Source organism: Petromyzon marinus, chromosome 23, assembly GCF_048934315.1.
Source record: "Petromyzon marinus isolate PM22_M1 ecotype Great Lakes invasive population chromosome 23, UKy_Petmar_22M1.pri1.0, whole genome shotgun sequence".
Lineage (NCBI taxonomy): Eukaryota > Metazoa > Chordata > Hyperoartia > Petromyzontiformes > Petromyzontidae > Petromyzon > Petromyzon marinus.
This window is the reverse complement of record NC_133689.1, coordinates 16,575,467-16,647,555: the sequence shown is the minus strand read 5'-3', so window position 1 is coordinate 16,647,555 and position 72,089 is coordinate 16,575,467. Positions and strand designations below refer to the sequence as shown.

The 72,089-nt window shown below is 51.6% G+C and overlaps 4 non-coding genes and 1 pseudogene across 4 annotated transcripts; all 5 read left to right on the top strand.

Annotated features, from left to right (window-relative positions):
- Positions 1-38,904: 38,904 nt before the first annotated feature.
- Positions 38,905-39,023, top strand: LOC142927771 (5S ribosomal RNA). The gene has a single exon (XR_012944695.1). It is a non-coding gene; the product is annotated as a 5S ribosomal RNA (ribosomal RNA).
- Positions 39,024-39,455: 432 nt separating this feature from the next.
- On the top strand, positions 39,456-39,574 carry LOC142925845 (5S ribosomal RNA). Its single transcript, XR_012942768.1, has one exon. It is a non-coding gene; the product is annotated as a 5S ribosomal RNA (ribosomal RNA).
- Positions 39,575-39,827: 253 nt separating this feature from the next.
- Positions 39,828-39,946, top strand: LOC142927387 (5S ribosomal RNA). Its single transcript, XR_012944312.1, has one exon. It is a non-coding gene; the product is annotated as a 5S ribosomal RNA (ribosomal RNA).
- Positions 39,947-40,132: 186 nt separating this feature from the next.
- Positions 40,133-40,251, top strand: LOC142928569 (5S ribosomal RNA; annotated as a pseudogene).
- Positions 40,252-40,503: 252 nt separating this feature from the next.
- Positions 40,504-40,622, top strand: LOC142926709 (5S ribosomal RNA). The gene has a single exon (XR_012943633.1). It is a non-coding gene; the product is annotated as a 5S ribosomal RNA (ribosomal RNA).
- Positions 40,623-72,089: the final 31,467 nt, after the last annotated feature.

Genomic DNA, 72,089 nt, shown 5'->3' with positions numbered 1-72,089 from the left:
GCCAACATCCATACTCACCCCAACACCATCCACGCCCACCCCAACCCCATTCACTCTCACCCCTACAACATCCACGCTCACTCATACACCATCCATGCTCACCTTTACAACCTCCACGCTCACCCCCTACACCATCTACACTCACTCCTACACCATCCATGCTCACCTTTACAACGTCCACGCTCACCCCTACACCATCCACGCTCACCCCTACACCATCCACGTTTTCTCTTACAACACCCACGCTCACTCCTGCAACATCCACGCTCACCCCTACACCATCCACACTCACCCCTACACCATCCACGCTCACCCCTACACCATCCACGTTTACTCCTACAACACCCATGTTCACTCCTGCAACATCCACGCTCACCCCTACACCATCCACGCTCACCCCTACACCATCCACACTCGCTCCTTAAACATCCACGCTCTCTCATACAAAATCCACGCTCACTCCTGCAACATCCACGCTCACACCTACGCCATCCACGCTCACCCCTACAATAGCCACGCTCACCCCTACACCATCCACGCTTTCCCCTATACCATCCACACTCACATCTACACCGTCCATGCTCACTCATACAACATCCACTCTCACCCCTACACCATCCACGCTCACCTCTCCAACATCCATACTCACCCCGACAACATCCACGCCCACTCCAACCCCATCCACTCTCACCCCTACAACATCCACGCTCACTCCTACACCATCCACGCTCACCTTTACAACCTCCACGCTCACATTTACAACCTCCACGCTCACCCCCTACACCATCTACGCTCACTCCTACATCATCCATGCTCACCTTTACAACGTCCACGCTCACCCCTACACCATCCACGTTTACGCATACAACACCCACGCTCACTCCTGCAACATCCACGCTCACCCCTTCACCATCCACACTCACCCCTACAACATCCACGCTCTCTCATACAAAATCCATGCTCACTCCTGCAACATCCACGCTCACCCCTGCACCATCCACGCTCACCCCTGCACCATCCACGCTCACCCCTACAACATCCACGCTCACCCCTACAACATCCACCCTCACCCCAACACCATCCACGCTCACCGCTACAACATCCACCCTCACCCCTACAACATCCCGCTCACCCCTACAAGATCTACGTTCACCCCTACAACGTCCACGCTCACCCCTACACCGTCCACGCTCACCTTTACAATGTCCACGCTCACTCCTACACCATCCACGCTCACCCCTACACCATCCACGCTCACCCCTCCACCACCCACGCTCACCCCTACACCATCCATGCTCACTCCTACACCATCCACGCTCACCCCTACACCTTCCACGCTCACCCCTACCACATCCACGCTCACCCCCACCAAATCCACTCTCACCCCTACACCATCCACGCTCACCACTACACCATCCATGCTTTCCCCTATACCATCCACACTCACCTCTACACCTTCCATGCTCACTCATACAACATCCACTCTCACCCCTACACCATCCACGCTCACCTTTACAACATCCACTCTCACCCCTACAACATTCACGCTCACTCCTGCAACATCCACGCTCACCCCTGTAACATCAATGCTCACCATGCCAACATCCATACTCACCCCAACACCATCCACGCCCACCCCAACCCCATTCACTCTCACCCCTACAACATCCACGCTCACTCATACACCATCCATGCTCACCTTTACAACCTCCACGCTCACCCCCTACACCATCTACACTCACTCCTACATCATCCATGCTCACCTTTACAACGTCCACGCTCACCTCTACACCATCCACGCTCACCCCTACACCATCCACGTTTTCTCCTACAACACCCACGCTCACTCCTGCAACATCCACGCTCACCCCTACACCATCCACACTCACCCCTACACCATCCACGCTCACCCCTACACCATCCACGTTTACTCCTACAACACCCATGTTCACTCCTGCAACATCCACGCTCACCCCTACACCATCCACGCTCACCCCTACACCATCCACACTCGCTCCTTAAACATCCACGCTCTCTCATACAAAATCCACGCTCACTCCTGCAACATCCACGCTCACACCTACGCCATCCACGCTCACCCCTACAATAGCCACGCTCACCCCTACACCATCCACGCTTTCCCCTATACCATCCACACTCACATCTACACCGTCCATGCTCACTCATACAACATCCACTCTCACCCCTACACCATCCACGCTCACCTCTCCAACATCCATACTCACCCCGACAACATCCACGCCCACTCCAACCCCATCCACTCTCACCCCTACAACATCCACGCTCACTCCTACACCATCCACGCTCACCTTTACAACCTCCACGCTCACATTTACAACCTCCACGCTCACCCCCTACACCATCTACGCTCACTCCTACATCATCCATGCTCACCTTTACAACGTCCACGCTCACCCCTACACCATCCACGTTTACGCATACAACACCCACGCTCACTCCTGCAACATCCACGCTCACCCCTTCACCATCCACACTCACCCCTACAACATCCACGCTCTCTCATACAAAATCCATGCTCACTCCTGCAACATCCACGCTCACCCCTGCACCATCCATGCTCACCCCTGCACCATCCACGCTCACCCCTACAACATCCACGCTCACCCATACAACATCCACCCTCACCCCAACACCATCCACGCTCACCGCTACAACATCCACCCTCACCCCTACAACATCCCCGCTCACCCCTACAACATCTACGTTCACCCCTACAACGTCCACGCTCACTCCTACACCATCCACGCTCACCCCTACACCATCCATGCTCACCCCTCCACCACCCACGCTCACCCCTACACCATCCACGCTCACTCCTACACCATCCACGCTCACCCCTACACCTTCCACGCTCACCCCTACCACATCCACGCTCACCCCCACCAAATCCACTCTCACCCCTACACCATCCACGCTCACCACTACACCATCCATGCTTTCCCCTATACCATCCACACTCACCTCTACACCTTCCATGCTCACTCATACAACATCCACTCTCACCCCTACACCATCCACGCTCACCTTTACAACATCCACTCTCACCCCTACAACATTCACGCTCACTCCTGCAACATCCACGCTCACCCCTGTAACATCAATGCTCACCACGCCAACATCCATACTCACCCCAACACCATCCACGCCCACCCCAACCCCATTCACTCTCACCCCTACAACATCCACGCTCACTCATACACCATCCATGCTCACCTTTACAACCTCCACGCTCACCCCCTACACCATCTACACTCACTCCTACATCATCCATGCTCACCTTTACAACGTCCACGCTCACCCCTACACCATCCACGCTCACCCCTACACCATCCACGTTTTCTCTTACAACACCCACGCTCACTCCTGCAACATCCACGCTCACCCCTACACCATCCACACTCACCCCTACACCATCCACGCTCACCCCTACACCATCCACGTTTACTCCTACAACACCCATGTTCACTCCTGCAACATCCACGCTCACCCCTACACCATCCACGCTCACCCCTACACCATCCACACTCGCTCCTTAAACATCCACGCTCTCTCATACAAAATCCACGCTCACTCCTGCAACATCCACGCTCACACCTACGCCATCCACGCTCACCCCTACAATAGCCACGCTCACCCCTACACCATCCACGCTTTCCCCTATACCATCCACACTCACATCTACACCGTCCATGCTCACTCATACAACATCCACTCTCACCCCTACACCATCCACGCTCACCTCTCCAACATCCATACTCACCCCGACAACATCCACGCCCACTCCAACCCCATCCACTCTCACCCCTACAACATCCACGCTCACTCCTACACCATCCACGCTCACCTTTACAACCTCCACGCTCACATTTACAACCTCCACGCTCACCCCCTACACCATCTACGCTCACTCCTACATCATCCATGCTCACCTTTACAACGTCCACGCTCACCCCTACACCATCCACGTTTACGCATACAACACCCACGCTCACTCCTGCAACATCCACGCTCACCCCTTCACCATCCACACTCACCCCTACAACATCCACGCTCTCTCATACAAAATCCATGCTCACTCCTGCAACATCCACGCTCACCCCTGCACCATCCACGCTCACCCCTGCACCATCCACGCTCACCCCTACAACATCCACGCTCACCCCTACAACATCCACCCTCACCCCAACACCATCCACGCTCACCGCTACAACATCCACCCTCACCCCCACAACATCCCCGCTCACCCCTACAACATCTACGTTCACCCCTACAACGTCCACGCTCACCCCTACACCGTCCACGCTCACCTTTACAATGTCCACGCTCACTCCTACACCATCCACGCTCACCCCTACACCATCCATGCTCACCCCTCCACCACCCACGCTCACCCCTACACCATCCACGCTCACTCCTACACCATCCACGCTCACCCCTACACCTTCCACGCTCACCCCTACCACATCCACGCTCACCCCCACCAAATCCACTCTCACCCCTACACCATCCACGCTCACCACTACACCATCCATGCTTTCCCCTATACCATCCACACTCACCTCTACACCTTCCATGCTCACTCATACAACATCCACTCTCACCCCTACACCATCCACGCTCACCTTTACAACATCCACTCTCACCCCTACAACATTCACGCTCACTCCTGCAACATCCACGCTCACCCCTGCAGCATCAATGCTCACCTCGCCAACATCCATACTCACCCCAACACCATCCACGCCCACCCCAACCCCATTCACTCTCACCCCTACAACATCCACGCTCACTCCTACACCATCCATGCTCACCTTTACAACCTCCACGCTCACCCCCTACACCATCTACACTCACTCCTACATCATCCATGCTCACGTTTACAACGTCCACGCTCACCCCTACACCATCCACGCTCACCCCTACACCATCCACGTTTACTCCTACAACACCCACGCTCACTCCTGCAACATCCACGCTCACCCCTACACCATCAACGCTCACCCCTACACCATCCACGCTCACCTCTACAACATCCACGCTCACCCCTACACCATCCACGCTCACCACTAGACCATCCACGCTCGCCACTAGACCATCCACGCTTTCCCGGCCTATACCATCCACACTCACATCTACACCGTCCATGCTCACTCATACAACATCCACTCTCACCCCTACAACATCCACGCTCACCCCTACACCATCCACGCTCATTCCTACACCAGCCACGCTCACTCCTACACCAGCCACGCTCACACCTTCACCATCCAAGCCCACCCCTACACCATCCACGTTCACCCCTACAATAGCCACGCTCACCCCTACACCATCCACGCTCACCTCTACAACATCCACACTCACCTCTACACCATCCACCCTCACCCCGACAACATCCACGCTCACCCCTACAACATCCACCCTCACCCCAACGCCATCCACTCTCACCGCTACAACATCCACCCTCACTCCTACACCATCTACGCTCACTTCTACAACATCCACGCTCACCCCTACACCATCCACCCTCACCTTTACAACATCCACTCTCACCCCTACACCATCCACGCCCACCCCTACAACATCCACTCTCACTCCTACAACATCCACGCTCACCCCTACACCATCCACGCTCACTCCTACAACATCCACGCTCACTCCTGCAACATCCACGCTCACCCCTACACCATCCACGCTCACCCCTACACCATCCACGCTCACCTCTCCTACATCCATACTCACCCCGACACCATCCACTCTCACCCCGACACCATCCACTCTCACCCCCCACACCATCCACGCCCACCCCATCCCCATCCACTCTCACCCCTACAACATCCACGCTCACTCCTACACCATCCACGCTCACCTTTACAACCTCCACGCTCACCTTTACAACCTCCACGCTCACCCCCTACACCATCTACACTCACCCCTACACCATCCACGCTCACCCCTACACCATCCACGCTCACTCCTACACCATCCAAGCTCACCCTTACACCATCCACGCTCACCCCTAAAATAGCCACGCTCACCCCTACACCATCCACGCTCATGCCTACAACATTCACGCTCACTCCTGCAATATCCACGCTCACCCCTGCAACATCCACACTCACCCCCTACACCATCTACGCTCACTCCTACATCATCAATGCTCACCTTTGCAACGTCCACGCTCACCCCTACACCATCCACGCTCACCCCTACCCCATCCACGTTTACTCCTACAACACCCACGTTCACTCCTGCAACATCCACGCTCACCCCTACACCATCCACGCTCACCCCTACACCATACTCGCTCCTTAAACATCCACGCTCTCTCATACAAAATCCACGCTCACTCCTGCAACATCCACGCTCACACCTACGCCATCCACGCTCACCCCTACAATAGCCACGCTCACCCCTACACCATCCACGCTCACCTCTACAACATCCACGCTCACCCCTACACCATCCACGCTCACCACTACACCATCCACGCTTTCCCCTATACCATCCACACTCACATCTACACCGTCCATGCTCACTCATACAACATCCACTCTCACCCCTACACCATCCACGCTCACCTCTCCAACATCCATACTCACCCTGACAACATCCACGCCCACTCCAACCCCATCCACTCTCACCCCTACAACATCCACGCTCACTCCTACACCATCCACGCTCACCTTTACAACCTCCACGCTCACATTTACAACCTCCACGCTCACCCCCTACACCATCTACGCTCACTCCTACATCATCCATGCTCACCTTTACAACGTCCACGCTGACCCCTACACCATTCACGCTCAGCCCTACACCATCCACGTTTACGCCTACAACACCCACGCTCACTCCGGCAACATCCACGCTCACCCCTTCACCATCCACGCTCACCCCTACAACATCCACGCTCTCTCATACAAAATCCATGCTAACTCCTGCAACATCCACGCTCACCCTTACACCATCCACGCTCACCCCTACAACATCCACGCTCACCCCTACAACATCCACCCTCACCCCAACACCATCCACGCTCACCGCTACAACATCCACCCTCACCCCTACAACATCCCCGCTCACCCCTACAACGTCTACGTTCACCCCTACAACGTCCACGCTCACCCCTACACCGTCCACGCTCACCTTTACAATGTCCACGCTCACTCCTACACCATCCACGCTCACCCCTACACCATCCACGCTCACCCCTACACCACCCACGCTCACCCCTACACCATCCACGCTCACTCCTACACCATCCATGCTCACCCCTACACCTTCCACGCTCACCCCTACACCTTCCATGCTCACTCATACAACATCCACTCTCACCCCTACACCATCCACGCTCACCTTTACAACATCCACTCTCACCCCTGCAACATTCACGCTCACTCCTGCAACATCCACGCTCACCCCTGCAACATCAATGCTCACCTCGCCAACATCCATACTCACCCCAACACCTTCCACGCCCACCCCAACCCCATTCACTCTCACCCCTACAACATCCACGCTCACTCCTACACCATCCATGCTCACCTTTACAACCTCCACGCTCACCCCCTACACCATCTACACTCACTCCTACATCATCCATGCTCACCTTTACAACGTCCACGCTCACGCCTACACCATCCACGCTCACCCCTACACCATCCACGTTTACTCCTGCAACACCCACGCTCACTCCTGCAACATCCACGCTCACCCCTACACCATCCACGCTCACCCCTACAATAGCCACGCTCACCCCTACAACATCCACGCTCACCCCTACACCATCCACACTCACCACTACACCATCCACACTTTCCCCTATACCATCTACACTCACATCTACAACGTCCATGCTCACTCATACAACATCCACGCTCACCCCTACACCATCCACGCTCACCTCTACAACATCCACGCTCACCCCTACACCATCCACGCTCGCCACTAGACCATCCACGCTCGCCACTAGACCATCCACGCTTTCCCCTATACCATCCACACTCACATCTACACCGTCCATGCTCACTCATACAACATCCACTTTCACCCCAACAACATCCACGCTCACCCCTACACCATCAACGCTCACTCCTACACCATCCACGTTTACTCCTACAACACCCACGTTCACTCCTGCAACATCCACGCTCACCCCTACACCATCCACGCTCACCCCTACAATAGCCACGCTCACCCCTACACCATCCACGCTCACCTCTACAACATCCACACTCACCTCTACACCATCCACCCTCACCCCGACAACATCCACGCTCACCCCTACATCATCCACCCTCACCCAAACACCATCCACGCTCACCGCTACAACATCCACCCTCACTCCTACACCATCTATGCTCACTTATACAACATCCACGCTCACCCCTACACCATCCACCCTCACCTTTACAACATCCACTCTCACCCCTACACCATCCACGCCCACCCCTACAACATCCACTCTCACTTCTACAACATCCACGCTCACCCCTACACCATCCACGCTCACCTCTCCAACATCCATACTCACCCCGACACCATCCACTCTCACCCCAACACCATCCACGCCCACCCCAACCCCATCCACTCTAACCCCTACAACATCCACGCTCACTCCTACACCATCCATGCTCACCTTTACAACGTCCATGCTCACCCCTACACCATCCACGCTCACCCCTACACCATCCACGTTTACTCCTACAACACCCACGCTCACTCCTGCAACATCCACGCTCACCTCGCCAACATCCACACTCACCCCAACACCATCCACGCTCACCCCAACCCCATTCACTCTCACCCCTACAACCCCCACGCTCACCCCCTACACCATCTACGCCCACTCCTACATCATCCATGCTCACCTTTACAACATCCACGCTCACTCCTACACCATCCAAGCTCACCCCTACACCATCCACGCTCACCCCTACAATAGCCACGCTCACCCCTACACCATCCACGCTCACCCCTACAACATTCACGCTCACTCCTGCAATATCCACGCTCACCCCTGCAACATCCACGCTCACCCCCTAACCATCTACGCTCACTCCTACATCATCCATGCTCACCTTTACAACGTCCACGCTCACCCCTACACCATCCACACTCACCCCTACACCATCCACGTTTACTCCTACAACACCCACGCTCAATCCTGCAACATCCACGCTCTCTCATACAAAATCCACGCTCACTCCTGCAACATCCACGCTCACCCTTACACCATCCACGCTCACCCCTACAATAGCCACGCTCACCCTTACACCATCCACGCTCGCCTCTACAACATCCACGCTCACCCCTACACCATCCACGCTCACCACTGCAACATCCACGCTTTCCCCTATACCATCCACACTCACATCTACACCGTCCATGCTCACTCATACAACATCCACTCTCACCCCTACACCATCCACGCTCACCTTTACAACATCCACTCTCACCCCTACACCATCCACGCTCACCCCTATACCATCCACGCTCACCCCTACACCATCCACGCTCACCTCTCCAACATCCATACTCACCCCGACACCATCCACTCTCACCCCGACACCATCCACTCTCACCCCCCCACCATCCACGCCCACCCCAACCCCATCCACTCTCACCCCTACAACATCCACGCTCACCTTTACAACCTCCACGCTCACCCCCTACACCATCTACGCTCACCCCTACACCATCCACGCTCACCCCTACACCATCCACGCTCACTCCTACACCATCCAAGCTCACCCCTACACCATCCACGCTCACCCCTACAATAGCCACGCTCACCCCTACACCATCCACGCTCATGCCTACAACATTCACGCTCACTCCTGCAATATCCACGCTCACCCCTGCAACATCCACACTCACCCCCTACACCATCTACGCTCACTCCTACATCATCAATGCTCTCCTTTACAACGTCCACACTCACCCCTACACCATCCACGCTCACCCCTACACCATCCACGTTTACTCCTACAACACCCATGTTCACTCCTGCAACATCCACGCTCACCCCTACACCATCCACGCTCACCCCTACACCATCCACGCTCACCCCTACAATAGCCACGTTCACCCCTACACCATCCACGCTTTCCCCTATACCATCCACACTCACATCTACACCGTCCATGCTCACTCATACAACATCCACTCTCACCCCTTCACCATCCACGCTCACCTCTCCAACATCCATACTCACCCCGACAACATCCACGCCCACTCCAACCCCATCCACTCTCACCCCTACAACATCCACGCTCACTCCTACACCATCCACGCTCACCTTTACAACCTCCACGCTCACATTTACAACCTCCACGCTCACCCCCTACACCATCTACGCTCACTCCTACATCATCCATGCTCACCTTTACAACGTCCACGCTCACCCTTACACCATCCACGTTTACGCATACAACACCCACGCTCACTCCTGCAACATCCACGCTCACCCCTTCACCATCCACACTCACCCCTACAACATCCACGCTCTCTCATACAAAATCCATGCTCATTCCTGCAACATCCACGCTCACCCCTGCACCATCCACGCTCACCCCTGCACCATCCACGCTCACCCCTACAACATCCACGCTCACCCCTACAACATCCACCCTCACCCCAACACCATCCACGCTCACCGCTACAACATCCACCCTCACCCCTACAACATCCCCGCTCACCCCTACAACATCTACGTTCACCCCTACAAAGTCCACGCTCACCCCTACACCGTCCACGCTCACCTTTACAATGTCCACGCTCACTCCTACACCATCCACGCTCACCCCTACACCATCCACGCTCACCCCTCCACCACCCACGCTCACCCCTACACCATCCACGCTCACTCCTACACCATCCACGTTCACCCCTACACCTTCCACGCTCACCCCTACCACATCCACGCTCACCCCCACCAAATCCACTCTCACCCCTACACCATCCACGCTCACCACTACACCATCCATGCTTTCCCCTATACCATCCACACTCACCTCTACACCTTCCATGCTCACTCATACAACATCCACTCTCACCCCTACACCATCCACGCTCACCTTTCCAACATCCACTCTCACCCCTACAACATTCACGCTCACTCCTGCAACATCCACGCTCACCCCTGTAACATCAATGCTCACCACGCCAACATCCATACTCACCCCAACACCATCCACGCCCACCCCAACCCCATTCACTCTCACCCCTACAACATCCACGCTCACTCATACACCATCCATGCTCACCTTTACAACCTCCACGCTCACCCCCTACACCATCTACACTCACTCCTACATCATCCATGCTCACCTTTACAACGTCCACGCTCACCCCTACACCATCCACGCTCACCCCTACACCATCCTCGTTTTCTCCTACAACACCCACGCTCACTCCTGCAACATCCACGCTCACCCCTACACCATCCACACTCACCACTACACCATCCACGCTTTCCCCTATACCATCTACACTCACATCTACAACGTCCATGCTCACTCATACAACATCCACACTCACCCCTACACCATCCACGCTCACCTCTACAACATCCACGCTCACCCCTACACCATCCACTCTCACCACTAGACCATCCACGCTCACCACTAGACCATCCACGCTTTCCCCTATACCATCCACACTCACATCTACACCGTCCATGCTCACTCATACAACATCCACTCTCACCCCTACACCAGCCGCGCTCACCTTTACAACATCCACTCTCACCCCTACACCATCCACGCTCACCCCTACACCATCCACGTTTACGCCTACAAACACCCACGCTAACTCCTGCAACACCCACCCTCACCCTTACAACATTCACGCTCACTCCTGCAACATCCACGCTCACCCCTGCAACATCCACGCTCACCTCGCCAACATCCACACTCACCCCAACACCATCCACGCTCACCCCAACCCCATTCACTCTCACCCCTACAACATCCACGCTCACTCCTACACCATCCATGCTCACCTATACAACATCCACGCTCACTCCTACACCATCCATGCTCACCTTTACAACCCCCACGCTCACCCCCTACACCATCTACGCTCACTCCTACATCATCCATGCTCACCTTTACAACATCCACGCTCACTCCTACACCATCCAAGCTCACCCCTACACCATCCACGCTCACCCCTACAATAGCCACGCTCACCCCTACACCATCCACGCTCACCCCTACAACATTCACGCTCACTCCTGCAATATCCACGCTCACCCCTGCAACATCCACGATCACCCCCTAACCATCTACGCTCACTCCTACATCATCCATGCTCACCTTTACAACGTCCACGCTCACCCCTACACCATCCACACTCACCCCTACACCATCCACGTTTACTCCTACAACACCCACGCTCACTCCTGCAACATCCACGCTCTCTCATACAAAATCCACGCTCACTCCTGCAACATCCACGCTCACCCCTACACCATCCACGCTCACCCCTACAATAGCCACGCTCACACTTACACCATCCACGCTCGCCTCTACAACATCCACGCTCACCCCTACACCATCCACGCTCACCACTACACCATCCACGCTTTCCCCTATACCATCCACACTCACATCTACACCGTCCATGCTCACTCATACAACATCCACTCTCACCCCTACACCATCCACGCTCACCTTTACAACATCCACTCTCACCCCTACACCATCCACGCTCACCCCTACAACATCCACGCTCACCCCTACAATAGCCACGCTCACCCTTACACCATCCACGCTCGCCTCTACAACATCCACGCTCACCCCTACACCATCCACGCTCACCACTACACCATCCACGCTTTCCCCTATACCATCCACACTCACATCTACACCGTCCATGCTCACTCATACAACATCCACTCTCACCCCTACACCATCCACGCTCACCTTTACAACATCCACTCTCACCCCTACACCATCCACGCTCACCCCTACACCATCCACGCTCACCCCTACAATAGCCACGCTCACCCTTACACCATCCACGCTCGCCTCTACAACATCCACGCTCACCCCTACACCATCCACGCTCACCACTACACCATCCACGCTTTCCCCTATACCATCCACACTCACATCTACACCGTCCATGCTCACTCATACAAGATCCACTCTCACCCCTACACCATCCACGCTCACCTTTACAACATCCACTCTCACCCCTACACCATCCACGCTCACCCCTACAACATCCACGCTCACTCCTGCAACATCCACGCTCACCCCTATACCATCCACGCTCACCCCTACACCATCCACGCTCACCTCTCCAACATCCATACTCACCCCGACACCATCCACTCTCACCCCGACACCATCCACTCTCACCCCCCACACCATCCACGCCCACCCCAACCCCATCCACTCTCACCCCTACAACATCCACGCTCACCTTTACAACCTCCACGCTCACCCCCTACACCATCTACGCTCACCCCTACACCATCCACGCTCACCCCTACACCATCCACGCTCACCCCTACAATAGCCACGCTCACCCCTACACCATCCACGCTCACGCCTACAACATTCACGCTCACTCCTGCAATATCCACGCTCACCCCTGCAACATCCACGCTCACCCCCTACACCATCTACGCTCACTCCTACATCATCAATGCTCACCTTTACAACGTCCACACTCACCCCTACACCATCCACGCTCACCCCTACACCATCCACGTTTACTCCTACAACACCCACGTTCACTCCTGCAACATCCACGCTCACCCCTACACCATCCACGCTCACCCCTACACCATCCACACTCGCTCCTTAAACATCCACGCTCTCTCATACAAAATCCACGCTCACTCCTGCAACATCCACGCTCACACCTACGCCATCCACGCTCACCCCTACAATAGCCACGCTCACCCCTACACCATCCACGCTCACCTTTACAACATCCACTTTCACCCCTACACCATCCACGCTCACCCCTACAACATCCACGCTCACTCCTGCAACATCCACGCTCACCCCTATACCATCCACGCTCACCCCTACACCATCCACGCTCACCTCTCCAACATCCATACTCACCCCGACACCATCCACTCTCACCCCGACACCATCCACTCTCACCCATACAACATCCACGCTCACTCCTACACCATCCACGCTCACCTTTACAACCTCCACGCTCACATTTACAACCTCCACGCTCACCCCCTACACCATCTACGCTCACTCCTACATCATCCATGCTCACCTTTACAACGTCCACGCTCACCCCTACACCATCCACGTTTACGCATACAACACCCACACTCACCCCTACAACATCCACGCTCTCTCATACAAAATCCATGCTCACTCCTGCAACATCCACGCTCACCCCTGCACCATCCACGCTCACCCCTCCACCATCCACGCTCACCCCTACAACATCCACGCTCACCCCTACAACATCCACCCTCACCCCAACACCATCCACGCTCATCGCTACAACATCCACCCTCACCCCTACAACATCCCCGCTCACCCCTACAACATCTACGTTCACCCCTACAACGTCCACGCTCACCCCTACACCGTCCACGCTCACCTTTACAATGTCCACGCTCACTCCTAGACCATCCACGCTCACCCCTACACCATCCACGCTCACCACTCCACCACCCACGCTCACCCCTACACCATCCATGCTCACTCCTACACCATCCACGCTCACCCCTACACCTTCCACGCTCACCCCTACCACATCCACGCTCACCCCCACCAAATCCACTCTCACCCCTACACCATCCACGCTCACCACTACACCATCCATGCTTTCCCCTATACCATCGACACTCACCTCTACACCTTCCATGCTCACTCATACAACATCCACTCTCACCCCTCCACCATCCACGCTCACCTTTCCAACATCCACTCTCACCCCTACAACATTCACGCTCACTCCTGCAACATCCACGCTCACCCCTGTAACATCAATGCTCACCACGCCAACATCCATACTCACCCCAACACCATCCACGCCCACCCCAACCCCATTCACTCTCACCCCTACAACATCCACGCTCACTCATACACCATCCATGCTCACCTTTACAACCTCCACGCTCACCCCCTACACCATCTACACTCACTCCTACATCATCCATGCTCACCTTTACAACGTCCACGCTCAGCCCTACACCATCCACGCTCACCCCTACACCATCCACGTTTTCTCCTACAACACCCACGCTCACTCCTGCAACATCCACGCTCACCCCTACACCATCCACACTCACCACTACACCATCCACGCTTTCCCCTATAACATCTACACTCACATCTACAACGTCCATGCTCACTCATACAACATCCACACTCACCCCTACACCATCCACGCTCACCTCTACAACATCCACGCTCACCCCTACACCATCCACTCTCACCACTAGACCATCCACGCTCACCACTAGACCATCCACGCTTTCCCCTATACCATCCACACTCACATCTACACCGTCCATGCTCACTCATACAACATCCACTCTCACCCCTACACCATCCACGCTCACCTTTACAACATCCACTCTCACCCCTACACCATCCACGCTCACCCCTACACCATCCACGTTTACGCCTACAAACACCCACGCTCACTCCTGCAACACCCACCCTCACCCTTACAACATTCACGCTCACTCCTGCAACATCCACGCTCACCCCTGCAACATCCACGCTCACCTCGCCAACATCCACACTCACCCCAACACCATCCACGCTCACCCCAACCCCATTCACTCTCACCCCTACAACATCCACGCTCACTCCTACACCATCCATGCTCACCTATACAACATCCACGCTCACTCCTACACCATCCATGCTCACCTTTACAACCCCCACGCTCACCCCCTACACCATCTACGCTCACTCCTACATCATCCATGCTCACCTTTACAACATCCACGCTCACTCCTACACCATCCAAGCTCACCCCTACACCATCCACGCTCACCCCTACAATAGCCACGCTCACCCCTACACCATCCACGCTCACCCCTACAACATTCACGCTCACTCCTGCAATATCCACGCTCACCCCTGCAACATCCACGCTCACCCCCTAACCATCTACGCTCACTCCTACATCATCCATGCTCACCTTTACAACGTCCACGCTCACCCCTACACCATCCACACTCACCCCTACACCATCCACGTTTACTCCTACAACACCCACGCTCACTCCTGCAACATCCACGCTCTCTCATACAAAATCCACGCTCACTCCTGCAACATCCACGCTCACCCCTACACCATCCACGCTCACCCCTACAATAGCCACGCTCACCCTTACACCATCCACGCTCGCCTCTACAACATCCACGCTCACCCCTACACCATCCACGCTCACCACTACACCATCCACGCTTTCCCCTATACCATCCACACTCACATCTACACCGTCCATGCTCACTCATACAACATCCACTCTCACCCCTACACCATCCACGCTCACCTTTACAACATCCACTCTCACCCCTACACCATCCACGCTCACCCCTACACCATCCACGCTCACCCCTACAATAGCCACGCTCACCCTTACACCATCCACGCTCGCCTCTACAACATCCACGCTCACCCCTACACCATCCACGCTCACCACTACACCATCCACGCTTTCCCCTATACCATCCACACTCACATCTACACCGTCCATGCTCACTCATACAACATCCACTCTCACCCCTACACCATCCACGCTCACCTTTACAACATCCACTCTCACCCCTACACCATCCACGCTCACCCCTACACCATCCACGCTCACCCCTACAATAGCCACGCTCACCCTTACACCATCCACGCTCGCCTCTACAACATCCACGCTCACCCCTACACCATCCACGCTCACCACTACACCATCCACGCTTTCCCCTATACCATCCACACTCACATCTACACCGTCCATGCTCACTCATACAACATCCACTGTCACCCCTACACCATCCACGCTCACCTTTACAACATCCCCTCTCACCCCTACACCATCCACGCTCACCCCTACAACATCCACGCTCACTCCTGCAACATCCATGCTCACCCCTATACCATCCACGCTCACCCCTACACCATCCACGCTCACCTCTCCAACATCCATACTCACCCCGACACCATCCACTCTCACCCCGACACCATCCACTCTCACCCCCCACACCATCCACGCCCACCCCAACCCCATCCACTCTCACCCCTACAACATCCACGCTCACCTTTACAACCTCCACGCTCACCCCCTACACCATCTACGCTCACCCCTACACCATCCACGCTCACCCCTACACCATCCACGCTCACTCCTACACCATCCAAGCTCACCCCTACACCTTCCACGCTCACCCCTACAATAGCCACGCTCACCCCTACACCATCCACGCTCACGCCTACAACATTCACGCTCACTCCTGCAATATCCACGCTCACCCCTGCAACATCCACGCTCACCCCCTACACCATCTACGCTCACTCCTACATCATCAATGCTCACCTTTACAACGTCCACACTCACCCCTACACCATCCACGCTCACCCCTACACCATCCACGTTTACTCCTACAACACCCACGTTCACTCCTGCAACATCCACGCTCACCCCTACACCATCCACGCTCACCCCTACACCATCCACACTCGCTCCTTAAACATCCACGCTCTCTCATACAAAATCCACGCTCACTCCTGCAACATCCACGCTCACACCTACGCCATCCACGCTCACCCCTACAATAGCCACGCTCACCCCTACACCATCCACGCTCACCTTTACAACATCCACTTTCACCCCTACACCATCCACGCTCACCCCTACAACATCCACGCTCACTCCTGCAACATCCACGCTCACCCCTATACCATCCACGCTCACCCCTACACCATCCACGCTCACCTCTCTAACATCCATACTCTCCCCGACACCATCCACTCTCACCCCGACACCATCCACTCTCACCCCCCACACCATCCATGCCCACCCCAACCCCATCCACTCTCACCCCTACAACATCCACGATCACCTTTACAACCTCCACGCTCACCCCCTACACCATCTACGCTCACCCCTACACCATCCACGCTCACCCCTACACCATCCACGCTCACTCCTACACCATCCAAGCTCACCCCTACACCATCCACGCTCACCCCTACAATAGCCACGCTCACCCCTACACCATCCACGCTCACGCCTACAACATTCACGCTCACTCCTGCAATATCTACGCTCATCCCTGCAACATCCACGCTCACCCCCTACACCATCTACGCTCACTCCTACATCATCAATGCTCACCTTTACAACGTCCACACTCACCCCTACACCATCCACGCTCACCCCTACACCATCCACGTTTACTCCTACAACACCCACGTTCACTCCTGCAACATCCACGCTCACCCCTACACCATCCACGCTCACCCCTACACCATCCACGTTTTCTCCTACAACACCCACGCTCACTCCTGCAACATCCACGCTCACCCCTACACCATCCACACTCACCACTACACCATCCACGCTTTCCCCTATACCATCTACACTCACATCTACAACGTCCATGCTCACTCATACAACATCCACACTCACCCCTACACCATCCACGCTCACCTCTACAACATCCACGCTCACCCCTACACCATCCACTCTCACCACTAGACCATCCACGCTCACCACTAGACCATCCACGCTTTCCCCTATGCCATCCACACTCATATCTACACCGTCCATGCTCACTCATACAACATCCACTCTCACCCCTACACCATCCATGCTCACCTTTACAACATCCACTCTCACCCCTACACCATCCACGCTCACCCCTACACCATCCACGTTTACGCCTACAAACACCCACCCTCACCCTTACAACATTCACGCTCACTCCTGCAACATCCACGCTCACCCCTGCAACATCCACGCTCACCTCGCCAACATCCACACTCACCCAACACCATCCAAGCTCACCCCAACCCCATTCACTCTCACCCCTACAACATCCACGCTCACTCCTACACCATCCATGCTCACCTATACAACATCCACGCTCACTCCTACACCATCCAAGCTCACCCCTACACCATCCACGCTCACCCCTATAATAGCCACGCTCACCCCTACACCATCCACGCTCACCCCTACAACATTCACGCTCACTCCTGCAATATCCACGCTCACCCCTGCAACATCCATGCTCACCCCCTAACCATCTACGCTCACTCCTACATCATCCATGCTCACCTTTACAACGTCCACGCTCACCCCTACACCATCCACACTCACCCCTACACCATCCACGTTTACTCCTACAACACCCACGCTCACTCCTGCAACATCCATGCTCTCTCATACAAAATCCACGCTCACTCCTGCAACATCCACGCTCACCCCTACACCATCCACGCTCACCCCTACAATAGCCACGCTCACCCTTACACCATCCACGCTCGCCTCTACAACATCCACGCTCACCCCTACACCATCCACGCTCACCACTACACCATCCACGCTTTCCCCTATACCATCCACACTCACATCTACACCGTCCATGCTCACTCATACAACATCCACTCTCACCCCTACACCATCCACGCTCACCTTTACAACATCCACTCTCACCCCTACACCATCCACGCTCACCCCTACACTATCCACGCTCACCCCTACAATAGCCACGCTCACCCTTACACCATCCACGCTCGCCTCTACAACATCCACGCTCACCCCTACACCATCCACGCTCACCACTACACCATCCACGCTTTCCCCTATACCATCCACACTCACATCTACACCGTCCATGCTCACTCATACAACATCCACTCTCACCCCTACACCATCCACGCTCACCTTTACAACATCCACTCTCACCCCTACACCATCCACGCTCACCCCTACACCATCCACGCTCACCCCTACAATAGCCACGCTCACCCTTACACCATCCACGCTCGCCTCTACAACATCCACGCTCACCCCTACACCATCCACGCTCACCACTACACCATCCACGCTTTCCCCTATACCATCCACACTCACATCTACACCGTCCATGCTCACTCATACAACATCCACTCTCACCCCTACACCATCCACGCTCACCTTTACAACATCCACTCTCACCCCTACACCATCCACGCTCACCCCTACAACATCCACGCTCACTCCTGCAACATCCACGCTCACCCCTATACCATCCACGCTCACCCCTACACCATCCACGCTCACCTCTCCAACATCCATACTCACCCCGACACCATCCACTCTCACCCCGACACCATCCACTCTCACCCCCCACACCATCCACGCCCACCCCAACCCCATCCACTCTCACCCCTACAACATCCACGCTCACCTTTACAACCTCCACGCTCACCCCCTACACCATCTACGCTCACCCCTACACCATCCACGCTCACCCCTACACCATCCACGCTCACTCCTACACCATCCAAGCTCACCCCTACACCTTCCACACTCACCCCTACAATAGCCACGCTCACCCCTACACCATCCACGCTCACGCCTACAACATTCACGCTCACTCCTGCAATTTCCACGCTCACCCCTGCAACATCCACGCTCACCCCCTACACCATCTACGCTCACTCCTACATCATCAATGCTCACCTTTACAACGTCCACACTCACCCCTACACCATCCACGCTCACCCCTACACCATCCACGTTTACTCCTACAACACCCACGTTCACTCCTGCAACATCCACGCTCACCCCTACACCATCCACGCTCACCCCTACACCATCCACACTCGCTCCTTAAACATCCACGCTCTCTCATACAAAATCCACGCTCACTCCTGCAACATCCACGCTCACACCTACGCCATCCACGCTCACCCCTACAATAGCCACGCTCACCCCTACACCATCCACGCTTTCCCCTATACCATCCACACTCACATCTACACCGTCCATGCTCACTCATACAACATCCACTCTCACCCCTACACCATCCACGCTCACCTCTCCAACATCCATACTCACCCCGACAACATCCACTCCCACTGCAACCCCATCCACTCTCACCCCTACAACATCCACGCTCACTCCTACACCATCCACGCTCACCTTTACAACCTCCACGCTCACATTTACAACCTCCACGCTCACCCCCTACACCATCTACGCTCACTCCTACATCATCCATGCTCACCTTTACAACTTCCACGCTCACCCCTACACCATCCACGTTTACGCCTACAACACCCACGCTCACTCCTGCAACATCCACGCTCACCCCTTCACCATCCACACTCACCCCTACAACATCCACGCTCTCTCATACAAAATCCATGCTCACTCCTGCAACATCCACGCTCACCCCTGCACCATCCACGCTCACCCCTACAACATCCACGCTCACCCCTACAACATCCACCCTCACCCCAACACCATCCACGCTCACCGCTACAACATCCACCCTCACCCCTACAACATCCCCGCTCACCCCTACAACATCTACGTTCACCCCTACAACGTCCACGCTCACCCCTACACCGTCCACGCTCACCTTTACAATGTCCACGCTCACTCCTACACCATCCACGCTCACCCCTACACCATCCACGCTCACCCCTACACCACCCACGCTCACCCCTACACCATCCACGCTCACTCCTACACCATCCACGCTCACCCCTACACCTTCAACGCTCACCCCTACCACATCCACGCTCACACCCACCAAATCCACTCTCACCCCTACACCATCCACGCTCACCACTACACCATCCATGCTTTCCCCTATAGCATCCACACTCACCTCTACACCTTCCATGCTCACTCATACAACATCCACTCTCACCCCTACACCATCCACGCTCACCTTTACAACATCCACTCTCATCCCTACAACATTCACGATCACTCCTGCAACATCCACGCTCACCCCTGTAACATCAATGCTCACCTCGCCAACATCCATACTCACCCCAACACCATCCACGCCCACCCCAACCCCATTCACTCTCACCCCTACAACATCCACGCACACTCATACACCATCCATGCTCACTTTTACAACCTCCACGCTCACGCCCTACACCATCTACACTCACTCCTACATCATCCATGCTCACCTTTACAACGTCCACGCTCACCCCTACACCATCCACGCTCACCCCTACACCATCCACGTTTACTCCTACAACACCCACGCTCACTCCTGCAACATCCACGCTCACCCCTACACCATCCACGCTCACCCCTACAATAGCCACGCTCACCCCTACAACATCCACGCTCACCCCTACACCATCCACACTCACAACTACACCATCCACGCTTTCCCCTATACCATCTACACTCACATCTACAACGTCCATGCTCACTCATACAACATCCACACTCACCCCTACACCATCCACGCTCACCTCTACAACATCCACGCTCACCCCTACACCATCCACGCTCACCGCTAGACCATCTACGCTCACCACTAGACCATCCACGCTTTCCCCTATACCATCCACACTCACATCTACACCGTCCATGCTCACTCATACAACATCCACTCTCACCCCTACACCATCCACGCTCACCTTTACAACATCCACTCTCACCCCTACACCATCCACGCTCACCCCTACACCATCCACGTTTACGCCTACAAACACCCACGCTCACTCCTGCAACACCCACCCTCACCCTTACAACATTCACGCTCACTCCTGCAACATCCACGCTCACCCCTGCAACATCCACGCTCACCTCGCCAACATCCACACTCACCCCAACACCATCCACGCCCACACCAACCCCATTCACTCTCACCCCTACAACATCCACGCTCACTCCTACACCATCCATGCTCACCTTCACAACCTCCACGATCACCCCCTACACCATCCACACTCACCCCTACACCATCCACGTTTACTCCTACAACACCCACGCTCACTCCTGCAACATCCACGCTCTCTCATACAAAATCCACGCTCACTCCTGCAACATCCACGCTCTCTCATACAAAATCCACGCTCACCCCTACACCATCCACTCTCACCCCCCACACCATCCACGCCCACCCCAACCCCATCCCCTCTCACCCCTACAACATCCACGCTCACCCCCTACACCATCTACGCTCACTCCTACATCATCAATGCTCACCTTTACAACGTCCACGCTCACCCCTACACCATCCACGCTCACCCCTACACCATCCACGTTTACTCCTACAACACCCACGTTCACTCCTGCAACATCCACGCTCACCCCTACACCATCCACGCTCACCCCTACAATAGCCACGCTCACCCCTACACCATCCACGCTCACCTCTACAACATCCACACTCACCTCTACACCATCCACCCTCACCCCGACAACATCCACGCTCACCCCTACAACATCCACCCACACCCCAACACCATCCACGCTCACCGCTACAACATCCACCCTCACTCCTACACCATCTACGCTCACTTCTACAACATCCACGCTCACCCCTACACCATCCACCCTCACCTTTACAACATCCACTCTCACCCCTACACCATCCACGCCCACCCCTACAACATCCACGCTCACTCCTACAACATCCACGCTCACCCCTACACCATCCATGCTCACCTCTCCAACATCCATACTCACCCCGACACCATCCACTCTCACCCCAACACCATCCACGCCCACCCCAACCCCATCCACTCTCACCTCTACAACATCCACACTCACCCCTACCACATCCACCATCACCCCAACACCATCCACGCTCACCGCTACAACATCCAACCTCACTCCTACACCATCTACTCTCATTTCTACAACATCCACGCTCACCACTACACCATCCACGCTTTCCCGTATACCATCCACACTCAAATCTACACCGTCCATGCTCACTCATACAACATCCACTCTCACCCCTACACCATCCACGCTCACCTTTACAACATCCACTCTCACCCCTACACCATCCACGCTCACCCCTACAACATCCACGCTCACTCCTGCAACATCCACGCTCACCCCTACACCATCCACGCTCACCCCTACACCATCCACGCTCACCTCTCCAACTTCCATACTCACCCCGACACCATCCACTCTCACCCCGACACCATCCACTCTCACCCCCCACACCATCCACGCCCACCCCAACCCCATCCACTCTCACCCCTACAACATCCACGCTCACTCGTACACCATCCACGCTCACCTTTACAACCTCCACGCTCACCTTTACAACCTCCACGCTCACCCCCTACACCATCTACTCTCACCCCTACACCATCCATGCTCACCCCTACACCATCCACGCTCAATCCTACACCATCCAAGCTCACCCCTACACCATCCACGCTCACCCCCTACAATAGCCACGCTCACCCCTACACCATCCACGCTCACGCCTACAACATTCACGCTCACTCCTGCAATATCCACACTCACCCCTGCAACATCCACGCTCACCCCCTACACCATCTACGCTCACTCCTACATCATCAATGCTCACCTTTACAACGTCCACGCTCACCCCTACACCATCCACGTTTACTCCTACAACACCCACGTTCACTCCTGCAACATCCACGCTCACCCCTACACCATCCACGCTCACCCCTACAATAGCCACGCTCACCCCTACACCATCCACGCTCACCTCTACAACATCCACACTCACCTCTACACCATCCACCCTCACCCCAACAACATCCACGCTCACCCCTACAACATCCACCCACACCCCAACACCATCCACGCTCACCGCTACAACATCCACCCTCACTCCTACACCATCTACGCTCACTTCTACAACATCCACGCTCACCCCTACACCATCCACCCTCACCTTTACAACATCCACTCTCACCCCTACACCATCCACGCCCACCCCTACAACATCCACGCTCACTCCTACAACATCCACGCTCACCCCTACACCATCCATGCTCACCTCTCCAACATCCATACTCACCCCGACACCATCCACTCTCACCCCAACACCATCCACGCCCACCCCAACCCCATCCACTCTAACCCCTACAACATCCACGCTCACTCCTACACCATCCATGCTCACCTTTACAAAGTCCATGCTCACCCCTACACCATCCACGCTCACCCCTACACCATCCACGTTTACTCCTACAACACCCACGCTCACTCCTGCAACATCCACGCTCACCTCGCCAACATCCACACTCACCCCAACACCATCCACGCTCACCCCAACCCCATTCACTCTCACCCCTACAACATCCACGCTCACTCCTACACCATCCATGCTCACCTTTACAACCCCCACGCTCACCCCCTACACCATCTACGCTCACTCCTACATCATTCATGCTCACCTTTACAACGTCCACGCTCACTCCTACACCATCCAAGCTCACCCCTACACCATCCACGCTCACCCCTACAATAGCCACGCTCACCCCTACACCATCCACGCTCACCCCTACAACATTCACACTCACTCCTGCAATATCCACGCTCACCCCTGCAACATCCACGCTCACCCCCTAACCATCTACGCTCACTCCTACATCATCCATGCTCACCTTTACAACGTCCACGCTCACCCCTACACCATCCACACTCACCCCTACACCATCCACGTTTACTCCTACAACACCCACGCTCACTCCTGCAACGTCCACGCTCTCTCATACAAAATCCACGCTCACTCCTGCAACATCCACGCTCACCCCTACACCATCCACGCTCACCCCTACAATAGCCACGCTCACCCTTACACCATCCACGCTCGCCTCTACAACATCCACGCTCACCCCTACACCATCCACGCTCACCACTACACCATCCACGCTTTCCCCTATACCATCCACACTCACCTCTACACCGTGCATCCTCACTCATACAACATCCACTCTCACCGCTACACCATCCACGCTCACCTTTACAACATCCACTCTCACCCCTATACCATCCACGCTCACCCATACAACATTCACACTCACTCCTGCAACATCCACGCTCACCTCTCCAACATCCATTCTCACCCCGACACCATCCACTCTCACCCCAACACCATCCATGCCCACCCCAACCCCATCCACTCTCACCTCTACAACATCCACGCTCACCCCTACCACATCCACCATCACCCCAACACCATCCACGCTCACCGCTACAACATCCAACCTCACTCCTACACCATCTGCTCTCACTTCTACAACATCCACGCTCACCCCTACACCATCCACGCTTTCCCCTACACCGTCCACGCTTTCCCCTATACCATCCACACTCACATCTACACCGTCCATGCTCACTCATACAACATCCACTCTCACCCCTACACCATCCACGCTCACCTTTACAACATCCACTCTCACCCCTACACCATCCACGCTCACCCCTACAACATCCACGCTCACTCCTGCAACATCCACGCTCACCCCTACACCATCCACGCTCACCCCTACACCATCCACGCTCACCTCTCCAACATCCATACTCACCCCGACACCATCCACTCTCACCCCGACACCATCCACTCTCACCCCCCACACCATCCACGCCCACCCCAACCCCATCCACTCTCACCCCTACAACATCCACGCTCACTCGTACACCATCGACGCTCACCTTTACAACCTCCACGCTCACCTTTACAACCTCCACGCTCACCCCCTACACCATCTACGCTCACCCCTACACCATCCACGCTCACCCCTACACCATCCATGCTCAATCCTACACCATCCAAGCTCACCCCTACACCATCCACGCTCACCCCCTACAATAGCCACGCTCACCCCTACACCATCCACGCTCACGCCTACAACATTCACGCTCACTCCTGCAATATCCACACTCACCCCTGCAACATCCACGCTCACCCCCTACACCATCTACGCTCACTCCTACATCATCAATGCTCACCTTTACAACGTCCACGCTCACCCCTACACCATCCACGCTCACCCCTACACCATCCACGTTTACTCCTACAACACCCACGTTCACTCCTGCAACATCCACGCTCACCCCTACACCATCCACGCTCACCCCTACAATAGCCACGCTCACCCCTACACCATCCACGCTCACCTCTACAACATCCACACTCACCTCTACACCATCCACCCTCACCCCGACAACATCCACGCTCACCCCTACAACATCCACCCACACCCCAACACCATCCACGCTCACCGCTACAACATCCACCCTCACTCCTACACCATCTACGCTCACTTCTACAACATCCACGCTCACCCCTACACCATCCACCCTCACCTTTACAACATCCACTCTCACCCCTACACCATCCACGCCCACCCCTACAACATCCACGCTCACTCCTACAACATCCACGCTCACCCCTACACAATCCACGCTCACCTCTCCAACATCCATACTCACCCCGACACCATCCACTCTCACCCCAACACCATCCACGCCCACCCCAACCCCATCCACTCTAACCCCTACAACATCCACGCTCACTCCTACACCATCCATGCTCACCTTTACAAAGTCCATGCTCACCCCTACACCATCCACGCTCACCCCTACACCATCCACGTTTACTCCTACAACACCCACGCTCACTCCTGCAACATCCACGCTCACCTCGCCAACATCCACACTCACCCCAACACCATCCACGCTCACCCCAACCCCATTCACTCTCACCCCTACAACATCCACGCTCACTCCACCATCCATGCTCACCTTTACAACCCCCACTCTCACGCCCTACACCATCTATGCTCACTCCTACATCATCCATGCTCACCTTTACAACGTCCACGCTCACTCCTACACCATCCAAGCTCACCCCTACACCATCCACGCTCACCCCTACAATAGCCACGCTCACCCCTACACCATCCACACTCACTCCTACACCATCCACGTTTACTCCTACAACACCCACGCTCACTCCTGCAACGTCCACGCTCTCTCATACAAAATCCACGCTCACTCCTGCAACATCCACGCTCACCCCTACACCATCCACGCTCACCCCTACAATAGCCACGCTCACCCTTACACCATCCACGCTCGCCTCTACAACATCCACGCTCACCCCTACACCATCCACGCTCACCACTACACCATCCACGCTTTCCCCTATACCATCCACACTCACCTCTACACCGTGCATCCTCACTCATACAACATCCACTCTCACCGCTACACCATCCACGCTCACCTTTACAACATCCACTCTCACCCCTATACCATCCACGCTCACCCATACAACATTCACACTCACTCCTGCAACATCCACGCTCACCTCTCCAACATCCATTCTCACCCCGACACCATCCACTCTCACCCCAACACCATCCATGCCCACCCCAACCCCATCCACTCTCACCTCTACAACATCCACGCTCACCCCTACCACATCCACCATCACCCCAACACCATCCACGATCACCGCTACAACATCCAACCTCACTCCTACACCATCTGCTCTCACTTCTACAACATCCACGCTCACCCCTACACCATCCACGCTTTCCCCTACACCGTCCACGCTTTCCCCTATACCATCCACACTCACATCTACACCGTCCATGCTCACTCATACAACATCCACTCTCACCCCTACACCATCCACGCTCACCTTTACAACATCCACTCTCACCCCTACACCATCCACGCTCACCCCTACAACATCCACGCTCACTCCTGCAACATCCACGCTCACCCCTACACCATCCACGCTCACCCCTACACCATCCACGCTCACCTCTCCAACATCCATACTCACCCCGACACCATCCACTCTCACCCCGACACCATCCACTCTCACCCCCCACACCATCCACGCCCACCCCAACCCCATCCACTCTCACCCCTACAACATCCACGCTCACTCGTACACCATCCACGCTCACCTTTACAACCTCCACGCTCACCTTTACAACCTCCACGCTCACCCCCTACACCATCTACGCTCACCCCTACACCATCCACGCTCACCCCTACACCATCCACGCTCAATCCTACACCATCCAAGCTCACCCCTACACCATCCACGCTCACCCCCTACAATAGCCACGCTCACCCCTACACCATCCACACTCACGCCTACAACATTCACGCTCACTCCTGCAATATCCACACTCACCCCTGCAACATCCACGCTCACCCCCTACACCATCTACGCTCACTCCTACATCATCAATGCTCACCCCTACACAATCCACGCTCACCTCTCCAACATCCATACTCACCCCGACACCATCCACTCTCACCCCAACACCATCCACGCCCACCCCAACCCCATCCACTCTAACCCCTACAACATCCACGCTCACTCCTACACCATCCATGCTCACCTTTACAAAGTCCATGCTCACCCCTACACCATCCACGCTCACCCCTACACCATCCACGTTTACTCCTACAACACCCACGCTCACTCCTGCAACATCCACGCTCACCTCGCCAACATCCACACTCACCCCAACACCATCCACGCTCACCCCAACCCCATTCACTCTCACCCCTACAACATCCACGCTCACTCCACCATCCATGCTCACCTTTACAACCCCCACTCTCACGCCCTACACCATCTATGCTCACTCCTACATCATCCATGCTCACCTTTACAACGTCCACGCTCACTCCTACACCATCCAAGCTCACCCCTACACCATCCACGCTCACCCCTACAATAGCCGCGCTCACCCCTACACCATCCACGCTCACCCCTACAACATTCACGCTCACTCCTGCAATATCCACGCTCACCCCTACAACATCCACGCTCACTCCACCATCCATGCTCACCTTTACAACCCCCACTCTCACGCCCTACACCATCTATGCTCACTCCTACATCATCCATGCTCACCTTTACAACGTCCACGCTCACTCCTACACCATCCAAGCTCACCCCTACACCATCCACGCTCACCCCTACAATAGCCGCGCTCACCCCTACACCATCCACGCTCACCCCTACAACATTCACGCTCACTCCTGCAATATCCACGCTCACCCCTGCAACATCCACGCTCACCCCCTAACCATCTACGCTCACTCCTACATCATCCATGCTCACCTTTACAATGTCCACGCTCACCCCTACACCATCCACACTCACCCCTACACCATCCACGTTTACTCCTACAACACCCACGCTCACTCCTTCAACATCCACGCTCTCTCATACAAAATACACGCTCACTCCTGCAACATCCACACTCACCCCTACACCATCCACGCTCACCCCTACAATAGCCACGCTCACCTTTACACCATCCACGCTCGCCTCTACAACATCCACGCTCACCCCTACACCATCCACGCTCACCACTACACCATCCACGCTTTCCCCTATACCATGCACACTCACATCTACACCGTCCATGCTCACTCATACAACATCCACTCTCACCCCTACACCTTCCACTCTCACCTTTACAACATCCACTCTCACCCCTACACCATCCACGCTCACCCCTACAACATCCACGCTCACTCCTGCAACATCCACGCTCACCCCTACACCATCCACGCTCACCCCTACACCATCCACGCTCACCTCTCCAACATCCATACTCACCCCGACACCATCCACTCTCACCCCGACACCATCCACTCTCACCCCCCACACCATCCACGACCACCCCAACCCCATCCACTCTCACCCCTACAACATCCACGCTCACCTTTACAACCTCCACGCTCACCCCCTACACCATCTACGCTCACCTCTACACCATCCACGCTCACCCCTACACCATCCACGCTCACTCCTACACCATCCAAGCTCACCCCTACACCATCCACGCTCACCCCTACAATAGCCACGCTCACCCCTACACCATCCACGCTCACCCCTACAATAGCCACGCTCACCCCTACACCATTCACGCTCACCTCTACAACATCCACGCTCACCCCTACACAATCCACGCTCACCACTACACCATCCACGCTTTCCCCTATACCATCCACACATCTACATCGTCCATGCTCACTCATACAACATCCACTCTCACCCCTACACCATCCACGCTCACCTTTACAACATCCACTCTCACCCCTACACCATCCACTCTCACCCCTACAACATCCACGCTCACTCCTTCAACATCCACGCTCACCTCTCCAACATCCATTCTCACCCCGACACCATCCACTCTCAACCCAACACCATCCACGCCCACCCCAACCCCATCCACTCTCACCCCTACAACATCCACGCTCACCCCTACCACATCCACCATCACCCCAACACCATCCACGCTCACCGCTACAACATCCAACCTCACTCCTACACCATCTACTCTCACTTCTACAACATCCACGCTCACCCCTACACCATCCACCCTCACCCCACAACATCCACTCTCACCCCTACACCTTCCACGCTCACCTTTATAACATCCACTCTCACCCCTACACCATCCACGCTCACCCCTACAACATCCACGCTCACTCCTGCAACATCCACGCTCACCCCAACACCATCCACGCTCACCTTTACAATGTCCACGCTCACTCCTATACCATCCACGCTCACGCCTACACCATCCACGCTCACCCCTACACCATCCACGCTCACCCCTACACCATCCACGTTTACTCCTACAACACCCACGCTCACTCCTGCAACATCCACGCTCACCTCGCCAACATCCACACTCACCCCAACACCATCCACACTCACCCCAACCCCATTCACTCTCACCCCTACACCATCCACGCTCACCACTACACCATCCATGCTTTCCCCTATACCATGCACACTCACCTCTACACCGTGCATGCTCACTCATACAACATCCACTCTCACCACTACACCATCCACGCTCACCCCTACAATAGCCACTCTCACCCCTACACCATCCACGCTCACCCCTACAACATCCACGCTCACTCCTGCAACATCCACGCTCACCCCTACACCATCCACGCTCACCCCTACACCATCCACGCTCACCTCTCCAACATCCATACTCACCCCGGCACCATCCACTCTCACCCCGACACCATCCACTCTCACCCCCCACACCATCCACGACCACCCCAACCCCATCCACTCTCACCCCTACACCATCCACGCTCACCCCTACAACATTCACGCTCACTCCTGCAACATTCACGCTCACCCCTGCAACATCAACGCTCACCTCGCCAACATCCACACTCACCCTAACACCATCCACGCCCACCCCAACCCCATTCACTCTCACCCCTACAACATCCACGCTCACTCCTACACCATCCATGCTCACCTTTACAACCTCCACGCTCACCCCCTACACCATCTACACTCACTCCTACATCATCCATGCTCACTTTTACAACGTCCATGCTCACCCCTACACCATCCACACTCACCCCTACACCATCCACGTTTTCTCCTACAACACCCACGCTCACTCCTGCAACATCCACGCTCACCCCTACACCATCCACCCTCACCCCTTCAACATCCACGCTCTCTCATACAAAATCCACGCTCACTCCTGCAACTTCCACGCTCACCCCAACACCATCCACGCTCACCCCTACAATAGCCACGCTCACCCCTACACCATTCACGCTCACCTCTACACCATCCACGCTTTCCCCTATACCATCCACACATCTACACCGTCCATGCTCACTCATACAACATCCACTCTCACCCCTACACCATCCACGCTCACCTTTACAACATCCACTCTCACCCCTACACCATCCACTCTCACCCCTACAACATCCACGCTCACTCCTGCAACATCCACGCTCACCTCTCCAACATCCATTCTCACCCCGACACCATCCATTCTCACCCCAACACCATCCACGCCCACCCCAACCCCATCAACTCTCACCCCTACAACATCCACGCTCACCCCTACCACATCCACCATCACCCCAACACCATCCACGCTCACCGCTACAACATCCAACCTCACTCCTACACCATCTACTCTCACTTCTACAACATCCACGCTCACTCCTACACCATCCACCCTCACCCCACAACATCCACTCTCACCCCTACACCATCCACGCTCACCTTTATAACATCCACTCTCACCCCTACACCATCCACGCTCACCCCTACAACATCCACGCTCACTCCTGCAACATCCACGCTCACCCCAACACCATCCACGCTCACCTTTACAATGTCCACGCTCACTCCTATACCATCCACGCTCACGCCTACACCATCCACGCTCACCCCTACACCATCCACGCTCACTCCTACACCATCCACGCTCACCCCTACACCATCCACGCTCACCCCTACCACATCCACGCTCACCCCCACCACATCCACTCTCACCCCTACACCATCCACGCTCACCACTACACCATCCATGCTTTCCCCTATACCATGCACACTCACCTCTACACCGTGCATGCTCACTCATACAACATCCACTCTCACCACTACACCATCCACGCTCACCTTTACAACATCCACTCTCACCCCTACACCATCCACGCTCACCCCTACAACATTCACGCTCACTCCTGCAACATTCACGCTCACCCCTGCAACATCAACGCTCACCTCGCCAACATCCACACTCACCCTAACACCATCCACGCCCACCCCAACCCCATTCACTCTCACCCCTACAACATCCACGCTCACTCCTACACCATCCATGCTCACCTTTACAACCTCCACGCTCACCCCCTACACCATCTACACTCACTCCTACATCATCCATGCTCACTTTTACAACGTCCATGCTCACCCCTACACCATCCACGCTCACCCCTACGCCATCCACGTTTTCTCCTACAACACCCACGCTCACTCCTGCAACATCCACGCTCACCCCTACACCATCCTACCTCACCCCTTCAACATCCACGCTCTCTCATACAAAATCCACGCTCACTCCTGCAACTTCCACGCTCACCCCAACACCATCCACGCTCACCCCTACAATAGCCACGCTCACCCCTACACCATTCACGCTCACCTCTACACCATCCACGCTTTCCTCTATACCATCCACACATCTACACCGTCCATGCTCACTCATACAACATCCACTCTCACCCCTACACCATCCACGCTCACCTTTACAACATCCACTCTCACCCCTACACCATCCACTCTCACCCCTACAACATCCACGCTCACTCCTGCAACATCCACGCTCACCTCTCCAACATCCATTCTCACCCCGACACCATCCATTCTCACCCCAACACCATCCACGCCCACCCCAACCCCATCAACTCTCACCCCTACAACATCCACGCTCACCCCTACCACATCCACCATCACCCCAACACCATCCACGCTCACCGCTACAACATCCAACCTCACTCCTACACCATCTACTCTCACTTCTACAACATCCACGCTCACCCCTACACCATCCACCCTCACCCCACAACATCCACTCTCACCCCTACACCATCCACGCTCACCTTGACAACTTCCACTCTCACCCCTACACCATCCACGCTCACCCCTACAACATCCAAGCTCACTCCTGCAACATCCACGCTCACCCCTACACCATCCACGATCACTTCTCCAACATCCATACTCACCCCGACACCATCCACTCTCACCCCGACATCATCCACTCTCACCCCGACACCATCCACTCTCACCCCAACACCATCCACGCCACACCCAACCCCATCCATTCTCATCCCTACAACATCCACGCTCACCCCTACACCATCCACGCTCATCCCTACACCATCCACGCTCATCCCTACACCATCCACGCTCACCCCTACACCATCCACGCTCACTCCTACACCATCCACGCTCACCCCTACACCATCCACGCTCACCCCTACCACATCCACGCTCACCCCCACCACATCCACTCTCACCCCTACACCATCCACGCTCACCACTACACCATCCATGCTTTCCCCTATACCATGCACACTCACCTCTACACCGTGCATGCTCACTCATACAACATCCACTCTCACCACTACACCATCCACGCTCACCTTTACAACATCCACTCTCACCCCTACACCATCCACGCTCACCCCTACAACATTCACGCTCACTCCTGCAACATTCACGCTCACCCCTGCAACATCAACGCTCACCTCGCCAACATCCACACTCACCCTAACACCATCCACGCCCACCCCAACCCCATTCACTCTCACCCCTACAACATCCACGCTCACTCCTACACCATCCATGCTCACCTTTACAACCTCCACGCTCACCCCCTACACCATCTACACTCACTCCTACATCATCCATGCTCACTTTTACAACGTCCATGCTCACCCCTACACCATCCACGCTCACCCCTACACCATCCACGTTTTCTCCTACAACACCCACGCTCACTCCTGCAACATCCACGCTCACCCCTACACCATCCTACCTCACCCCTTCAACATCCACGCTCTCTCATACAAAATCCACGCTCACTCCTGCAACTTCCACGCTCACCCCAACACCATCCACGCTCACCCCTACAATAGCCACGCTCACCCCTACACCATTCACGCTCACCTCTACACCATCCACGCTTTCCTCTATACCATCCACACATCTACACCGTCCATGCTCACTCATACAACATCCACTCTCACCCCTACACCATCCACGCTCACCTTTACAACATCCACTCTCACCCCTACACCATCCACTCTCACCCCTACAACATCCACGCTCACTCCTGCAACATCCACGCTCACCTCTCCAACATCCATTCTCACCCCGACACCATCCATTCTCACCCCAACACCATCCACGCCCACCCCAACCCCATCAACTCTCACCCCTACAACATCCACGCTCACCCCTACCACATCCACCATCACCCCAACACCATCCACGCTCACCGCTACAACATCCAACCTCACTCCTACACCATCTACTCTCACTTCTACAACATCCACGCTCACCCCTACACCATCCACCCTCACCCCACAACATCCACTCTCACCCCTACACCATCCACGCTCACCTTGACAACTTCCACTCTCACCCCTACACCATCCACGCTCACCCCTACAACATCCAAGCTCACTCCTGCAACATCCACGCTCACCCCTACACCATCCACGATCACTTCTCCAACATCCATACTCACCCCGACACCATCCACTCTCACCCCGACATCATCCACTCTCACCCCGACACCATCCACTCTCACCCCAACACCATCCACGCCACACCCAACCCCATCCATTCTCATCCCTACAACATCCACGCTCACCCCTACACCATCCACGCTCATCCCTACACCATCCACGCTCATCCCTACACCATCCACGCTCACCCCTACACCATCCACGCTCACTCCTACACCATCCACGCTCACCCCTACACCATCCACGCTCACCCCTACCACATCCACGCTCACCCCCACCACATCCACTCTCACCCCTACACCATCCACGCTCACCACTACACCATCCATGCTTTCCCCTATACCATGCACACTCACCTCTACACCGTGCATGCTCACTCATACAACATCCACTCTCACCACTACACCATCCACGCTCACCTTTACAACATCCACTCTCACCCCTACACCATCCACGCTCACCCCTACAACATTCACGCTCACTCCTGCAACATTCACGCTCACCCCTGCAACATCAACGCTCACCTCGCCAACATCCACACTCACCCTAACACCATCCACGCCCACCCCAACCCCATTCACTCTCACCCCTACAACATCCACGCTCACTCCTACACCATCCATGCTCACCTTTACAACCTCCACGCTCACCCCCTACACCATCTACACTCACTCCTACATCATCCATGCTCACTTTTACAACGTCCATGCTCACCCCTACACCATCCACGCTCACCCCTACACCATCCACGTTTTCTCCTACAACACCCACGCTCACTCCTGCAACATCCACGCTCACCCCTACACCATCCTACCTCACCCCTTCAACATCCACGCTCTCTCATACAAAATCCACGCTCACTCCTGCAACTTCCACGCTCACCCCAACACCATCCACGCTCACCCCTACAATAGCCACGCTCACCCCTACACCATTCACGCTCACCTCTACACCATCCACGCTTTCCTCTATACCATCCACACATCTACACCGTCCATGCTCACTCATACAACATCCACTCTCACCCCTACACCATCCACGCTCACCTTTACAACATCCACTCTCACCCCTACACCATCCACTCTCACCCCTACAACATCCACGCTCACTCCTGCAACATCCACGCTCACCTCTCCAACATCCATTCTCACCCCGACACCATCCATTCTCACCCCAACACCATCCACGCCCACCCCAACCCCATCAACTCTCACCCCTACAACATCCACGCTCACCCCTACCACATCCACCATCACCCCAACACCATCCACGCTCACCGCTACAACATCCAACCTCACTCCTACACCATCTACTCTCACTTCTACAACATCCACGCTCACCCCTACACCATCCACCCTCACCCCACAACATCCACTCTCACCCCTACACCATCCACGCTCACCTTGACAACTTCCACTCTCACCCCTACACCATCCACGCTCACCCCTACAACATCCAAGCTCACTCCTGCAACATCCACGCTCACCCCTACACCATCCACGATCACTTCTCCAACATCCATACTCACCCCGACACCATCCACTCTCACCCCGACATCATCCACTCTCACCCCGACACCATCCACTCTCACCCCAACACCATCCACGCCACACCCAACCCCATCCATTCTCATCCCTACAACATCCACGCTCACCCCTACACCATCCACGCTCATCCCTACACCATCCACGCTCATCCCTACACCATCCACGCTCACTCCTACACCATCCACGTTTACTCCTACAACACCCACGCTCACTCCGGCAACATCCACGCTCACCCCTACACCATCCACACTCACCCCTACAACATCCACGCTCACCCCTACAATAGCCACGCTCACCCTTACACCATCCACGCTCACCTCTACAACATCCACGCTCACCCCTACACCATCCACGCTCACCACTACGCCATCCACGCTTTCCCCTATACCATCCACACTCACATCTACACTGTCCATGCTCACTCATACAACATCCACTCTCACCCCTACACCATCCACGCTCACCTTTACAACATCCACTCTCAACCCTACACCATCCACGCTCACCCCTACAACATCCACGCTCACTCCTGCAACATCCACGCTCACTCCTACACCATCCATGCTCACCTCTCCAACATCCATACTCACCCCGACACCATCCACTCTCACCGCGACACCATCCACGCTCACTCCTACACCATCCACGCTCACCTTTACAACCTCCACGCTCGCCTTTACAACCTCCACGCTCACCCCCTACACCATCTTCGCTCACTCCTGCAACATCCACTCTCGCCCCTACAATATCCACGCTCACCCCTACACCAGCCACGCTCACCCCTACACCATCCACGCTCACTCCTACACCAGCCACTCTCACCTCTCCAACATCCATACTCACCCCGACACCATCCACTCTCACCGCGACACCATCCACTCTCACACCCCACTCCATCCTCGCCCCCTTCTTGGGTGTCTGTATATACATCTGGGGTTATGTGTTTCCTCTCTCTCGTAAATTTAGCTCTTCTGTACCTGATGATGACTGCTTGTGTTGCAACCGAAACGTCGTACGCTATTGTTATTTTATTATTTTTTATTTATACGTGACTTTACCGAAAAAAACAAAGAGTAATTCTTGCAGTCACGAAAGCTTCGAATCAAGTCATCCAGACTGTTTGATGCCACTCTTTTGGGGATCAACCAGGAGCACAGAATAAAGGTTTTATGAGCGATGACCTCCAAAAGTATAGTTGAATGTTGATTGTTTTCTACATCTGAATGTGCGACAGGTCTTTCCAAGCATGGCCTACGACCATATCACCCTGAATGCGCCCGATCTCGTCTGATCTCGGAAACTAAGCAGGGTCGAGTCTGGTTAGTACTTGGATGGGAGACTGCCTGGGAATAGCAGGTGTTGTATGCTTTTGTTTACTTGGATCTGGATGGCTCGCTTTTTACACTTCGACTCATCCAGTGAGTGCACCTGCCAATTTCACGTCGATATGGTGTACTGCATTGGGATCAATATTTTCTTGTAAAATAATGTTTGATGCCACTCTTTTGGGGCTCAACCAGGAGCTCAGAAACAGGTCCCTGCAGGGTGGGCTGGTAGGACAAGTCTCTGCGCTGTCTATTACTGATTTTATACACCCAACAGCACGAGATTTCACTTCGTTAAAGTATTGAAAGGGGACGGACGGACGTACGGACACATTAATCTATTGCAGGCTGGTACACTCAGTTTACAACTTCGTTCCTACCAGTATAAAGGTTTTTTGAGCGATGACCTCCAGAAGTAAAGTTGAATGTTGATTGTTTTATACATCTGAATGTGCGACAGGTCTTTCCAAGCATGGCCTACGACCATATCACCCTGAATGCGCCCGATCTCGTCTGATCTCGGAAGCTAAGCACGGTCGAGTCTGGTTAGTACTTGGATAGGAGACTGCCTGGGAATACCAGGTGTTGTAGGCTTTTGTATATTTGGATCTGGATGGGTCGCTTTTTACACTTCCACTCATCCAGTGAGTGCACCTGCCAATTTCACATCGATATGGTGTACTGCATTGGGATCAATATTTTCTCGTAAAATACTGTTTGATACCACTCTTTCGAGGCTAAACCAGGAGCTCAGAATAAACGTTTTCATGAGCGATAACCTCCAGTAGTATAGTTGAATGTTGATTGTTTTATACATATGAGTGTTCGACAGGTCTCTGCAAGCACGGCCTACGTCCATATCACCCTGAATGCGCCCGAACTCGTCTGATCTCGGAAGCTAAGCAGGGTCGAGCCTGGTTAGTACTTGGATGCGAGACTGCCTGGGAATACCTGGTGTTGTAGGCTTTTGCATTGTTATATCTGGATGGGTCGCTTTTTACACTTCGACTCATCCAGACTGTTTGATGCCACTCTTTCGGGGCTCAACCAGGAGCTCAGAATATAAGTATTCATGAACGATGATTTCCAGAAATATAGTTGAACTTTAATTGTTTCATACATCTGAATGTGCGACAGGTGTGTGCAAGCATGGCCTACGACCATATCACCCTGAATGCGCCCAATCTTGTCTGATCTCGGAAGCTAAGCAGGGTCGAGCATGGTGAGTACTTGGATGGCAGACTGCCTAGGAACACCAGGTGTTGTAGGATTTTGTATTTTTGGATCTGGATGGGTCGCTTTTTACACTTCGACTCATCCAGTGAGTGCACGTGCCAATTTCACGTCGATATGGTGTACTGCATTGGGATCAATATTTTATCGTAAAATAATGTTTGATGCCACTCTTTCGGGGCTCAACCAGGAGCTCAGAATAAAGGTTTTATGAGCGATGACCTCCAGAAGTATAGTTGAATGTTGATTGTTTTATACATCTGAATGTGCGACAGGTCTTTCCAAGCATGGCCTACGACCATATCACCCTGAATGCGCCCGATCTCGTCTAATCTCGGAAGCTAAGCAGAGTCGAGCCTGGTTAGTACTTGGATGGGAGACTGCCTGGGAATACCAGGTGTTGTAGGCTTTTGCATTGTTGTATCTGGATGGGTCGCTTTTTACACTTCGACTCATCCAGTGAGTGCACCTGCCAATTTCACGTCGATATGGTGTACTGCATTGGGATCAATATTTTATTGTAAAATACTGTTTGATGCTACTCATTCGGGGCTAAACCAGGAGCTCAGAATAAACGTTTTCATGAGCGATGACGCCGACGTGTTCAGTGAGCACGATTCGGATGTGGGCCGGACTGACCTTGTTAAGCACCAAATTGGCACCGGTGCCGCCCAACCAATTAAACTCCCCACATACCGAGTGGGCGCGCCTGAACGGGCCCAGATTAAAGATGCCATCGTGGAAATGCTCCGAGATAACATAATCCAGCCCTCAGCTAGCCCCTGGTCTGCCCCGGTGGTACTGGTGATGAAAAAGGATGGGTCGACCCGGTTTTGTGTTGATTACCGAAAGTTGAACGCAGTCACCCTCGGCGATGCCTTCCCCATCCCCCGCATCGATGACACCTTTGACAGCCTCGCGGTGGCGCGGTATTTTTCCACCCTCGATCTAGCATCCGGGTACTGGCAGGTGGATATGGCGGAGGAGGATCGGCCAATGACTGCATTTACCAAACCGATGGGACTGTTTGAGTTTCGGATACTCCCGTTCGGACTCACTAATGTGCCTGCGACGTTCCAGTGGTTGATGGAGCTGGTGATGCGGGGCTTGCAGTGGGAACAGTGCCTAATTTACCTGGATGACGTGATAGTGTTCAGTATATCTCTGTCTGAGGACTGGTCCAGGTTATGAGAGGTGTTCCAGCGACTGCGAGCCGCCCATCTCAAACTCAAGCCACGTAAGTGTTATGTTGCGCAGCACAAGGTGGGGTACCTTGGACACCGAATCAGCGAGGCAGGGTTGCGCACCGATCCGGAGAAGGTACGCGCCATAGTGGAATGGCCATGGCCAAGGAACCTGATGGAGATCAGGTCATTCTTGGGGCTCGCCACCTATTATCATCGATTTGTAAAGGGATTCAGCGAGATTGCACGCCCCCTCACCCAACTCACTTCCCCTAAGAACCCTTATCAGTGGACGGAGGCCGCCTGACGGCCTTCACCACCCTCAAAGACCACCTCACCCATACCCCCACCCTGGCTTTCCCGGATTTTTCCACCGATTTGATTTTGGACACCGACGCCTGCAGCTATGAGCTGGGCGCGGTGTTGTCACAGGTGCAGGATGGGATGGAGCGGGCCATCGCATACGCCAGCTGGACCCTGAGCAGGGCCGAGCTGAACTATTGCGTGACCCGTCAGGAACTGTATGCCGTGATCTTCACATGTAAACAGTTCTGGCCGTATTTGTATGGCAGAAAATGTCGGGTGCGGAGTGACCATTATGCTCTGCAGCTCCATCTCACATTCAAGAAACCGCGGGGGCAGATGACCCGATGGCTGGCGCAGCTGCAGGAATACAACCTGCAGATCGAGTACCGGGCTGGGCGGATGCACGAAAATGTGGACACCTTGTCGAGGCAGCCCATGGTATGCGCCGAGACGAGGGCGGAGGAGGCCTGCCCATGCTTCATGGGGGACGCTGCCAACAGGCAACGCCCCCCCGGGAGCGCACTGAGACCCCCCTCTCACGAGAGAGAGTGCAGTATGCGCCGCGGAGACCCCTACAGAAGGAGCCGACGGACTGCCCCACCCTGACCGGGCGGATCCAAGAGGACGTCAGCTGCGCCTTCCCGGGCCTGGACGACGAGCAGTTGAGACAGACCCAGCAACGGGACCCGGATCTGGCGGCAGTGGAAGCGGCCCTGCGGGAAAAGAAGAGCACCCTACCAGGACCCTGGAGTGGTTTGTATGCCCGGTTGTGTTTGCAGAACGGGGTGGTAAGAGGGTGCATCTGTGTTCCCGCCCAGGTGCGACCCCAGCTGCTATGGCTGGTGCACGACCACCTGCTCGGGGGCCATGATGGGGAACGGCGCACTAGGGAGACCCTGCGTCGCCAATATCTCTGGCCCAAATTGGCGCAAGACGTGGCCGCCTGGGTACAGGGCTGCCGCGCGTGTCAGCAATGTGGGCCGAAAGCGGCGCAATATCAGGTACCCCTGAGGCCGTTCCGCGTCAGTCGGACAAACCAGCTGGTTGGGATCGACCTACAGGGGCCATTTCCGCGATCCCACCGGTGGAGTATTTCGCACGCTATCCCGTGGCGGTGGCCATCCCCGATAAGACGGCCCTTGTGGTGGCCTGGGCATTCGTGGAGCACTACGTACTTAAGCACGGGATCTCCGAATGGGTCATTACCGAGCAAGGTAGTGAGTTCGAGGCAGAGCTGTTTCAGGTGCTGTGCCGCGAGTTCGGAATCCAGAAGGACCGAACCACGGCGTACCACCCCCAGGTGAACGGTATGGTGGAGCGTATGAACCAGACCTTAGCTGGGAAGCTCAAATGCATGGTGGCCGCAACTCAGCAGGACTGGGACGAACACCTCCCCTATGCCCTGTTCTCCTACGCCACCACAGTACACACGTCTACGGGACAGACCCTGTTCCTAATGATGTGTGGCCGTGAGTCTCGTCTACCTGCAGATCTGCTGTTCGGCGTTCCCCCACTGCAACGGGATGAGGGGAGCCGCCCCGTGGAGCACCTGATGGAGACTCTGCGAGGGGCCCGGGGCCGGGCCTACCCACAAGGAGAGGCCGCGCATCGGCACCAAGAGCAGGGCGCCCGGCCCCTTATGGAGCCCCCCTTCTACTCGGCGGGCTCTAACGTGTGGCTATACACCCCTCGTGTCGGGGCTGGACAGCTGGGGAAACTGACCACCTACTGGCGCGGACCCTGGACCGTGGGGCGGCAGATCTCCCCCTGGACGGTGCTGATTCAGGGCGGAGACAGGGGCCGAGAGATGGTGGTCAACGTCCGCCAATTAAAACCATGGAAGGCAGCCCCAGCAAGGGAGAACCCCGCAGTTTGGGTACCCCGAAATCCCGGGGTCCCAACACCCTCCATGCTCGGCCCCGAGGGGTCACGGCCCAGGCCGGGGGGGGCGGGGACGATGGCACCTAAACCCTGCTGCCTCTGAGTTTGTTCCCCAGCCCACAGGTGCCGAGGGACGAGAGGAGCCATTGGAATGGAGGAAGAGACCGCCGCTAAAAGCCCAAAAGACGGAGCCACCACCCCCGAGGCCAGCCACGAGGGCCGGGCGAGTCCCGCGGACCCCGCGGCGCTACCTCGTGGGGGCAACCCAGGCGAGATGCTCCAGTCAACCCGGGACGGAGACTGGCACCTCGGCGGGCTATGTGGTGCCATAGCAGCGAAGCCACTCCGTCGGAGCCATGCCTGCAACGCCACCACGGGAGAGCGTGCAGGCCGAAGCTGCTTCTCCCTCACCATCCCCAAAATGAGCACACACAACACACACACCCCCCACGTAGGACCTCGTGGGGAAGTCACCTGGCCTCCAGGTTTTCACCCAGGGGCCTTCTTCGTAGGGACATCCCTCACGGTTTCCTGGGGCCAGGGAATTGTCCGACTTCCCCCAGGTTGAATTACACCACAGAGCCGTGAATTGACGTGCAATTGCATGCTCACGACAAGGCTACTCAGTCACCGCGGTTAGGTCCACACGAGCACCAGGGGAAGCATCCGATTGGCCGGCAAAGTACGCTTGCACGCCGTGGCCAATGGCAACGGCCCAACGGCGGCCCCTGTTGATGGGTAGAGAGGGAAGCGGACGTCTGTGAAGGCACCGAGGTGGGCGCACCAATGGCGGTGGGGTATCGCGGCTTAGCCGGGCAGACCTTTGATGTAGAGAGGGATAAAATGGGAGAGGAGAGCGACGATGGGGGTTCGCGTTCTCCTCAAATGAGCGATCGGAGCAGTCAGCTTGCCGGCCACTGGGTCGTCCGTGGGACGAGTATCAGCGAAGCCAGGCCCCGCTCCCCGCAAGAACCTCGTGCAGCCTCGTCTCTCCGCGACGGCCCACGCATCGGAGGCGAAATGTGAGTACGAAAGCGAGAGTGGGGAGTTTCACTCCAAGGGGACGAGGTAGATCAGGTTTAGACCATCGAGAGATAGGTTAAACCTGCCCTGCTGACCCGGACTGACTTGGGTAATAGTAGCCCACAGACACGCCAGGAATAAATCGTCAGTGATCAACAAACCTTGTGTGGTTTCTGCGAGTGTGGAACGGGCACATGGTGGTGTGAGTCCGCTCGTCGTGGTACGGGGATTTGCACGTGGGTAACTCTGTTGAGGCGGCCATTGTGTGCGGGCCCGACCGGGGTTCCTGCGTCGTACCCTGTGTTTGTGCGCGAGTGTGTATTTACCCACGTGTTTGCGCTCGCCCCTGCGCGTAGCTCGTGATTAGCGTGTGTGTGTGGCGAGCGGCGGCGGACTCGTACAGGGGCACGTGAGGTTACTCATCCGCCCTTGTGTTTAACGTGTGCGTCAGGTAGACAGGCGGCGTACACGCAAAATTATCCATACTGCCTTTGTTTAGCCTGTGCCCGCGGTGAGCGACGGTGGACTCGCCTGGGTACACGTGGGATTATCCCTACAGCCCTTTAAACAATCTCCATTGCCCGCCCTCGGTGGCAACGCGTGTGCGAAGGACGTAATTGCCCTCTGACCCCCGGTTCAGCGCGTGAGAGTGGTGCGTGGGGTTGTGTGAACGGATACGTCGCGTTTGAGTGGCTGAGAAGCGACAGATTGATTCCAGGCAGCCATGCGCCAGCCCCGAGCTATGCCCCCCAAACAGAACCTGCGGACCCGAGGGGCTCCGGCGCGAGGAGAGGAGCTGGGGAGCAGTAGCCCTCTCCCCACGAGTGAGCAGTTGGATAGCGGTGGCTCTCACATGAGCGAGGAGTCCGGAACCTGCAGCTCTCCCGAGATCAACCCTCCCCCGGAGGGGGAGCCAGGGGCCCACGTCCCTCACAATATCGCGTCCCTCCTGCGTTCTCTGCGGCTGTGCCGATCTGATTATAGAGTGCTTTGGGAAGGGTAATTGCCCGAAACGTGTTTTGATGTTGCGCGCCAGTTCCTCGTGAGAGTGGACCGGGCTCTTATTCTCGTAGAATCGCAGCCACGCGCTCTGCTCGGGAGTCGCGAGCGACGCGCGGTTGCGTGAGGCGCTGTCTGCTGCTACTGCAGCAGCTGCAGTAGCCGAGGAGGGCTCTGTCTCAACCGAGAAAGCGGTGATATAGAGGATGTGTCACCCATCCTCACACACTCGCACAACACAAACAGCACGCATACCTTCCGCACTCGACATCACGCATGCCTAACGCATCAAGGGTCGGAGGTCAGGGATCACCACGTCACGCACGCGGCACGCTCGGGCGGGGAAGAGAGATCGGGGTGTGAGCACGACGTGCACGAAACGCAATCCGATGAGTGAGTGGTTGACACTCGGATCGGATTGGTGCGGAGAGCGGATCGGGAAAGAGCGAGAAGTGGGAGAAAGGTAATTGGTGGAGAAGAGGTTTCAAAGTGACTGAAAAACGTGGAACTGGGTTGGTTTGATGATGAGTGTTGCTGTAATGTACGAGCGGTGACAACGAAATAAATAAGTTGAAGTACACCAGCCCGAGTCTCCTTTTCAATGTGTCCTCGTCGTCCTCACCATGTCTGGACGTGGCAAGACCGGTGGTTAATCTCGAGCCAAGGCAAAGTCCCGTGCAGCACACTCGCACGAATATTTTCATAACCAAACGCTCTCAGCATTGAGCGTTTGGTTACAAAAACATGTTTTCTGTCGGTAGGTTTTCGCAGTGCATAGTTGTGTACCAAAACGATTTCAGAGTCATGGTTTTGAACAACCATGCAGTAAAATCTATTTCATTCGTGGTGGTCTCAACAAAGAGCATATTCTATACACGATATTTGAATGTTGCGATAATTTTCACCCGAATTATGGGGAAGTGAAATCCAAACAATGGAAAGAGGTTTTACATCTGACACTTGTTATGACCTCGTTATTACATCTTAAAAAATGTGCAGTTTCAAAGATTAACATCTTATTTAGATGATGTATACTGAATGGTGCCAAAACAACCACTGCACGGTCTCTCGTGGTTTTAATCGAGTATCTTTTTTTGGAAGGGTATTTTCTTGAGAAAGGAGCAGCGCTTAAGGACACCAAAGCAGCTCATAGCCACTTGACTTTGATGCGGCATTCTGCAATGATACAAACCACGAGCGTCGAGTTTGTTATGAAAACGGCTTCCCCATCGAGTCCTTTGCAAGCTGACGACCCCAATCAACACGCTCCCTTAGCATCACGTCACGACTCCACGGACCAATGAGAGCGCGCTCTGCGCCAGAGATCTCTGATCTCCAGGTTCGCAGCGCGCTAACCGTTGCACCACCGCTCCCCACACTTTCACAAACAAAGACAAAGATCCCCCGTGTAGCCTTAACAGAATGTTGGGGCAGGTACTGTTAGCGACTACCTATGAAGAACGGCACGGTACACGAGGGCATAAGTGACCAACACCATCCCCGGCCGCATTTGTCTCCCTAGTCGTGATGTTTACACAACGTGTTGATTTCAGGCTGAATTAGCGAGGCCAATAACCGATTCAGACAATCGTCACTTGTCTTTGCCGTGAGCGGGAATCGAACTGATTGGCCGGCTTCGTGGCGAAGTGCGTTAATCACAACACTACCGCTCCCCACATTCACCAGCTCACACAAAGACACAGATCCCGCAGCACCTACCCCCCAACAGCCCTAACAGATTATTAGGGCAGGTGCTGTGAGCAAGCACCTGTGAAGGCCAGCACGGCTTGGCGAATGGGTTATTGTATGCTTGAGAACTTGAGAGGGTGGGTGGGTGGTTTGTGAGTTATTGATTGGATTTCTCCAGTATAAATACATATTCTAATTAATTTGTACGTAGGTATCTTAAATAAATATTCGGACAATGGAACATCTATTTACATTCGTATTCACGCGTTGTTATACGAAGTGTATTTGTTGGGGTGTGTGTGTGCACCTTCTACCAACAGTCTGTTCAGAAGGGTGCGCGAGGCGCGTGTGAGTGGTTCGTGTGCTGGGTTCCTCTCTGATTCGTGTACCAAGGAGCACGTGACTCGCCGTGGCGTCACCCAAATCGCCAGTTGCCTCGCAACGAGTTGTCCGACGCGCCGTCACGAGGCCCTAACCGATGTCACGTGGTCCTAACTGCCATATTGAGCAGAGGCGTTGAGCAGAGAGCTGCGTTCTTGCGTTGCTCAAGATTTCCAAATGATGACCTCATACGAGAATATTGCACGAAAAGATATTGACATGGTGAGTGGAGCGAGTGTTGCTGTGTGTGTGTGTAGATTCCTGTGTGGGGAGTAGGCAGGGCTGTTGTGTCGCTAGAGGAGTAGCGCGAATTTATATTCCACGGTGGTTGGTATTTAGTGAAAAAGTCATGGGCCTCCTCTTTGTCTACTCAGACTCAAAACGATTACAGTATCTGATTCAACGTGTTAAAACATCACCTATGTAAAGAGCCCCCGTTGAAAACATCAGCATAGGGGAGACAAAGGTGGCCAGGCGTGGTGTGCCGTGCTGCTCTTCAGCACAGCACTGGTCCAAGGCTGCCAGGGGGATCTTCGTCTCTGTAGCTGTATATGAGGAGCATGCTTAGCGGCACGCTTCACGATTTTCTTCCTCCGCCTCCCCCCCGTTCCCTCCCTTTCGACTCCGGATTCTGAGAAGCCTGCGAAGTCCCCCTCCACAGCCGCTTGGGCCGAAGTGGTCGCAGACTACGAGGCGAACCAAGGTACTGAACATCTTTGAAAACGAGCTGTATAGTTCATCGTATTCCTCCAGTATGAATATAGATTGAGATTCTGATTCTGACTAGGGGCAGGTGCTCATAGCAAGTACCAATCAGCACCACCACTCACTTTCCTCAAATAGCTTTAACGTGCCCGTCCTTGATCGATAGTAAACAATAATTTAATACCGACGATGAGTACATCAATGTGCGTGTCTCTTTGGCCTGTGGCCACATCTGCCAGAAGCACTTATGTGTAAATTTGCCTCTTTGGTTTTCCTTCTAAAGAACGTGACGAGTTGCTATCTATTTAACAAGTAATTAAGTCATAAGGATAGTCTCGGTAACGATAAATAAGTAAATCAATGATAAACGAGCGCTAAGTAAACAAGTAAAGTCTTTATTATAGCGATGTCGGTGGGCAACAACAAACCCGGGTAGCCATGGCAACGGCCTCCCCGCTCCAACTGTCGCCAACGGTCCAGGCCTCGAGCCCCGCCCTCTGGTGACGTCACTGCCACGGCCTATGTGGCCCCGCCCCCGTCTTCTGCAGGCTCCGCCCCCATCGTAGAACACTACAATTATAATCTTAGCTCTTTCGGTAAAGTCACGTTGAAGGGAAACAATAAAATAATAAAATATATATAAAACAATAAAAATTCTCACGACGTTTCGACCGTTTGTGTTATGTTCCCTTCAATGTGACTTTACCGAAAGTGCTAAGAATATGAATTACTGCAGTCACGAAAGCTTTAAATCAAAATTTACACTACAATTACTTTGATATAAAATATAATTAGTATATAATTACAATAAAAACATTGATGACATGGCCGTCTAGATGCGTTGCCTAGCCAAGGTCACCCTCGCAATGATGTATTTGGGACGTACATATTCCAAGGTCCGTGTGCTCCTCCCACAAGCTTTCCATGCAATTCTAAGGGTGCAGCCGACGTTTAAGTACAATGATCATAGAATGTTGACGTGGATGACTGAATGACGAATGTGAGTACTTGCATGATGATAATTAAGGGTACGGTCCAGGTACTGCCCAGTGCTGATGACATCCCCCTACTGTGCCCTAGGTCTCACTCATCCCCCAGAATCCTGTGAAGGAGCGGAGTCAACAGAGTACCACCACCTCCTCCACGACGCCTGCCTCCTGACAGCCGAGAATCCCCTGCTGGGATATGAACAGCTGTGCAGCTGCTGTTGCTGCCTGGGCCTGTGCGGGCCTCAGTTATCTCAGGTCGACCCTGCGCCAGTTCCTACAGTCGGGTTCTGGGAGGCGGCGGCTGTTAAGGACATCTGGCTCGAGATGGAAGCAGCCAAGAAGTCACCTCAACGACGCCGGCAGAAAAAAGCAGCTGGACCCAACAGCAGCAGCTGCTTGGCTCGTCCCACAAAGCGTCCCCGAGCTCCGGTGGGGGTGATGACGCGGGCCCAGAGGACTTGCCCCTCCTTCGTGGCCGAGGAGCAGGGCTACGAAGTGGGAGGCCACCTGAGAGTCAACCTCTCATATTATAATGACTTTTGCGGGAGGCCTTCACTCAGCAAGAAGAGGCGCTGCCACGGGGAGAAGATTTTCGTCTGAAAATCTTCTCCCCGCCTCCCCTCCATCCTGCCCGACCATCTCACCCCCCACCATCACTCTCCAAACCACCCTCCACCATCACCATCCACTCACCCCCCACCTTCACAGTAAGCCCCAACCCCCATCATCACTATTCGGTGTGCCCTCCACCATCACTATCCGCCCCAAACCCCACAATCACCATCCAACCAGCCCCGCAACATCACTATCCACCCATCCCCCACCATCACAATCTGCCCCATCCACCACCATCAACGAACGCCTCATCCCCACTATCCCCCCCCACCACCATTACTATACACCCATCCCCCCACCATCACGATCTGCCCGACCAACTACAATCACTATTAGCCCCACCCCTTACCAATACAATCCGCCTCACCCTTCCCCATCACGATCCGCCTCACTCCTCACCATCACTATCCGCCCCCCCCCCCCCCCTAACATCACTATTCACCACCCCTCACCATCACTATCCAACCCAGCCACTACCATCACAATCCGCCCGACCCCCTACCATCACTATCCGCCCCAAACCCCACAATCACTATCCAACAAACGCCGCAACATCACGATCCACCCAACCCCCCAACATCACAATCTGCCCCACCCACCGTCATTACTATACGCCCATCCCACCGCCATCACGATCTGCCCCACCCACCACAATCACTATTAACCCCACCCCTTACCATTCCTATCCGCCTCACCCTTCACCATCACTACCCTCCTCAATCTCCCCCATCACAATCCACCCACCCCTCACCATCACTATCCACCTGAACCTGCACCATCACGATCCGCCACACGCCCAAATATTACTATATGCCCATCCCCCCCACCATCACTATCTTCCCCACCCACAACAATCGCTTTTCGCCCCACCCCTTACCATCACTATCCAACCCATCCTCGACAAAGACCAAGAAAACGAATCCAAGATGGCCGCCTGAGGCGCGCGTGCGCTCCCGGGGCGTTCCCGGGCCGCACTCCGAGCAGGGGCTGGTGGGGCCGTTTGTGAGGGGCCGAGGGAGCCGACAGAAGGATCCGATGGAGCCGAGGGGGCCGGGGGGGGGGGCGACGGGGGTGGGGGGGGGGCGACGGAGCCGGGGGGGGGGCGACGGAGCCGGGGGGGGGGCGACGGAGCCGGGGGGGGGGCGACGGAGCCGGGGGGGGCGACGGAGCCGGGGGGGGGCGACGGAGCCGGGGGGGGGGCGAAGGAGCCGGGGGGGGGGGGCGACGGAGCCGGGGGGGGCGACGGAGCCGGGGGGGGGCGACGGAGCCAGGGGGGGGCGACGGAGCCAAGGGAGGGCCGATGGAGCTGGGGGAGGGGGGCGACGGAGCCGGAGGGGGGGGGCAACGCGCGAGCAGAGGGAGCCGACACTGACTTTCTCATACATCATACACTGACTCCCTCACACATCATGCACTGACTCGCTCATCATGCGCTTACTCACTCACACATCATACACTCGCACAACCACTGACCCATTCACTCATCATACACAGGTTCACTCATCGTGTGCTGGCTCACTAGCACATTATTCACTCACTCACACTGCCACTGACTCACTCACACATCATACACTGACTCGCACATCATACACTGACTCACTCATCATGTGCTGACTAACACATCGTACGCTGACTCACACATCATACACTCACTCAACCTAATACGGACTCAACCATCATACAGTGACTCGCACATCATACACTCACTCACGCTGCTGCTGACTCACTCACACATCATACACTGGGAGTGTCGTGCTGCCAGTTATGGCTGCAGGTTTTTGTCGTCAGTGTTATGTATATCGTTTATTGTTAAATTTAAAATTACAGTTCCTAAGATTACTGTTGTTACATTGTTTTTTATAGCTTTTTTTGGTGATTTAAAAACATATGGTTAATCTAAATTGTCTTATAGTTCATATTCTTAGCTCTTTCGGTAAAGTCACGTTGAAGGGAAACAACAAAATAATAAAATATATATAAACAATCAAAATCAAAATTTGTCTTATAGTTGTTGTTGTTGGCTTGCACCACATTGTGATTTTTGCACACAGCGTTTTAATACGTTTTTTGTGTGTGTGGAATATGTCCTGGTTTATTCCAGGATGTTTCTGTTGCGCGTCGTCGCTTTGGGATGTTCTGTATTCATATTTTGTTGGTTGCGGTTGCACCCGACTTAAGAGCCGCATGGCTCACAGGGCTATACCTAAATAAATGAAACTTGAAACTTGAAACACCATCACTATCCGCATAACTCTCCACCATCACTATACTCCTCATCCTCAACCAACACGATCCTCCTCACCCCACACCATTACGATGTGCCCCACTCCCCACCACCCTCCACCCCACCACCCCACCACCCCACCACCCTCCACCCCACCACCCTCCACCCCACCACCCACCACCCCACCACCCACCACCACACCACCCTCCACCCCACCACCCTCCACCCCTCCACCCCACCACCCTCCACCCCTCCACCCTCCACCCCACCACCCTCCACCACACCACCCTCCACCCCGCCACACCACCCTCCACCCCACTTCGCCACACCACCCTCCACCCGACCCTGCCACACCACCCTCCACCCCACCCCGCCTCACCACCCTCCACCCCACCACACCACCCTCCACCCCCCGCCACACCTGTTGTATATGCCCCCCTTTCCATCTTAATATTAACAAGTAATTTTTCAATACATATAGATACATATTTCTATTGTTTCTTTTAATTTTAATAATGAATAAAAACACCAAACCAGGCCTCAGCATGGCATGTGGAGGTCATATTTACCTTGACCCACTAACACGATTTTGACGTTCAGAGCCCTCCCAGGGTCAGAGGGAGCAGATAGAGAGCCGAGCGCAGCGGATTGCAAGGGGCTGACGTAAACACAAAGCCAGGGTCACTGGGAGGTTGCGTTAGCCTAGATCTAGTTAAGTCAAAAAAGCTAATTGGTTCTGCATTACTATTAAAGTAACTTAAAGTCGGAATTTAACGACAGGGTAGGCTAAAGTTATTGATCTTCATACCCACTTCAATTGAACCCTGCCACAAGCTACGTCAATGTAACCATCACCCGTCTATTAATTTAATATGAAATGTATATACATATTTTAATAATTTCTATACGACTTGACCCGAAGCCTAACACTCAGGTTTTCCTAAGTCAACATGAATGCTCTAATCCACCCATACGCAAATAATAAGCCGGGTTAAAGTAAGAGTAGAGAGGAAAAGAAATGCAAGCGCACAGCAAAACTGCAACGTAAGCAAAGGGCGATGTTAAACCCAGGGTCGGAGAGAAAGGAAGATCCCGGCCGTCTTTGTATCCCCGCAGCGCGGGGTAGGAGTGTGTATACGCTCGGGGAAACACGAGTCAAACACCACAACGGGAAGCTGACCCAGACCTTGGACTAATACAGAATCATAACTGTGGAACTCTGATGAAGTGAAATGTTAACTTAAAACTTTTTAACCATTTCTCTGTGCGTCGGTGAAAGTCGGAGGGAATATCAGCCCTCCCTCCAGGTTGTGCACCCAGACAGAGAAGCGCCTTCAAGACAATTGATAACATTTGATTGTTTTACTTGTGGGTTTTATGGTAGGAGTATGACAACGGAATATACCGTGGGTGATGCACAAGGACACACACTGACACACGTACGGACACACACACGGACGCAGATACATACGGACAAATCCTGACACAGCAAAAATCGAAAGAAACCCCGCCTTGTGGGCAGGATCCGAGTGAAGGGATTTTTGGGCATAAAAAGAGGAACTCGGAGGAGCAACTTACCAGAGTTAGACCGGGGGGGGGGGGGGGGGGTCGGCTCACCAGAGTTCGACCGGGGGGTCGACTCTCGGGAGACAGTTCGACTCGGAGGAGCAACTCGGAAGAGTTCGACCAGGGGGGTCGGAACTCGGGGACTTCGACTCGGAGGAGGTCGGAACGCGGGGAGTTCGACCAGCGAGTCGGTTCAGGAGCAGTTCCAATCGGGAACGAGAGCAACAGGTCGCCAGCCGGCGAGCTGCAGAGCAGGGGGCGGCGAGCAGAAGCCAAAGTGGCCCCGTCGCTACCCACTGACGTTGGCAAGACTCGCAGGGTAGTGAGGCGTCACCTAGTGCGATTTCCAAGAGCTGAAAGACAGAGCATTGCTGAAAGTTTAATTTACATTGAGTCCAGCTGCAGATCGACCGATGCACCAAGCAAGAGCTTCTGCAAACCAGAGCAAGAGTACGTGCGACTGGAGTCATCCAGCAGTGGAGAAAAACCTGCTGTTAGAGAACCAGTGCGAGCGCGTGCGACCTGAGTCATCCAGCAGCGGAGAGAAACCTGCTTTCAGCAAACCAGCAGCGAGTACGTTCGAGTTCTCCACACAGAGAGAGAGAGGGAGCGTGTCGATGCAGATCATCCAACAGCGGAGAGAAACTGCTGTCAGCGAACCAGCACGAGCGTGATCGCGCAGCTCATCCAGCAGTGGAGAGAGGTGTCCACTGAGTAGAACTGAGAGCGATCAAGCAACTCTCCCCCGTGGACAGAGGCTAGCTGCTGCGTGGAGGAGGGCGGCGATACGTATGATGCACTCCCACACACCTCACCGCTCTAAAGGGAGCGAGGCTACTTCTCCTACAAGCGATGCCAACTTCAGCGTATGGCAACACAAATAATTAATTCCAAACACTGACTATTCAAAACAATTCATATCACTCAAACCTACACGGGTCCTTAACCAGAAGCGAACACTCAAGTCCGTGAACCATCTGACTGTGGAAGCATCAACCGTGTGACAACAGTCCGTCGTTTATAAGTATATTCATAATTTCCCTCTTTAATATTTTGTTTTGGACTGTGCTTCTAATCGCATAAGTTACCAACCGATCCATCAATACTAATTAACCATTGGCACCTTCGCCACGGAGCTACGCTCCCGGGGAGGAATCGTGCTAAACCGATTTTCTGATCATACAATCTTATTCACGAATTAAGTAATTAATTAATCTCCCGTGAGATAACATGTTCCGCCGCATACCCTCACACTAAGCCATTTCGGTAATCTTATAGTCTGTCCGGTGGATCTGTTGTTACATTTATGCCTTTGGAAATAATAACTGTTTGATTGTCTTTTTATATGAATACCGTTGCATGTTAATCAATCGCCTGTGATAATGTGCTGACCATTTCAAGCATAATGATCGTTCATATTATAATGTATAAGCTTTTGTGTAGCATAGTATTTGTATGTCCTGACTCTCTCTCTCACTAACAGCAATCGCTTTATGCGGGGTCCATGTGTTATCAAAGTGAAATCGTACAGTCGTTGATGATACTGTCTTGATACCGTGTGGATACTGTGTTGAAGTTCCGAGATTGAGAGTTCACATACATATTATAGTTAAGGTTTAATTAGAAAATAAATTGATTAATACAGAAGTGGTCGTGTGATTCTTTCCTGAAATTTTTGCATAAGATCTGTATCCTGCGACGAGATAGGAACTCGGGAACCTAAACTATAAACACACCAATACACACTCATTAAACTAAAGCGAACGATATGAACATGGGAACCTAAACTATAAAGACACCAATCCACACTCATTAAACTTTAAAGCGAATGATATGAACTTGGGACCTAAAATATGAACACTCGGAGAGTGTTAAAGCGAGAATCATTGTATTATGCTGATCAATAATACGAAGTTAGACAACGAGGCCGAATTGACACTAGCGTAACTGCACACGATTGATTGCGTTATCCTGATTGATAACCCCACCTCGTCAACGAGGCGGGGCCTGATTATCATAAAGGCTATCATGAACACAACTACACCCACTCGTATAAATTAATACTATTACCTCTCTAATTAGCATAGTTATACGCATAATTACACGAATTAACATAATTTTGGATTAATAATGCAAATTTTGAATTTCATTTAATTTTAATTATTTTTCATCAATTTTCACACGCCCACATATACAACAACATGTTGTTTGATTGGTTGCTCGTCCATTTTATATCCCATAGCTTAACCACTCATATCTTTGGATTCCTCTCGATGAGGCGAGCAGTACGAGTACCACCTTGATGGGTCTGCGACGTTTCCTTCCAGAGTTATTACCAAAAAACCACAAACTTCCCAGAATCCTCCCGGTTTGGGGTCAAAATGTTGTCGCTCATTAAATCCCATAAGAAACGTCGCATCGAATAAATGTGATTGAATTCTCCCCGTCTGGACGAGCGGGATTGAATGGTGCAACTGATTTTGCTGTGCTGTGTTAAAACAGATATTTGCATGACTGCTTTTGTTTTATTTTGTGAATAGCAAAAAGCATTCAACCCCATATTACATGTTGTTTTATTGGTCGCTCGTCCATTTCATATCGCATAGCTTAACCACTCATATCTTTGGATTCCACTCGATGAGGCGAGCAGTACGAGTACCACCTTGATGGGTCTGCGACGTTTCCTTCCAGAGTTGTTACCAAAAAACCACAAACATCCCAGAATCCTCTCGGTTTGGGGTCAAAATGTTGTCGCTCATTCAATCCCATAAGAAACGTCGCATCGAAAAAATGTGATTGAATTCTCCCCGTCTGGACGAGCAGAATTGAATGGTGCAACTGATTTTGCTGTGCTGTGTTAAATCAGATATTTGCATTACTGCTTTGGTTTTATTTTGTGAATAGCAAAAAGCATTCAACCCCATAATACATGTTGTTTTATTGGTCGCTCGTCCATTTCATATCCCATAGCTTAAGCACTCATATCTTTGGATTCCTCTCGATGAGGCGAGCAGTACGAGTACCACCTTGATGGGTCTGCGACGTTTCCTTCCAGAGTTATTACAAAAAAACCACAAACATCCCAGAATCCTCTCGGTTTGGGGTCAAAATGTTGTCGCTCATTAAATCCCATAAGAAACGTCGCATCGAATAAATATGATTGAATTCTCCCCGTCTGGACGAGCGGGATTGAATGGTGCAACTGATTTTGCTGTGCTGTGTTAAAACAGATATTTGCATGACTGCTTTTGTTTTATTTTGTGAATAGCAAAATGCATTCAACCCCATAATACATGTTGTTTTATTGGTCGCTCGTCCATTTCATATCCCATAGCTTAACCACTCATATCTTTAGATTCCACTCGATGAGGCGAGCAGTATGAGTACCACCTTGATGGGTCTGCGACGTTTCCTTCCAGAGTTGTTACCAAAAAACCACAAACATCCCAAAATCCTCTCGGTTTGGGGTCAAAATGTTGTCGCTCATTCAATCCCATAAGAAACGTCGCATCGAAAAAACGTGATTGAATTCTCCCCGTCTGGACGAGCAGAATTGAATGGTGCAACTGATTTTGCTGTGCTGTGTTAAATCAGATATTTGCATTACTGCTTTGGTTTTATTTTGTGAATAGCAAAAAGCATTCAACACCATAATACATGTTGTTTTATTGGTCGCTCGTCCATTTCATATCCCATAGCTTAAGCACTCATATCTTTGGATTCCTCTCGATGAGGCGAGCAGTACGAGTACCACCTTGATGGGTCTGCGACGTTTCCTTCCAGAGTTATTACAAAAACACCACAAACATCCCAGAATCCTCTCGGTTTGGGGTCAAAATGTTGTCGCTCATTAAATCCCATAAGAAACGTCGCATCGAATAAATGTGATTGAATTCTCCCCGTCTGGACGAGCGGAATTGAATGGTGTAACTGATTTTTGCTGTGCTGTGTTAAAACAGATATTTGCATGACTGCATTTGTTTTATTTTGTGAATAGCAAAAAGCATTCAACCCCATAATAAAAGTTGTTTTATTGGTCGCTCGTCCATTTCATATCCCATAGCTTAAGCACTCATATCTTTGGATTCCTCTCGATGAGGCGAGCAGTACGAGTACCACCTTGATGGGTCTGCGACGTTTCCTTCCAGAGTTATTACAAAAAAACCACAAACATCCCAGAATCCTCTCGGTTTGGGGTCAAAATGTTGTCGCTCATTAAATCCCATAAGAAACGTCGCATCGAATAAATGTGATTGAATTCTCCCCGTCTGGACGAGCGGGATTGAATGGTGCAACTGATTTTGCTGTGCTGTGTTAAAACAGATATTTGCATGACTGCTTTTGTTTTATTTTGTGAATAGCAAAAAGCATTCAACCCCATATTACATGTTGTTTTATTGGTCGCTCGTCCATTTCATATCGCATAGCTTAACCACTCATATCTTTGGATTCCACTCGATGAGGCGAGCAGTACGAGTACCACCTTGATGGGTCTGCGACGTTTCCTTCCAGAGTTGTTACCAAAAAACCACAAACATCCCAGAATCCTCTCGGTTTGGGGTCAAAATGTTGTCGCTCATTCAATCCCATAAGAAACGTCGCATCGAAAAAATGTGATTGAATTCTCCCCGTCTGGACGAGCAGAATTGAATGGTGCAACTGATTTTGCTGTGCTGTGTTAAATCAGATATTTGCATTACTGCTTTGGTTTTATTTTGTGAATAGCAAAAAGCATTCAACCCCATAATACATGTTGTTTTATTGGTCGCTCGTCCATTTCATATCCCATAGCTTAAGCACTCATATCTTTGGATTCCTCTCGATGAGGCGAGCAGTACGAGTACCACCTTGATGGGTCTGCGACGTTTCCTTCCAGAGTTATTACAAAAAAACCACAAACATCCCAGAATCCTCTCGGTTTGGGGTCAAAATGTTGTCGCTCATTAAATCCCATAAGAAACGTCGCATCGAATAAATATGATTGAATTCTCCCCGTCTGGACGAGCGGGATTGAATGGTGCAACTGATTTTGCTGTGCTGTGTTAAAACAGATATTTGCATGACTGCTTTTGTTTTATTTTGTGAATAGCAAAATGCATTCAACCCCATAATACATGTTGTTTTATTGGTCGCTCGTCCATTTCATATCCCATAGCTTAACCACTCATATCTTTAGATTCCACTCGATGAGGCGAGCAGTATGAGTACCACCTTGATGGGTCTGCGACGTTTCCTTCCAGAGTTGTTACCAAAAAACCACAAACATCCCAAAATCCTCTCGGTTTGGGGTCAAAATGTTGTCGCTCATTCAATCCCATAAGAAACGTCGCATCGAAAAAACGTGATTGAATTCTCCCCGTCTGGACGAGCGGGATTGAATGGTGCAACTGATTTTGCTGTGCTGTGTTAAAGCAGATATTTGCATGACTGCTTTTGTTTTATTTTGTGAATAGCAAAACACATTCAACCCCATAATACATGTTGTTTTATTGGTCGCTCGTCCATTTCATATCGCATAGCTTAACCACTCATATCTTTGGATTCCACTCGATGAGGCGAGCAGTACGAGTACCACCTTGATGGGTCTGCGACGTTTCCTTCCAGAGTTATTACAAAAAAAACACAAACATCCCAGAATCCTCTCGGTTGGGGTCAAAATGTTGTCGTTCATTAAATCCCATAAGAAACGTCGCATCGAAAAAATGTGATTGAATTCTCCCCGTCTGGACGAGCAGAATTGAATGGTGCAACTGATTTTGCTGTGCTGTGTTAAATCAGATATTTGCATTACTGCTTTGGTTTTATTTTGTGAATAGCAAAAAGCATTCAACCCCATAATACATGTTGTTTTATTGGTCGCTCGTCCATTTCATAACCCATAGCTTAAGCACTCATATCTTTGGATTCCACTCGATGAGGCGAGCAGTACGAGTACCACCTTGATGGGTCTGCGACGTTTCCTTCCAGAGTTATTACAAAAAAACCACAAACATCCCAGAATCCTCCCGGTTTGGGGTCAAAATGTTGTCGCTCATTTAATCCCATAAGAAACGTCGCATCGAATAAATGTGATTGAATTCTCCCCGTCTGGACGAGCGGGATTGAATGGTGCAACTGATTTTGCTGTGTTAAATAAGATATTTGCATGACTGCTTTTGTTTTATTTTGTGAATAGCAAAAAGCATTCAACCCCATAATACATGTTGTTTTATTGGTCGCTCGTCCATTTCATAACCCATAGCTTAAGCACTCATATCTTTGGATTCCACTCGATGAGGCGAGCAGTACGAGTACCACCTTGATGGGTCTGCGACGTTTCCTTCCAGAGTTATTACAAAAAAACCACAAACATCCCAGAATCCTCCCGGTTTGGGGTCAAAATGTTGTCGCTCATTTAATCCCATAAGAAACGTCGCATCGAATAAATGTGATTGAATTCTCCCCGTCTGGACGAGCGGGATTGAATGGTGCAACTGATTTTGCTGTGCTGTGTTAAAACAGATATTTGCATGACTGCTTTTGTTTTATTTTGTGAATAGCAAAACGCATTCAACCCCATAATACATGTTGTTTTATTGGTCGCTCGTCCATTTCATATCGCATAGCTTAACCACTCATATCTTTGGATTCCACTCGATGAGGCGAGCAGTACGAGTACCACCTTGATGGGTCTGCGACGTTTCCTTCCAGAGTTGTTACCAAAAAACCACAAACATCCCAGAATCCTCTCGGTTTGGGGTCAAAATGTTGTCGCTCATTCAATCCCATAAGAAACGTCGCATCGAAAAAATGTGATTGAATTCTCCCCGTCTGGACGAGCAGAATTGAATGGTGCAACTGATTTTGCTGTGCTGTGTTAAATCAGATATTTGCATTACTGCTTTGGTTTTATTTTGTGAATAGCAAAAAGCATTCAACCCCATAATACATGTTGTTTTATTGGTCGCTCGTCCATTTCATATCCCATAGCTTAAGCACTCATATCTTTGGATTCCACTCGATGAGGTGAGCAGTACGAGTACCACCTTGATGGGTCTGCGACGTTTCCTTCCAGAGTTATTACAAAAAAAACACAAACACCCCAGAATCCTCCCGGTTTGGGGTCAAAATGTTGTCGCTCATTAAATCCCATAAGAAACGTCGCATCGAATAAATGTGATTGAATTCTCCCCGTCTGGACGAGCGGGATTGAATGGTGCAACTGATTTTGCTGTGCTGTGTTAAAACAGATATTTGCATGACTGCTTTTGTTTTATTTTGTGAATAGCAAAACGCATTCAACCCCATAATACATGTTGTTTAATTGGTCGCTCGTCCATTTCATATCGCATAGCTTAACCACTCATATCTTTGGATTCCACTCGATGAGGCGAGCAGTACGAGTACCACCTTGATGGGTCTGCGACGTTTCCTTCCAGAGTTGTTACCAAAAAACCACAAACATCCCAGAATCCTCTCGGTTTGGGGTCAAAATGTTGTCGCTCATTCAATCCCATAAGAAACGTCGCATCGAAAAAATGTGATTGAATTCTCCCCGTCTGGACGAGCAGAATTGAATGGTGCAACTGATTTTGCTGTGCTGTGTTAAATCAGATATTTGCATTACTGCTTTGGTTTTATTTTGTGAATAGCAAAAAGCATTCAACCCCATAATACATGTTGTTTTATTGGTCGCTCGTCCATTTCATATCCCATAGCTTAAGCACTCATATCTTTGGATTCCACTCGATGAGGCGAGCAGTACGAGTACCACCTTGATGGGTCTGCGACGTTTCCTTCCAGAGTTATTACAAAAAAACAACAAACATCCCAGAATCCTCCCGGTTTGGGGTCAAAATGTTGTCGCTCATTAAATCCCATAAGAAACGTCGCATCGAATAAATGTGATTGAATTCTCCCCGTCTGGACGAGCGGGATTGAATGGTGCAACTGATTTTGCTGTGCTGTGTTAAAACAGATATTTGCATGACTGCTTGTGTTTTATTTTGTGAATAGCAAAACGCATTCAACCCCATAATACATGTTGTTTTATTGGACGCTCGTCCATTTCATATCGCATAGCTTAACCACTCATATCTTTGGATTCCACTCGATGAGGCGAGCAGTACGAGTACCACCTTGATGGGTCTGCGACGTTTCCTTCCAGAGTTGTTACCAAAAAACCACAAACATCCCAGAATCCTCTCGGTTTGGGGTCAAAATGTTGTCGCTCATTCAATCCCATAAGAAACGTCGCATCGAATAAATGTGATTGAATTCTCCCCGTCTGGACGAGCAGAATTGAATGGTGCAACTGATTTTGCTGTGCTGTGTTAAATCAGATATTTGCATTACTGCTTTGGTTTTATTTTGTGAATAGCAAAAAGCATTCAACCCCATAAAACATGTTGTTTTATTGGTCGCTCGTCCATTTCATATCCCATAGCTTATGCACTCATATCTTTGGATTCCGCTCGATGAGGCGAGCAGTACGAGTACCACCTTGATGGGTCTGCGACGTTTCCTTCCAGAGTTATTACAAAAACACCACAAACATCCCAGAATCCTCTCGGTTTGGGGTCAAAATGTTGTCGCTCATTAAATCCCATAAGAAACGTCGCATCGAATAAATGTGATTGAATTCTCCCCGTCTGGACGAGCGGAATTGAACGGTGTAACTGATTTTTGCTGTGCTGTGTTAAAACAGATATTTGCATGAATGCATTTGTTTTATTTTGTGAATAGCAAAAAGCATTCAACCCCATAATAAAAGTTGTTTTATTGGTCGCTCGTCCATTTCATATCCCATAGCTTAACCACTCATATCTTTGGATTTCTCTCGATGAGGCGAGCAGTACGAGTACCACCTTGATGGGTCTGCGACGTTTCCTTCCAGAGTTATTACAAAAACACCACAAACATCCCAGAATCCTCTCGGTTTGGGGTCAAAATGTTGTCGCTCATTCAATCCCATAAGAAACGTCGCATCGAATAAATGTGATTGAATTCTCCCCGTCTGGACGAGCGGAATTGAATGGTGTAACTGATTTTTGCTGTGCTGTGTTAAAACAGATATTTGCATGACTGCATTTGTTTTATTTTGTGAATAGCAAAAAGCATTCAACCCCATAATAAAAGTTGTTTTATTGGTCGCTCGTCCATTTCATATCCCATAGCTTAAGCACTCATATCTTTGGATTCCTCTCGATGAGGCGAGCAGTACGAGTACCACCTTGATGGGTCTGCGACGTTTCCTTCCAGAGTTATTACAAAAAAACCACAAACATCCCAGAATCCTCTCGGTTTGGGGTCAAAATGTTGTCGCTCATTAAATCCCATAAGAAACGTCGCATCGAATAAATGTGATTGAATTCTCCCCGTCTGGACGAGCGGGATTGAATGGTGCAACTGATTTTGCTGTGCTGTGTTAAAGCAGATATTTGCATGACTGCTTTTGTTTTATTTTGTGAATATCAAAACACATTCAACCCCATAATACATGTTGTTTTATTGGACGCTCGTCCATTTCATATCGCATAGCTTAACCACTCATATCTTTGGATTCCACTCGATGAGGCGAGCAGTACGAGTACCACCTTGATGGGTCTGCGACGTTTCCTTCCAGAGTTATTACAAAAACACCACAAACATCCCAGAATCCTCTCGGTTGGGGTCAAAATGTTGTCGTTCATTAAATCCCATAAGAAACGTCGCATCGAAAAAATGTGATTGAATTCTCCCCGTCTGGACGAGCGGAATTGAACGGTGTAACTGATTTTTGCTGTGCTGTGTTAAAACAGATATTTGCATGAATGCATTTGTTTTATTTTGTGAATAGCAAAAAGCATTCAACCCCATAATAAAAGTTGTTTTATTGGTCGCTCGTCCATTTCATATCCCATAGCTTAACCACTCATATCTTTGGATTCCTCTCGATGAGGCGAGCAGTACGAGTACCACCTTGATGGGTCTGCGACGTTTCCTTCCAGAGTTATTACAAAAACACCACAAACATCCCAGAATCCTCTCGGTTTGGGGTCAAAATGTTGTCGCTCATTCAATCCCATAAGAAACGTCGCATCGAATAAATGTGATTGAATTCTCCCCGTCTGGACGAGCGGAATTGAATGGTGTAACTGATTTTTGCTGTGCTGTGTTAAAACAGATATTTGCATGACTGCATTTGTTTTATTTTGTGAATAGCAAAAAGCATTCAACCCCATAATAAAAGTTGTTTTATTGGTCGCTCGTCCATTTCATATCCCATAGCTTAACCACTCATATCTTTGGATTCCTCTCGATGAGGCGAGCAGTACGAGTACCATCTTGATGGGTCTGCGACGTTTCCTTCCAGAGTTATTACAAAAACACCACAAACATCCCAGAATCCTCTCGGTTTGGGGTCAAAATGTTGTCGCTCATTCAATCCCATAAGAAACGTCGCATCGAATAAATGTGATTGAATTCTCCCCGTCTGGACGAGCGGAATTGAATGGTGTAACTGATTTTTGCTGTGCTGTGTTAAAACAGATATTTGCATGACTGCATTTGTTTTATTTTGTGAATAGCAAAAAGCATTCAACCCCATAATAAAAGTTGTTTTATTGGTCGCTCGTCCATTTCATATCCCATAGCTTAAGCACTCATATCTTTGGATTCCTCTCGATGAGGCGAGCAGTACGAGTACCACCTTGATGGGTCTGCGACGTTTCCTTCCAGAGTTATTACAAAAAAACCACAAACATCCCAGAATCCTCTCGGTTTGGGGTCAAAATGTTGTCGCTCATTAAATCCCATAAGAAACGTCGCATCGAATAAATGTGATTGAATTCTCCCCGTCTGGACGAGCGGGATAGAATGGTGCAACTGATTTTGCTGTGCTGTGTTAAAGCAGATATTTGCATGACTGCTTTTGTTTTATTTTGTGAATAGCAAAACACATTCAACCCCATAATACATGTTGTTTTATTGGTCGCTCGTCCATTTCATATCGCATAGCTTAACCACTCATATCTTTGGATTCCACTCGATGAGGCGAGCAGTACGAGTACCACCTTGATGGGTCTGCGACGTTTCCTTCCAGAATTATTACAAAAACACCACAAACATCCCAGAATCCTCTCGGTTGGGGTCAAAATGTTGTCGTTCATTAAATCCCATAAGAAACGTCACATCGAAAAAATGTGATTGAATTCTCCCCGTCTGGACGAGCGGAATTGAACGGTGTAACTGATTTTTGCTGTGCTGTGTTAAAACAGATATTTGCATGAATGCATTTGTTTTATTTTGTGAATAGCAAAAAGCATTCAACCCCATAATAAAAGTTGTTTTATTGGTCGCTCGTCCATTTCATATCCCATAGCTTAACCACTCATATCTTTGGATTCCTCTCGATGAGGCGAGCAGTACGAGTACCACCTTGATGGGTCTGCGACGTTTCCTTCCAGAGTTATTACAAAAACACCACAAACATCCCAGAATCCTCTCGGTTTGGGGTCAAAATGTTGTCGCTCATTCAATCCCATAAGAAACGTCGCATCGAATAAATGTGATTGAATTCTCCCCGTCTGGACGAGCGGAATTGAATGGTGTAACTGATTTTTGCTGTGCTGTGTTAAAACAGATATTTGCATGACTGCATTTGTTTTATTTTGTGAATAGCAAAAAGCATTCAACCCCATAATAAAAGTTGTTTTATTGGTCGCTCGTCCATTTCATATCCCATAGCTTAAGCACTCATATCTTTGGATTCCTCTCGATGAGGCGAGCAGTACGAGTACCACCTTGATGGGTCTGCGACGTTTCCTTCCAGAGTTATTACAAAAAAACCACAAACATCCCAGAATCCTCTCGGTTTGGGGTCAAAATGTTGTCGCTCATTAAATCCCATAAGAAACGTCGCATCGAATAAATGTGATTGAATTCTCCCCGTCTGGACGAGCGGGATTGAATGGTGCAACTGATTTTGCTGTGCTGTGTTAAAGCAGATATTTGCATGACTGCTTTTGTTTTATTTTGTGAATAGCAAAACACATTCAACCCCATAATACATGTTGTTTTATTGGTCGCTCGTCCATTTCATATCGCATAGCTTAACCACTCATATCTTTGGATTCCACTCGATGAGGCGAGCAGTACGAGTATCACCTTGATGGGTCTGCGACGTTTCCTTCCAGAGTTATTACAAAAAAAACACAAACATCCCAGAATCCTCTCGGTTGGGGTCAAAATGTTGTCGTTCATTAAATCCCATAAGAAACGTCGCATCGAAAAAATGTGATTGAATTCTCCCCGTCTGGACGAGCAGAATTGAATGGTGCAACTGATTTTGCTGTGCTGTGTTAAATCAGATATTTGCATGACTGCATTTGTTTTATTTTGTGAATAGCAAAAAGCATTCAACCCCATAATAAAAGTTGTTTTATTGGTCGCTCGTCCATTTCATATCCCATAGCTTAACCACTCATATCTTTGGATTCCTCTCGATGAGGCGAGCAGTACGAGTACCATCTTGATGGGTCTGCGACGTTTCCTTCCAGAGTTATTACAAAAACACCACAAACATCCCAGAATCCTCTCGGTTTGGGGTCAAAATGTTGTCGCTCATTCAATCCCATAAGAAACGTCGCATCGAATAAATGTGATTGAATTCTCCCCGTCTGGACGAGCGGAATTGAATGGTGTAACTGATTTTTGCTGTGCTGTGTTAAAACAGATATTTGCATGACTGCATTTGTTTTATTTTGTGAATAGCAAAAAGCATTCAACCCCATAATAAAAGTTGTTTTATTGGTCGCTCGTCCATTTCATATCCCATAGCTTAAGCACTCATATCTTTGGATTCCTCTCGATGAGGCGAGCAGTACGAGTACCACCTTGATGGGTCTGCGACGTTTCCTTCCAGAGTTATTACAAAAAAAACACAAACATCCCAGAATCCTCTCGGTTTGGGGTCAAAATGTTGTCGCTCATTAAATCCCATAAGAAACGTCGCATCGAATAAATGTGATTGAATTCTCCCCGTCTGGACGAGCGGGATTGAATGGTGCAACTGATTTTGCTGTGCTGTGTTAAAGCAGATATTTGCATGACTGCTTTTGTTTTATTTTGTGAATAGCAAAACACATTCAACCCCATAATACATGTTGTTTTATTGGTCGCTCGTCCATTTCATATCGCATAGCTTAACCACTCATATCTTTGGATTCCACTCGATGAGGCGAGCAGTACGAGTACCACCTTGATGGGTCTGCGACGTTTCCTTCCAGAGTTATTACAAAAACACCACAAACATCCCAGAATCCTCTCGGTTGGGGTCAAAATGTTGTCGTTCATTAAATCCCATAAGAAACGTCACATCGAAAAAATGTGATTGAATTCTCCCCGTCTGGACGAGCGGAATTGAACGGTGTAACTGATTTTTGCTGTGCTGTGTTAAAACAGATATTTGCATGAATGCATTTGTTTTATTTTGTGAATAGCAAAAAGCATTCAACCCCATAATAAAAGTTGTTTTATTGGTCGCTCGTCCATTTCATATCCCATAGCTGAACCACTCATATCTTTGGATTCCTCTCGATGAGGCGAGCAGTACGAGTACCACCTTGATGGGTCTGCGACGTTTCCTTCCAGAGTTATTACAAAAACACCACAAACATCCCAGAATCCTCTCGGTTTGGGGTCAAAATGTTGTCGCTCATTCAATCCCATAAGAAACGTCGCATCGAATAAATGTGATTGAATTCTCCCCGTCTGGACGAGCGGAATTGAATGGTGTAACTGATTTTTGCTGTGCTGTGTTAAAACAGATATTTGCATGACTGCATTTGTTTTATTTTGTGAATAGCAAAAAGCATTCAACCCCATAATAAAAGTTGTTTTATTGGTCGCTCGTCCATTTCATATCCCATAGCTTAAGCACTCATATCTTTGGATTCCTCTCGATGAGGCGAGCAGTACGAGTACCACCTTGATGGGTCTGCGACGTTTCCTTCCAGAGTTATTACAAAAAAACCACAAACATCCCAGAATCCTCTCGGTTTGGGGTCAAAATGTTGTCGCTCATTAAATCCCATAAGAAACGTCGCATCGAATAAATGTGATTGAATTCTCCCCGTCTGGACGAGCGGGATTGAATGGTGCAACTGATTTTGCTGTGCTGTGTTAAAGCAGATATTTGCATGACTGCTTTTGTTTTATTTTGTGAATAGCAAAACACATTCAACCCCATAATACATGTTGTTTTATTGGTCGCTCGTCCATTTCATATCGCATAGCTTAACCACTCATATCTTTGGATTCCACTCGATGAGGCGAGCAGTACGAGTATCACCTTGATGGGTCTGCGACGTTTCCTTCCAGAGTTATTACAAAAAAAACACAAACATCCCAGAATCCTCTCGGTTGGGGTCAAAATGTTGTCGTTCATTAAATCCCATAAGAAACGTCGCATCGAAAAAATGTGATTGAATTCTCCCCGTCTGGACGAGCAGAATTGAATGGTGCAACTGATTTTGCTGTGCTGTGTTAAATCAGATATTTGCATTACTGCTTTGGTTTTATTTTGTGAATAGCAAAAAGCATTCAACCCCATAATAAAAGTTGTTTTATTGGTCGCTCGTCCATTTCATATCCCATAGCTTAAGCACTCATATCTTTGGATTCCTCTCGATGAGGCGAGCAGTACTAGTACCACCTTGATGGGTCTGCGACGTTTCCTTCCAGAGTTATTACAAAAAAACCACAAACATCCCAGAATCCTCTCGGTTTGGGGTCAAAATGTTGTCGCTCATTAAATCCCATAAGAAACGTCGCATCGAATAAATGTGATTGAATTCTCCCCGTCTGGACGAGCGGGATTGAATGGTGCAACTGATTTTGCTGTGCTGTGTTAAAGCAGATATTTGCATGACTGCTTTTGTTTTATTTTGTGAATAGCAAAACACATTCAACCCCATAATACATGTTGTTTTATTGGACGCTCGTCCATTTCATATCGCATAGCTTAACCACTCATATCTTTGGATTCCACTCGATGAGGCGAGCAGTACGAGTACCACCTTGATGGGTCTGCGACGTTTCCTTCCAGAGTTATTACAAAAACACCACAAACATCCCAGAATCCTCTCGGTTGGGGTCAAAATGTTGTCGTTCATTAAATCCCATAAGAAACGTCGCATCGAAAAAATGTGATTGAATTCTCCCCGTCTGGACGAGCGGAATTGAACGGTGTAACTGATTTTTGCTGTGCTGTGTTAAAACAGATATTTGCATGAATGCATTTGTTTTATTTTGTGAATAGCAAAAAGCATTCAACCCCATAATAAAAGTTGTTTTATTGGTCGCTCGTCCATTTCATATCCCATAGCTTAACCACTCATATCTTTGGATTCCTCTCGATGAGGCGAGCAGTACGAGTACCACCTTGATGGGTCTGCGACGTTTCCTTCCAGAGTTATTACAAAAACACCACAAACATCCCAGAATCCTCTCGGTTTGGGGTCAAAATGTTGTCGCTCATTCAATCCCATAAGAAACGTCGCATCGAATAAATGTGATTGAATTCTCCCCGTCTGGACGAGCGGAATTGAATGGTCTAACTGATTTTTGCTGTGCTGTGTTAAAACAGATATTTGCATGACTGCATTTGTTTTATTTTGTGAATAGCAAAAAGCATTCAACCCCATAATAAAAGTTGTTTTATTGGTCGCTCGTCCATTTCATATCCCATAGCTTAACCACTCATATCTTTGGATTCCTCTCGATGAGGCGAGCAGTACGAGTACCATCTTGATGGGTCTGCGACGTTTCCTTCCAGAGTTATTACAAAAACACCACAAACATCCCAGAATCCTCTCGGTTTGGGGTCAAAATGTTGTCGCTCATTCAATCCCATAAGAAACGTCGCATCGAATAAATGTGATTGAATTCTCCCCGTCTGGACGAGCGGAATTGAATGGTGTAACTGATTTTTGCTGTGCTGTGTTAAAACAGATATTTGCATGACTGCATTTGTTTTATTTTGTGAATAGCAAAAAGCATTCAACCCCATAATAAAAGTTGTTTTATTGGTCGCTCGTCCATTTCATATCCCATAGCTTAAGCACTCATATCTTTGGATTCCTCTCGATGAGGCGAGCAGTACTAGTACCACCTTGATGGGTCTGCGACGTTTCCTTCCAGAGTTATTACAAAAAAACCACAAACATCCCAGAATCCTCTCGGTTTGGGGTCAAAATGTTGTCGCTCATTAAATCCCATAAGAAACGTCGCATCGAATAAATGTGATTGAATTCTCCCCGTCTGGACGAGCGGGATTGAATGGTGCAACTGATTTTGCTGTGCTGTGTTAAAGCAGATATTTGCATGACTGCTTTTGTTTTATTTTGTGAATAGCAAAACACATTCAACCCCATAATACATGTTGTTTTATTGGTCGCTCGTCCATTTCATATCGCATAGCTTAACCACTCATATCTTTGGATTCCACTCGATGAGGCGAGCAGTACGAGTATCACCTTGATGGGTCTGCGACGTTTCCTTCCAGAGTTATTACAAAAAAAACACAAACATCCCAGAATCCTCTCGGTTGGGGTCAAAATGTTGTCGTTCATTAAATCCCATAAGAAACGTCGCATCGAAAAAATGTGATTGAATTCTCCCCGTCTGGACGAGCAGAATTGAATGGTGCAACTGATTTTGCTGTGCTGTGTTAAATCAGATATTTGCATTACTGCTTTGGTTTTATTTTGTGAATAGCAAAAAGCATTCAACCCCATAATAAAAGTTGTTTTATTGGTCGCTCGTCCATTTCATATCCCATAGCTTAAGCACTCATATCTTTGGATTCCTCTCGATGAGGCGAGCAGTACTATTACCACCTTGATGGGTCTGCGACGTTTCCTTCCAGAGTTATTACAAAAAAACCACAAACATCCCAGAATCCTCTCGGTTTGGGGTCAAAATGTTGTCGCTCATTAAATCCCATAAGAAACGTCGCATCGAATAAATGTGATTGAATTCTCCCCGTCTGGACGAGCGGGATTGAATGGTGCAACTGATTTTGCTGTGCTGTGTTAAAGCAGATATTTGCATGACTGCTTTTGTTTTATTTTGTGAATAGCAAAACACATTCAACCCCATAATACATGTTGTTTTATTGGACGCTCGTCCATTTCATATCGCATAGCTTAACCACTCATATCTTTGGATTCCACTCGATGAGGCGAGCAGTACGAGTACCACCTTGATGGGTCTGCGACGTTTCCTTCCAGAGTTATTACAAAAACACCACAAACATCCCAGAATCCTCTCGGTTGGGGTCAAAATGTTGTCGTTCATTAAATCCCATAAGAAACGTCGCATCGAAAAAATGTGATTGAATTCTCCCCGTCTGGACGAGCGGAATTGAACGGTGTAACTGATTTTTGCTGTGCTGTGTTAAAACAGATATTTGCATGAATGCATTTGTTTTATTTTGTGAATAGCAAAAAGCATTCAACCCCATAATAAAAGTTGTTTTATTGGTCGCTCGTCCATTTCATATCCCATAGCTTAACCACTCATATCTTTGGATTCCTCTCGATGAGGCGAGCAGTACGAGTACCACCTTGATGGGTCTGCGACGTTTCCTTCCAGAGTTATTACAAAAACACCACAAACATCCCAGAATCCTCTCGGTTTGGGGTCAAAATGTTGTCGCTCATTCAATCCCATAAGAAACGTCGCATCGAATAAATGTGATTGAATTCTCCCCGTCTGGACGAGCGGAATTGAATGGTGTAACTGATTTTTGCTGTGCTGTGTTAAAACAGATATTTGCATGACTGCATTTGTTTTATTTTGTGAATAGCAAAAAGCATTCAACCCCATAATAAAAGTTGTTTTATTGGTCGCTCGTCCATTTCATATCCCATAGCTTAACCACTCATATCTTTGGATTCCTCTCGATGAGGCGAGCAGTACGAGTACCACCTTGATGGGTCTGCGACGTTTCCTTCCAGAGTTATTACAAAAAAACCACAAACATCCCAGAATCCTCTCGGTTTGGGGTCAAAATGTTGTCGCTCATTCAATCCCATAAGAAACGTCGCATCGAATAAATGTGATTGAATTCTCCCCGTCTGGACGAGCGGAATTGAATGGTGTAACTGATTTTTGCTGTGCTGTGTTAAAACAGATATTTGCATGACTGCATTTGTTTTATTTTGTGAATAGCAAAAAGCATTCAACCCCATAATAAAAGTTGTTTTATTGGTCGCTCGTCCATTTCATATCCCATAGCTTAAGCACTCATATCTTTGGATTCCTCTCGATGAGGCGAGCAGTACGAGTAC